Source organism: Dendrobates tinctorius, unplaced genomic scaffold (genome assembly GCF_039654945.1).
Source record: "Dendrobates tinctorius isolate UK_male_01 unplaced genomic scaffold, ASM3965494v1 ptg000132l, whole genome shotgun sequence".
NCBI lineage: Eukaryota > Metazoa > Chordata > Amphibia > Anura > Dendrobatidae > Dendrobates > Dendrobates tinctorius.
Window position 1 is genome coordinate 4207363 of NW_027361800.1, and position 72089 is coordinate 4279451.

General features: G+C 45.5%; 1 protein-coding gene across 1 annotated transcript; it reads left to right on the forward strand.

Annotated features, from left to right (window-relative positions):
• The first annotated feature begins 4259 nt into the window (after nucleotides 1-4259).
• On the forward strand, nucleotides 4260-39810 carry PTBP1 (polypyrimidine tract binding protein 1). The gene is made up of 15 exons (XM_073543390.1): nucleotides 4260-4385; nucleotides 6564-6594; nucleotides 12832-12901; nucleotides 17992-18164; nucleotides 18520-18666; nucleotides 27078-27248; nucleotides 27991-28101; nucleotides 28236-28407; nucleotides 30418-30489; nucleotides 30894-31024; nucleotides 35582-35615; nucleotides 36411-36503; nucleotides 36601-36817; nucleotides 36923-37000; nucleotides 37075-39810. The coding sequence occupies exons 1-15, from the start codon at nucleotides 4378-4380 to the stop codon at nucleotides 37205-37207; spliced, it is 1641 nt and encodes a 546-aa protein (XP_073399491.1). The 5' UTR covers nucleotides 4260-4377; the 3' UTR covers nucleotides 37208-39810.
• Nucleotides 39811-72089: the final 32279 nt, after the last annotated feature.

Genomic DNA, 72089 nt, shown 5'->3' on the forward strand with positions numbered 1-72089 from the left:
CTAGTCCGCCAATCTAAAACCGGGTTGTGTTTTTTAGACAAAGGGGGCCCACAATGATAGGTGCTGGATTTCCCTCCAAGACGTAGTATGACTGGGACTCATCAGGATGTTCACTATACAGCACAATGTCTTCAACGACTTGGTTTAACCCCTCCTGGCTCAGTGAGACAGTTAATGGCCTGGACGCTTATGGGTTTGTCCGGCGTCTCACACCTCAGACCATGAGTCTGGACAAACTGAGCATCCACCAGACTGACTTCTGCTCCACTGTTAACAAGCACCGGTATGCCCTCAGGTATCTCGCCAACCATCACCTCTGCAGACATAGTACCTTCTGAGGGCGAGGAGGAAATATACACTCCCAGGTCGTCTTCCTCCACACGACCAGGTGGACATGGCTTCTCTGATATAACTGAAGTTTCGGCGTGAGTGCCAAGGACTAAATCATTAGTCTGCTCACTACAGGGACGTACCCCTTCACCTTGGGGAACACCAGGCAGCACCATGGGGACACCAACTCCACCCATCTTCCTGGGTACGTCCGCCTGCATAAGCAAGTCCTGCTCCCCAGCAGGGACTCCATGGCACATCCTGGCCAAAGCCTTATATGGACCCTCTAGTTGAGGCAGAGGGTAGGCCTCAGACCCATAATTCCGCTGCAGGTGCTGCCGAACTGCATCATTCAGCTCCTCACTAATATCAGTGAGGGCCAGCAACAACTGCTCACCGGTCTGCACTTGGCCCATCAGAGAAAATGTTGTGGTTGGTGATAATGTAATGGTCAACGTGTGACTGGACACACCGCCTCCAGCAGGGCGAATTTATATGACGCACGCGACCCTGGATACACCGCCTCCAGTAGGGCGAACTTAAATAATAAGATGTGCAGCCGGATACACCGCCTCTAGCAGGCGAATTTCAGAAATAAATGTGAAACTGGATACACTGTCTCCAGCAGGGCGAATTTAAATAATAAGGGGAAACACCAGGGAAACAAATACAATGGTGGGCCCTGCGATAGGAAACGGGGACGTGGAGACCTCCTGCACTCCCCTGAGTCAGTGTCCCTACACTCCTACGGATTCCTCAGCCGGTTCCGCACCGGGCGCCGATTAGGATACCTTTAAACCCTAGCTCGCCCTGCACCTACCCCTTTCTAGTGAAATGGCCGGTGCAGAGACTAATCCCACCACTGCACTGAAACACACATAAAGGAAAGGCACAAACAGGGAAACACCACTTATCTTTGCTCTGTTGCTCTTGCTCCCAGCAACAGAGTCCACCACCAGAATGCAGCTTTCCTCCTGAATAGCTGCCACCAAGCTCTGTCAGAGCTGCAAGGAAATCCCCTCTGACTCCTTCCACACCAGGACTCTGACTGTGCTGCAAGGAACTCTCTCTAGCTCCTTTCTCCACCAAGGATGGTTGGAAATGAACACTATCACCAACCCCAGTGAGAGCACGACACACATTTATAGTTAAGCCAGAGGAATCACACCTGTTAGTGATTCTCACGTAATAATGCTAACCACCACCTAGAACAAAATACACCACTGTGTAAGGGTGTGTGCACACGCTGCGGATTCTGCTGCGGTTCCGCAGCGGATTTGGCCGCTGCAGGTCCGCAGCAGTTTTTGCTGCAGTGTACAGTACCATTATTCCCTATGGGAATAAAAAACCGCAGTGTAGACGGTGCAGATTTTTCCGCGCGGTTTTTCTGCAGTTTTGAAACCGCAGAAAGAATTGACATGTCAATTCCTTCTGCGGAATCCGCAGCGGCTTGCCATCTCCTCCATTGTGGAGATGAAAAACCGCAGAGCAATCCGCAGGTAAAACCGCAGGTCTTTTGACCTGCAGATTTACCTGCGGATTTTACAAAATCCGCGCGGCCAAATCCGCACACTATTCCACAGCGTGTGCACGCAGCCTAATAATCCTAATGGCCACCGGGGACAAAACCAAACTTAAGCACACAGCTTAAGGAAAAAAAACGGTTACATGTGCTTTTAACTGTCATCATCCAACCTGGATCATGACAAGGAGGGGTGGAGTGAGGGAACAGAGGCAATGCCCACCAGACCGGACAGATTACCATACAGCGCGGGAGAAATAAAAAAGGTTTTTATGGTTTATACATGGGGAGTCAGGGGGTTTCAGAAGTAGTTGTGGAATGCATAGCTGACACCGAATTAACTGATGTTTTTTAGCCGATAGGCAAAAAAAGTAGGCACAGGTTCCCTTTAAACATAATAAGTGATAACGTTTTCCTCCACTTCCCCAAATCCATTATAAATCCCCCTTCCCAATCCCCCACACCCCATTATTGTCCTCTCCCCCATCATTGCCCTTTCCACCACATCTATGATTGCTTTCTCCCCCACCATTGCCCATCCACCACCTCCATCATTTCCTCCCCTAGCACTCCTATCATCATCCTTTCCACTACTACAATCATTGCCTTTTCCCCCACCACCCCAACATTGCCCATTCCACGACCTCCATCATTTCCTCCTCTCACATCACCCCAATTCCCTTTCCACCGCATCGTCCTTTCCAGCACCTCCATCATTTCCTCCCCACCAACCCATTATTGCCTTCTCTGCAATCACCCCCATCATTCCCTTCCTACACACACTCACTGCACGCTCTCCAGCAGTATCACCTTCGCCTGTAGCTTCCTCTGGCACAGCCGTAATTCAGCCGCGCCGCTGACTGCTATGACAGAGACAGTAAGCGCAGCAGGGAAGAGAGGACGGATCGCTGCAACCTGGCCTGACTGCATATGAGGGCAATCTGGCCAGGGGCCCCCTAGAGTCTTGGGCCTGATACACAAGCCAGACGGCCCTCATTAGCTGCACATGTGGTGTGTCTGTGTTTAACTCTTTATGTACCATTTTATGTTCATCACTAAACATCTGCCTTGGTATTATATAGCTATAGTTATTCACTTATATTTGTTTTGTGTACGTTATAGTTGAACATGGTATGTAACGATAAGTTCTTCAATGGAGGATAACGAAGAGGATGAACAAGGAAATTAAGTCACAATTCTTTTTTTTTTTTTGTTAAATAATATATCTTTATTTAGCTTACAAAAATGCAGACAAATCCAGATGAAAAAAAGAATCAAATCCGCATACATCTTCAACTGCATTTTCTGCAGAGAGGAAGACTCTGCGCAGAAAATTCCACAGGCATATCGGCAACGTGCGCACAAACCCTAACAGAAAGGCTAGTTTCACACTAGCGTTTTTGAGCGCAGCGACGGCCTGCGCACGGCCGCTGCTAAGCCCCGCCCCCTGCCTCCGCCGGTAGCTCCGCCTACTGGCGCATGACGCTGCATGCGCCCAACGTCCCCTATCTTTATCATTGGGGGCGCAGGCCGTGCGCAGTATGCATTTGGCGGCGCATGCGCCTTTTTGACGGTGCGCCGACCTGCGCCAAACGCAATCTGCTGCAGTTTGGTTGCGCCAGCGTACCGTCAAAAAGGCGCATGCGCCGCCAAACGCATACTGCGCACGGCCTGCGCCCCCAGTGATAAAGATAGGGGACGCAGGGCGCATGCAGCGTCATGCGCCGGTAGGCTGAGCTACCGGCGGGGGCAGGGCTTAGCAGCGGCCGTGCGCAGGCCGTCGCTGCGCTCAAAAACGCTAGTGTGAAACTAGCCTAAGGCCGGTTTCACATTTGCGCTGCAACTGCCTGCGCACGGCGGCTGCTAAGCCCCGCCCCCTGCCCCCCCATCAGGTCATCGCCGCCTACTAGCGCACATGGGCACTTGCGATCTGCACACCCTATCTTTAGCAGCGCACAAAAGCGCAAATGTGAAACCAGCCTAATACCCGGCACTCGGGATGCGGCCGCATAGAAATACATGGTGCTGCATGCTCCGCTCCTGAGTGCTGGCGGCACTGCCGGGTAGTCACACGTGAGGCTCAGCCGTACTCCTCGCATGTGTGATCCGGCCTAAGCCAACTTGTAGCCACTGCTTACTTTCTCCTCCACCAGCGTCCTACAAAAACTGAGGCACCCTTCCTTCTCCACCTGTACATTACCAAGGAAACAAGCAGCCTAGCTGTTACCACAACAGCACGCACAACTACCACATCGCAGCCGCCCGGGCAAGCTCGCTGCTCCGTGACTACTTCCCGTGTAACAGCGCCGAGTGACGCACCTCGGCTTGGCGGGAACGCTGGGGGCGGTGCCTGCTCTCCTAGCCCCGCCTTCCGCCTTGCCATGCAGCTCCAGCGTCCAATAGACGCGGCTGCCTCTGCGTCATCAGTCCGGGCGCCATTTTAAGACTCTATATGAGGCGGTCGCTGAGAGTTCTTTACTTATTACAGCGCCTCCTCTCCAGCCCGGGTGGTTCTCGAGTGTGTCATGGAAGGGTGAGTAGTGGCACCTGGGGCGTTCACCTAGGCTCCGCAGTGTAGGGGGAATGTGGCTGGGCTGCTACCTGGAACTTTGGGAAACTTGCGTGAGTGGAGGAGGTACACGGCGTGTGTGGCGATGATGTGGCGTGGGATTAACCCTTCCGGCCCATGGTTTCGCCTACGTGTTGCGCTGCACTCGGCCGTGGAGGCGCCCCCCAGCGGGTGTCTGGAGGCTGCCCGGGCACTAGCAGGCTCGGCTGCTGCCGGGCGCCCCTCGTACTGTGGTATCCCACCGGGCTGGAGGTGGCTGCCCCCCCAGGCAGGGCACGGAGCTGGGGTGGGGCCCGGAGTGCTGCTTACTCACATCCTGCCGCCGGCCCGGAGGTTGGGCAACTCCCGCATTCCTCAGCCTTTGTGTCTCCTGAGCGCAGAACCAGTCTGACTGGCGACTGACAAAGCGCTTCCTGTAGGCGGGGGCAGCTGGGCCTCGGCGGCCTCACCTGTGTACCCCCGCAGGCCGGATTACCCACCCCCCACTAGTGCTCCTCCACTGATCCTGGAAGTATACTTCTCTTCCTGGGTCCACCCCCCCCCCCCCCCCCCCAACATCTATGCAAACTCCCACTCCAAGCAGCTAATTAGCATGGAATTAAGCTTTTCCTTGTGACGCTGGCCAATCAGTACATGGCAGTGTTCAGAGCTGCATGGTGTATGCCCAGCTGAAGGCAAGTTTTTCCCTACTGTAACTGGGGGAGGGGGGGGGGGTCGTCCCATTGGTGGAGGAGCACAGCAGAAAAAGCTACTCTCGAATCCGTGGAGCAGTGCTAATTGGAGGATGTATGGTCCTGATGCCAGGTGTCCCCAAATAAGTGCCATTCCCTTCCACAGTGCCCTCCTCGCTGCTCAGAGCTGTGTTGGTAATAATGCAGCACCAGTGTGCCAGCCTCTGCTCACCGCAGCAGCCCGAGCCTCCACTGGGCACTGACTGGAGACCGGGACTAGTAGCTTGGAGCACCGCCCTGGGCTACAGCAAGGTGCCTGACTCCCCCACAGCCCAGGAGGCAGCCACAGTACAGAGGATACACTTGGCCACTCGTCGCATAGCCTACCCTCCAAGGATGTTGTATTTGCAGTGTTTGTGTCGTGCAAATGGTAATGGCAGCTGCAGAAAAATTCATACAAGTTTTAAAGTCTTGTAGTTTTAAAATAAACGCCTGGACAGCAATACAAATAAGCATTGCAGCACACTCCATGTACCTGTAAGTAATTCTTACCAGAAGCTTTAAGAGCCCAGGTACCCTGCATTTCACAGATAAATGAAGGAGAATCTGTCTCCACCTTGGACACATCTATTGATACGGGCACACAGGTTCTAGAATACTTAAATGGTCTTGCCTGTATGCCTCACATCTGCATTCCCATGCAGAAATCCTTTGTTAATGTGTTCTTCTGTTCTATGGGGTGTGCGGGTCTTCATTTGCATATCTGTTGCCTCCCATCCATGTCACACTGCCCTGTGATGTCTCCTGTTGTCCTGCAGTTGTGAGATTCCATGTTGCTTTTGTGCCCAGAAGTAATGTGGGACTTCTACAAGACATCACAGGGTACTGTCATGCTGTTGGAAGGTGGCACCACATGCCCCATAGCTTGGATTAACACATTGGCACAAAGGATTGAAGATGTCTGCCTGAGAACACAAATGAGGCATACAGTCGAGACTAAGGCCTCTTTCACACTTCAGTTTTTTACAATCAGTCACAATCCGCCAGGTTTTGAAAAAAAACGGATCCTCAATTTTTTTTTTTTTTGAGGATCCGTTTTTTTTCCCCATTGACTTGCATTAATGGCGGATTGTGACGGATTGCTGTCCGTTGCATCCGTTTTTTTTGAGGATCCGCCAAAAGTTGCTGTCCGTCACCATCCTCAAAGATTTCAAAACAGAGCTTGTAACGTTTTTTTTTTTTCCTCTGGCGGATCCTCCAGACACTCATTTAACCCCAAATTCTTTCTGGGTGCCGGACCAAAAAAGTCTGTGTCTGTATCTTTTCCTGCAGCAGAAAGCAACATGTGAACAAGCCCTTAGTTTGAGGTGTCTGACCCATGGGTCGCCCACTGGTTGCCAGAATGTGCCTTCCCCCCCCCAACAACCGTGTAGTGCATGTCTCCCACCTAACTTATGGACTTCTTTTACAGCATTGTTCAAGACATTACAGTTGGTACTAAGGTAAGAGCAATTTCCTGTCCTAATGTATGTTATGGCGCAGAAACTACCGTAAGTCTGTTTCTTGTTGGTCTTTAGCAGTGCCAATCTTGGCTAATGAGTGACCCTTGTGGGGTGTTCAATGTCCTGTAAAACGCAGTTGTAGGTTTACATTGTAGCCCTGACTTTATACCACAAAGCTGTTTTTTACTTGGAGTGAGGTTGTCATGACCTAGGATGGTTGCCATGGCATTAGTAATGATCACCCTTGGTTACCTGCCAAGAATGTGCTCTGAAATGCCTGTCTTCTATGGTTATCGGGTGCAGCATGTGGCCCTTAGTTTACTATGCCTTAAAACGTGGGCAAACAGTATTGATTTCTGGATGTTGCCAAAATCACCGCCTGATCCTATTGCATGTAGATAATTGTATATTCTTCCTTCTAATCTCAGATGTGGTCCTGTCTTGTGTACTTGCTGCTTAAAGTTTAGACTCTCTCAACAAATTACTGGCACCTTTCTAGAATATAGTTACAAGGTGGGGTTTGGGATTAAAAAGCACTTGCAGCATAAACTTGTAATGTTAATGCTTGCTTAATTGGGTGCATTATTCATGAGTAATTGGATGTCTTGGTCCTGTACTAAAATGTTACCACTCTGCCTGGAGGTCCGCTTTGATAATAAGGACAGTCTCTGCAGTCCCAAAAAATTAAGTTTGCACAAGTAACTAGGATTTGGAGAGTCATTTAGTACATCGGGGATCAAAAATTGAGCAGACTACTTGTTTTCATCTCTTTGTGCACTATTCATAAGTTATCTGCTCTGATTTGGATCTCTGATGTACCACAACTGTTCAAATTCTTCATGCCTACAGCATCTTGAGTTGACTAAAGGTCAGTGTGCCAAGGATCAAAGAAACTGACCTCTGGTCACTTGGTAAATTGTATAGCCAAGAACAAGCAGATAACTTGAATAACGCACACATTAAGGCTGAGTTCACACGTTGTGGTTTTTTTTTTTTTTTTGCATTTTCGCGGTGGTTTTAAACACACAATTTTGCTGCGAAAACGCAAGAAATAAGCATCCCATGCAATCCTATGGGATTCCGCAATGCTGTGCTAATGCTGCTGATTTTTCTGTGGTGGAATTGCTTCGCGGTAAAAAAACATGTTCATTAATTTAGCGGAATCGCGGCAATTCCACCCACATAGTAATGCATTGTTCTGCTTACTTTCCGCGTGTGGCTGTGCCCACCATGCAAAAAGTAAGCAGAACATTTGCGGATGGTACCCACGGTCTGGAGGAGACTGTCCTCCACGCTCTGAGTACCATATCCCTGTAAAAAATATAATTAAATAAAAAATATTATTCTCACCTTCCGGCATCCCGCACAGTCTTCCCACGAGGTCTCCATGCTCCCGGTCCCAGTAATCCTTTGCGAGAATGACCGCAATGTCGCGATCTCGCAGGAGTGTGACATCTCACGGTCATTCTCGCAAAGGATTACTGGGATGCTGGAAGGTGAGAACAATATTTTTTATTTTATTTTTTTTTTACATTTTCTTTTACTACTGATGCTGCATAGGAAGCCTCAATAGTAAAAAGTTGGTCACACTTGTCAAACACTATGACGAGTGTGAACCAACCTGTCAATCAGTTCTCCAAGCGATGCTCCAGATTGCTAGTTTTTTCGTGGGAATTTAAAATGCGATTTTTCCCGCAGAATAGAATTCCAGAATTCTTGCGGTAACTTCCGCGAGAGTTCTGCTACGTGTTAATGTAGCCTAAAGGGTTTGGGGGTGTTCGCAAAAACAAGTATGCACCGAATAGATAACTTATTGATCTGTTGGGATCAGTGCCAGTTGGCAGATTTGACACTTCTATCCACATTAGAATGGAGTCTGTATCCTCCACACTATTCATTCTCTGTGGGTCAGCTGAGAGCTGCCCTCTTACTGGAGAACCCCTTTAAATGGAATCTGTTGCAAGAGAAAAACACTGAATTGCAGTTAGTGGACCATTGAAAGTTTGCGTACAGGTACTCAACCCAAACTTAAGTCCAGAGTGCAGTTTGGGTGCTAGAACAGTACACGAACCTTCAACCATAACTGTTAAAATGGGCGCCTGAACTGGGGTGCTGTTACTGCTGCTATAGATGAGTGACTGAAAGCTTGCCAGTGCCATGCCTGTTACTGGTACCCAAATGCTACTGGTAGGAATGAATTTAATTTCATCCTGGCAGTGGTAGTCTAAGTGCTGGCACTGGGGTTAACCTGCAGATTCAGAATGCCACTAATCTGCAAGTTAATAGCATTTTCAAATGACAACAGGTTCCCTTTAAAGGGAATCTGTCACCTCATTTTAGCACTATAAACTGCAGCCACTGCCATCAGGGGCATTCTGTAATGCTGTAGATAAGCCCCCGATGTAACCCGAAAGATAAGAAAAACAGGTTAGATTATACTTATGGGGGGCGGAGTTGGGTGCAGTTGGTGTTGTGGTCCAGTCCGGCGCCTCCCATCTCCCAGAATGCTGTAGATAAGCCCCTGATGGTGGTGGCCCCAGCTGATAGGGCTAAAATGGGGTGACAGATCCCCTTTAAGCAAATTAACACTAATATTCACCTTTACAAACACTTATAATTATGGGAGTGATTCTCTAGCTTTTCCACTCCCTCCAATGTTTGGGAGTGTCTGCTTAACTGCAGTCATAAGCAAGCTTTGGAATTCTGCCCCACCCTGCATTTATTGAAGGTTTCTTTCCTAGGTGTAGTCTATAGTCTTTTGTGTTCATTTACAGGCAGGAATAATAGTATAAAGTGTACTGCCTCAGGTTTTTCACCTAGCACCTATTGGGACTAGTTTTGACCTCACAAGGTATTTGTTTCAAATGCTTGCCTGTTTTATACAGCCCTCATTATTAGTGGGTGGCTTAGTTGAGAAAAAAAAAGTCAAGCCTTTACCAGATGTAGCTAGAACTAAGCTGAATCCAAATGGAATCTCCCTCTTAATAAACACCCTCTACTGGTGCATCAAGTTTTTTCCTTCTGTGGAGACAAAATATATTCCATGGTATGCTTTTAGTATTAAACATCAAAAGAAAATATTCCATGATGGTACAGAGTTACAAGTACTATACTAATGTAAAGTCTGCTAGTTGTAATGAGTTTTGGTTTTGTTGGTATCTAGCTGTGCCATGAACAGCTTCTAGTAGCAGTAGCCACCTTTCATTCTCAGAGCTGTGCATACATAATTTTCTAATGTACACTTGTGCAATGCTGCTCTTTTCCTTATACATAATTTACAATTTACACATTTAAAATGTGTGCTTTAGGTTGCATTCACATGAGCCTATTTCATGGTCTGCACACGAACCATAATGCCTGTTCTGAGTATTGCTGTAAGGATACGAACAGTGAAATGAATGTGAACCCAGCCTTAGTAGTAGCATGTACAAGGGCTGCAGGACGTTTACCATAAAGTAGATGAGGCAGCTTGTGAAGTATACATAGTGTGCTAGACTGAGTAGTATTATACTTTACTCATTTTACAATGGAACCTTGCAATGTTAACTGATACTTATAAGATTTTGACTGAAGTTGCAGTATCCATGTCATCACTTCGTAACGTGAACCTAACTAGTAATCAGGAGAGTGGGTGCTCTTAAAGGGAACATGTCACCAGGTTTAACCAATATGAATTAAAGCCTCCACTTTTCAGGCCTGATATACAGCATTTTAATATGCTGTATTTGTCCCCAACCTGACCTTCAAGACAAGAAAAGCCTTTTTTACTCACCTATTGGGCAGTCGGGTCCGATGGGCATTGCTGGTCTGTCATCTGCCTCCTTGTTCCGTGTGGCTTACTTGTCCCTACATCATCCACTGTCTGGAAGAAAAAAGTTGTCGGATCACACAGCTCAATCAAAAACAGTTCTTTATTTCACACCATCATAAAAATTTGTAGATATATCCACAAATAGATTAAAAGAAAAAGCCAGAAACGTGTCAGAATGTGACTCAGTCCTTAAGGCCCTGTCACACATAGCGAGATTGCTGATTTTGTGACGCATCAGCGACCGCACACCCCCACCCCCCTGCCGGGTATCGCTGATTGTGAGCTTTTTTTTTTTTTTGATTGTTGGTCTCCCGCTGGCTAGCACGCATCGCTGTGTGGCAGCGGGGAGACGAACGATCAGCGAGCTCCCAGCGCTGTAAGCAGACGCTGGGAGCTGGTATCCAAGGTAAGTTTCGGGTAACTAAGCATCGCATGTTTAGTTACCCAACATTTACCTTGGATACCAGCTCCCAGCGTGAGCTCGCTGGTATCCAAGGCACACAGCAGGTAACTAAGGCCGGTTTCACATTAGCGCTTTTTCAGCGTGCGCACGGCCGGGGGTAGCTCCGCCCCCGAGCCGGCTCTCTGCCCGGCGTGCCCGCCCCTTGCTTGTAGCGCCGCCTACTAGCGGACAGCGGCGCCTGCGATCGGCGCACCCTATCTTTAGCATAGGGTGCGCAGGCCGTGCGCTAGTTGCGCTTTGACCTGTGCTGCGCACTTTTGACGGTGCGCCGTGCGCGCCAAAATCCAAAAAGTTTGATTTTGGCGCGCACGGCGCACCGTCAAAAGTGCGCAGCACAGGTCAAAGCGCAACTAGCGCACGGCCTGCGCACGATCTGCGCACCCTATGCTAAAGATGGGGTGCGCCGATCACAGGCGCCGCTGTCCGCTAGTAGGCGGCGCTACAAGCAAGGGGCGGGCGGGGCGGGCACGCCGGGCAGAGAGCCGGCTCGGGGGCGGAGCTACCCCCGGCCGTGCGCGCGCTGAAAAAGCGCTAATGTGAAACCGGCCTAAGCAACGCATGCGCTTAGTTACCCGATATTTACCTTGGATACCAGCATCCTCGCTGGTCCTGATTGTTGGTGAGATCTGCCTGTTTGACAGCTCTCCAGCAATCATGATGCGATGCACCAGCGATCCTGACCAGGTCCTATCGCTGGTGCATCGTTTGGTGTGATGGGACCCTTAGTCATCATCCATTGTCCCTACATCATCCATTCTCACCAGCATCTTGCTCCTGCACTGGTGTACTTCTCTGCTCTGACTAGGGCAGAGAAAAGTACTGCAGTGTGCATGCAACAGGTCTTTCGCATTTCCCTGTGCATACGCACTGCAGTACTTTGCTCTGCCCTTGTCGGGGCAAAGTATGCGTGTTTAGGAGTGTGTTGCCAGGGAGACTGTGGATCATGTAGGGATTAGCCCTCTACATGATGGAGGATGGCATCGAAGGAAATACTAGACCATGACAGCAATACCTATTGGACTCAACCACTCTGTAGGTGAGTATAATAAAAGGTCTTTTTCTTGTCTTGCATGTTGGATTTTGGCACTTAGGCCAGGTTCATACTGCGTTAATGCAGTCTGTTCAATGCATAGTGTTGGACTGTTAATGCTATAGCATAACTCAATCGCATTATGCTATACCGCTAGCACAGATGCTTCATCTGCGCTAGCAGTGACAGACCCTTGGACGCTGCAGACCGCGTCTGAGGGTCTGTCACAGAATGATGGCACATCGCTAGCGCATACAGAATATGGCATGCGTTAGTGATGCGCTCGGTAATGGGAGTGAATGGCAGCGTTAACGGATTGCATTAACGCAGTATGAACCCAGCCTTATACAGTACTCTAATATGCTGTATATCAGGGCAGAAAGGTGGTATGGTCTCTCTCCGCAGTCAAGCCTGCCTGCTTGTAGATTAACCCCATATATCTGCAGGTTAATAGTGTTAGTTCTGGTGACGGGTTCCCTTTAAAGCGGGTGCCTGGGAATCTCTGGTGAAGGTGATGCAGTTCTAAACCATGAAGCCATCCCTTCATTCTCAACTATAGTTTGATGTTCAGATAATTATGTGATTGCATGTTGCTAGAATCTGCCATCACTATATGTACAGCAGGGCTTTGCCCACCTGTAGAAGTTTTCTTGCCCATTCTCAATCAGTTTCTGATAAGGTGGGGGTGAACACACATCAACTTGACTACTTGAATTAGTAAATGTCGTGTTTTTTTTCTTCATTCCTAGTACTTCATTGTTCTGTCACACTTAAGTTTCACTTTTACATTCATTGTGATTTTTTTTATACTTAATGCATAGAATAGTAAGTTTTCACTTTTGCAAGTTTAAAATTTCAAAATATGCATTACTCCACAGTAATTTCTTTAGCGTTTTATTGTGTTGCTAACTTGCACTACTTTTATTCTTCCAGCGGGGATCTGACGAACTTTTCTCTTGTGTTACTAACGGACCTTTTATCATGAGCAGCTCTGCTTCTGCAGGTAAAGTTTCTTCTTTGGTGTGGCTTCCTGGCTTTATTTTACTCATTTCCAATTCACTTATGAAGGGCTCTTGCAATGACCTGTCAATAGCTGCAGGGAATATGGTGCGGACAGAATCCTTTGCCAAAACACTACTTTACAGTAGTAAAGGAATGTGATACCATGAAGACTTGGAGAATCTTGATATTTGAAGAGGGTCTTGTTCTGAAGTAACTTTTAATGCTTTAAAATATAATATATAAGCCAGGTAAAGATGCCAGAGGAATTTAAAGCTGCAATTTTTCTTCAATGAAATGGGTTTAGGGAGTTAACACAGCAACTCTTTCACATTATGGATGTCCAAATACTTTTATCACTTAAAACTACTGTATGACACTTGTTTAGAGTTACATTGTACAATTATTGCTAGTTGAAAACTACCGTATATACGCAAGTATAAGCCGAGGCACCTCATTTTGCCACAAAAAACTGGGAAAACTTACTGACTCGAGTATAAGCCTAGGGAGGAAAATGCAGCAGCTACTGGTAAACTTCAAGAATAAAAATGGATACCGATAAAAGTAAAGTTAATTGAGACATCAGTAGGTTAAATGTTTGAATATCCATATTGAATCAGGAGCCCCATATAATGCCCCATACCATTCATGATGGGCCCCATAAGAAGCTCAATATTAAAATACGCCCCACATTATGCTGCACCAAGGTTAGAGATGGCCTCATAAGATGTCCATATTAATATACACTCCATATAATGCTGCATAAGAGGTTAATGATCCCCATAAGATGCTCAATATTAAAATGGGCTCCATATAATGCTGCTACAAGTAAAAAAACATACTAGTCGCTGACTGCTGCTCCTCAGCGTCGCTGGCTCTCTGCAGTGACTGTTCAGGCAGAGGGCGTGCACTAAACACATCATTGCGCCCTCTGACCTGAATGTCAGTCAGAGGACCCGGAAGACAGAGCGCTGCTGTGTAATGGGGACAGGTGAATATCGTGTGGTGTTTTCAGCACACAAAATGTGCTGAAAATCTGTATGTACAGTAAGTAAAATACCATGCAATATCTAAGATTGTAAACTGTCTGCATTATATAAAAAAATTGCTACTACAGCTTTTATACTTTCTATTACTTTCTATTTGTACAAGCATGTCTCAGGCTCAAGATGCATTTTTTTTATTGTTTTCGTGGTGTTTTATGCGCAGAAATGCTCTAAAAACTCATTGCAATACTAAAGCAAGGTAATGCAATGACAATCCTGGTGTGTTGGGCGTCCTCCCATCCCACTCCAGACACCGAAGACTTGAATAGGTAGAAAATTATTGAACTGGTTCAGCAAAGACCGCTGACCCACAGGGTCCATTACTTCCATAAGTCCTTAGGCTATGTGCATACGTTGCAGATTTGCGTGAGGAAATTTCTGCAGTTTCTGCATCTCTTGGCAGAAAATGCAGTGGAAAATGTGTGTTTTTTGATGCAGATTTTCATGCTGTTTCGTATGGATTTACAAAACTACATAGAGCTATAAATAAAATATTTAAAAAAAAAAAAGTGGTCCATTTCCATGTTCAACCTTTTTCATTCTCCATTGGAGAGCATAATACATGCAGTGTTCAAATTTATAATGTTTACACACAAATAAGTCAATAAGTGAGTATTATATATTTATGTATATATATATAATTTTTATTTTTTTTTTTACCTAGTCCAAGGTATAGTAATGACCATGTGTCATCTAGCTACCCTCACTAAAAAAAAGCACATAGAGTTAAATAAAGACACATGAAGTCTGAGTGAAATTCAATCTGTTTTTCAAAAAAACGTAAAAAAAAAAATTGCATGGGCTACTGCATAATTTTCATAAACGGCCTTGGGAAAGCTGAGGGCTGATATTAAAGTTCTAGGAAGAAGCCATTAACCATAAAGGTTCCCAGGCTATTAATATCAGCTCACAGCTGTTTGCTTAGCTTTTACTGGCTAGTTTACAGGGAACCCCAGAAAAAAAATTGACATGGGGGAACCCCCCCTATAAAATCGAACCAGCAAAGGCTAGGCACCTGTGGGCTGATATTAATAGCCTGGGAAGGGGCCATGTATATTTGCACCCCCCCCTTCACCATCAGCTCTCAGCCACTCGCGAAATGGCGCATCTTATAGATGCACCAATTCTGGCATTTAGCCTCACTCTTCCCACTTGCCCTGTAGCAGTGGCAAGTGGGTAATGTTTGTGGGGTTGATGTTGCCTTGTATTGGCAGGTGACATCAAGCCCACAGCTTAGTAATGGCAACTATCCATTACTAATCCTATAGTTCTATGGTAAATTAAACCATAGCCAGAGTAAAGTCCTTTATTTGAAATAATCAGACTTATTTATTGAATTTTAATTACTTGCATACCCTTGATCTCCTGCAACAAAAATAAAATAAACCAACATAATACTATCTTGTCTGCTGTAATCCATTTAATCGTGTCCCACGGTGATCTCAATGGATTACGTAAGTAATGTTAATCAATGACATTCCTGAATTGTTGTGCACATGCTGCAGAAATTTGAATCTTATTTGCAGCGTTTTATTTTCTGCAGCATGTCAATTTGTGGATCTGCAACACTTCTGCACCCATTGACTTAGGCTAGTTTCGCACTAGCGTATGGCTGAGTTGCGGAGGGACGCGTACTTCCTGTGAAGCTCCGCCAATGGCCGCACCTCCTCCCATCAGCTCCGCCTACCACAGCGTGCGTACCCTTTCTATAGCATTGGGTACACAGGCTAAGGTAGGCATAGCTGACGGGAGCAGGTGGAGCTTCAGAGTAAGTTTGCAGCCCTCTGCACCTCAGCCATACGCTTGTGTGAAACTAGACTAAGTCAAATGCTGAGAAAACAAAACACAAAACAAATATCCTGGAATAAAAAAGTAAAAAAAAAAATATTGCAAAAATTGCATGAAGGTAGTAATAATAGTAATAATAAGGGTATTTAGTTAACATAATTTTGATCAAAATAATGTAGAAGCCATCCCGCCACGTCACGGCAACCCTTGTGGGACAGTCCTAACTCTTGTATTTAAAACCTTTCCACTTGTCAAGTGACGTAAATGTGAACAAGGACAGAGGGACTGAACCACCAGTAATAGTATAGGCCAGACAGGATGGATTTTCCAACTCAGAAACAGGGCGGTCACACCCTTATATGCACAGAATGCACAATGAAACAAATGAGAAACTGGATCTGAGCAGAAAAAGTAAATTAATGTGCATGCAAAATGTAATTGCATATGAACACATGACCTTTACACAGAGAAAACAAAACACAAAACAAATATCCTGGAATAAAAAAGTAAAAAAAAATATTGCAAAAATTGCATGAAGGTAGTAATAATAGTAATAATAAGGGTATTTAGTTAACATAATTTTGATCAAAATAATGTAGAAGCCATCCCGCCACGTCACGGCAACCCTTGTGGGACAGTCCTAACTCTTGTATTTAAAACCTTTCCACTTGTCAAGTGACGTAAATGTGAACAAGGACAGAGGGACTGAACCACCAGTAATAGTATAGGCCAGACAGGATGGATTTTCCAACTCAGAAACAGGGCGGTCACACCCTTATATGCACAGAATGCACAATGAAACAAATGAGAAACTGGATCTGAGCAGAAAAAGTAAATTAATGTGCATGCAAAATGTAATTGCATATGAACACATGACCTTTACACAGAGAAAACAAAACACAAAACAAATATCCTGGAATAAAAAAGTAAAAAAAAAATATTGCAAAAATTGCATGAAGGTAGTAATAATAGTAATAATAAGGGTATTTAGTTAACATAATTTTGATCAAAATAATGTAGAAGCCATCCCGCCACGTCACGGCAACCCTTGTGGGACAGTCCTAACTCTTGTATTTAAAACCTTTCCACTTGTCAAGTGACGTAAATGTGAACAAGGACAGAGGGACTGAACCACCAGTAATAGTATAGGCCAGACAGGATGGATTTTCCAACTCAAACAGGGCGGTCACACCCTTATATGCACAGAATGCACAATGAAACAAATGAGAAACTGGATCTGAGCAGAAAAAGTGTGTAAAGGTCATGTGTTCATATGCAATTACATTTTGCATGCACATTAATTTACTTTTTCTGCTCAGATCCAGTTTCTCATTTGTTTCATTGTGCATTCTGTGCATATAAGGGTGTGACCGCCCTGTTTCTGAGTTGGAAAATCCATCCTGTCTGGCCTATACTATTACTGGTGGTTCAGTCCCTCTGTCCTTGTTCACATTTACGTCACTTGACAAGTGGAAAGGTTTTAAATACAAGAGTTAGGACTGTCCCACAAGGGTTGCCGTGACGTGGCGGGATGGCTTCTACATTATTTTGATCAAAATTATGTTAACTAAATACCCTTATTACTATTATTACTACCTTCATGCAATTTTTGCAATATTTTTTTTTACTTTTTTATTCCAGGATATTTGTTTTGTGTTTTGTTTTCTCTGTGTAAAGGTCATGTGTTCATATGCAATTACATTTTGCATGCACATTAATTTACTTTTTCTGCTCAGATCCAGTTTCTCATTTAAGTCAAATGCTGCAGATCCACAAATTGACATGCTGCAGAAAATAAAACACTGCAAATTGAAATTTCTGCAGCGTGTGCACAATTCAGGAATGTCATTGATTAACATTACTTATCCATTGTGTTTTTTGAAGCATTTACGTGTGGGGGAAACAATGTGGAAAAACAACAAATCTGCAACGTGTGCACATAGCCTTAGGGTTTTTGTACTGTACCTTCAGTGCACTATTGATGCATGTCAGATTAATAAAAGCAAGGATGTGAGAATAAAAACCTGCTCTGCTCATTGCCATGTAGTGGTAGTCAGCAGATGGATGCCTTAACTGGCTTGATGCTTGGGTTTCTGCCGCACTTCAAAAAACACGATGGGGTGTTTGGCTTCATGTGACATTGTGCTGTTCTCTTGTAAATTTGAATTGACTGCAGTCTTGTTGCCTTTGCTTACTGTATATGATGCCATATCTTGGTGTATGTAAATTTATATTAACTTTTATATATTTCTTTTAACAGCAAATGGAAATGACAGCAAAAAATTTAAAGGGGACAACAGATCTGTAGGAGTAGGTTCCAAAGTGATTCATGTCAGAAAGCTTCCAGTGGATGTTACAGAGGCTGAAGTTATAGCTCTTGGCCTTCCATTTGGAAAAGTGACTAATATTTTGATGTTAAAAGGCAAAAACCAGGTAAAACTGCTCATGAGGTTTTTTTGAGGGTTTGAGATATGGACCTAGTATGATGGTGGTTAATGTGCACCACCTACATGCACGACTTGGTGGTTAAAGTGTACAACAAACTTTATTTAAAAAAAAAAAAAAAAAAAAAATCCGCATTAATCATGCAGGTTTAGCCAAGCTTGCATGTTATCTCCTGCAGATAACACAAATTGGGCAATATATGTCCTCCATCAAACTGGCCTGATCCCTTTTGAAGCAGCCATGCATAGAAAATTGGTTCAGGCTGCTGTGTATATCCACTATTAGATTGTAATTGTCCCGATCATAAAATTCAAAATTTTATATTTTCATTTTTCTATTTAAGGCTTTCATAGAGATGAATTCAGAAGAAGCTGCTAATACAATGGTAAATTACTTTGCCACAGTTACACCAATACTCAGGAGTCAACCAATCTACATTCAGTTCTCCAACCACAAAGAACTGAAGACTGATAATTCTCCAAACCAAGCAGTAAGTCTGCCTATAGAAATGCAGGAAAGCTATGGTTGCTTTTAAGCATAATGGATGATTTTTTTTAATGTAAATTGAACCTCCACAAAAATCACTGTTTAACCCCTTTTTGACATGTGATAAATATATTGCGCACTATGTTCCTGCAAATCGCTGTTTGTGTATATGGTATGGTGATCGTCAAGTGCTGGTGTCAGCTCCAAGAGCTGATCTACCCCACCCCTCTGCAAGAACACTATGCTAACACTGATCATGGGCGTTCTGATGCCGTTTGTCAATATTGACCGACGCTACAGAGGGAGGGAGCTCCCTCTCTGCTCCCATCAGCACATTGACTCTGGGGAGTCCAACTGCAGGCTGAATGGTGGCCTGATCATCTTGCATGCCTGCTCAGAGCAGGATTTGAAATGCCTCCTCCCTGCATGTGAGATGTTAATCTAATGCTCTGGAATGCAGAAGCACTGCAGAGTATTAGGATACTTTCACACTAGCGGTTTTTGTGCTGCGCTCCATGCACAGTGCAAACGCATCAAGCGTTTTGTATGCACTTGCTTATGTTTTGCGCATGCCTGTTAACCAGTTTGACTCTAAAAACGCATGCATTTTTAAATGCTGACGTGCGCATGTCCTTGCGCACAGCAGCGTTCCCATAGACTGTAATGTGGTATTTGTGCGCATGCATTTTTTCACAGGTTGGGTGCACAGAAAATGCAACAGGGTGCGTCCGGCGCACACTGCAAAAAACGCATGCACACAAACGCATACAAACACTAGACAATACGCACCCATGTTAAACATAGGGGCGCATTGCGCATGTGTGCTCACGCATGCAGCACAAAAACACTAGTGTGAAACCAGCCTTAGATAAACTCAGTCATTAATGTTGATGTCTCATACTGGGAAAATGTAAAATGGTCAAACTGTAAAAAAAAACTTTTAAATATCACCAAAAAACAAAATAATTCACTACAATAAAAAAATTCTGAATTGCAGTTTTGTTCACTCTGCCTCCCAAAAATGGTATATAAAACCATAAACTCATCCAGCTCACGTAACTGCTATAATTTTTCCTTATTTTGGCTGTCTAAATATGGCGATTCAAAAACTTCATTTTGTAATAAAACATCTTTTAGTGTTTGACAGCACCCAAACATAAAAGCCTGATATAAATCTGTAATCCCACAAACCCCAAGAATTGTCGCCTAATCACTTATATCGCATGAACGGTGTAAAAAAAAAAAAAATCAATTCTTCACCTGCTGTGTTCTTCATTCTGCCTCCCAGAGATCTCAGTAAAGCTTTGCTCTCATTTTCCTGCTCTATGCTAAGTGTTTACACTAGGATTTCCATGTAAATCTTTGAAATACTTCAGATGGAACCCCCGCCAGAAGGTTCTCGGAGGCACTGCGGATGCCATTTGGCAGTGAGTCTCTTGGCGTGTATAAAAGCGCAGTCTGCAACAGTTCTGTGCACTTCTGAAAACGACACTACTGAACAGGCCACAAACCAGACACTACTGCCTCATTATAGTGATCCCTCAGTGATTTCATCTGATCAGTGTCACTCAGATTTAGATGGAAACCCTGATATAAGTGGTCAGAGTAGAGCACAGGATAAATGTGATTATTAAAAAAAGAACTCTGCTTCCACATGTTTGGCATATCTGTATCTATGACAGCCTGCCTTGCTTAAGGGTCCTTAAGCTGGTGACTAACATATGGTCACTACAACAGCAGTGTGCAATTTTCACTCGGCAACATCCACTGCTGCTTGTTTTTGGAAACCACCCATACAGTCAAAATAGTCACTATACCTGTATATAAACTCTAAAAGTAGTATAATATCCAAAATGGGGTCACTTGAGAGCAGATTGTTGTTCTAGCACTTGGGGGCTCTGTATATAAAGTCCGCAAACTATTCTAGCATAATCTAGACTCTCTCCGTCCAGAGGCTTGCTGTGTGGCTAAGCAGTACTGTACAGCCACGGTTGGGGTATTTCTACAGTCAGGAATTAAGGTGCCATCTTTACCTATTTTCCCATGTGAAAATGTAAAATCTGTCACAAAGTGTAGTTTTTCTTCACTGCCCAATGGTATAAAATTCTCTGACACCTGTGGGGTCAATATGATCACTGAACCCCTAGATTAATTGAACGGTGTACTTCGTAAAAGGTCACTTATGGGGGGGTGCTGCTGTTCTGGCACCTCAGGGACTCCACCTATGTGACATGGCACCCTCAAACCAGTCCAGCAAAACTTGCACTTCTGAGCTTGCCTTCCACAATCCATGAATTCCTGTGAAGCACCTGAAGGGTTAATAAACTTTAATGTGGTTTTGGAGCATCTTGAGGCGTGCTGTTTTAAAGTGGTGTCACTTTTGGGTGTTTTAAGTGTGCCAATGTGAAGTAGAAATGTGGGAGATGTTAGTTACTATCTAGTGACATAATGGATTTAAAGGCATATAAATGAAGCTAGCAAAATTTTCGCCAAACTTCCATCATTTCAAACATTTCATAATAAAGAAATTGCCACAGTCACGAAGTACTAGATCAAAAAAAAAATCTCGACTGGTGGGATCCGGGTGACAAGATTGGTGGACACACGGATGTTCGGGTACCAGAACAGTACCCGGACCCCATTCACTTGAATGGGGGCCCATACATCCAGTGTTTGCAACGATGTCATGTGCATGACAGTGCAGCAAACACTGCTTCTGATCAGCGGGGAAATCATCCCTGCGGTCAGACAGCATGAGTGGTCAGCTGTGATCGGAGGTATAAAGCTTGCCTCCAGTCAGTGGTGTAGCTGATGGGACTACAGCTCCCATCATCTGACACCTGCTGCCGCTAATCACAGCAAAAGCATGAGTGGCGGATGGGAGTATTCATTAGCCAGCTCCTGCACTGTAAGTAAATTTTTTTAAAAAAAGCCATCGTGAGTTCCCCGGTTATTTTCTTTTCATAACCAGCCAGGCAAAACTGCGTACCCTGCCGGTCTGAACTGTCGTGACCTTGGTGAGATCTGTGCTAGAACCATGAATTTTTCTCCTGGTGAAGTCAGTGTTTGGTGTTGGTGTCCGAACAGTAGGTTTTCAGTACAGACGCTGGACTGTTCGGGTTTGCCAATCTCTACTGGTCAGTTCCAGCTTTTATAACCATGCAAACTGAGACTGGTCAAAATAGTAAAAATTGGCCTGGTCAGGTAGGTTAAAACAGGCTGGGGGGTGAATGGGTGAAGGAATGCTTTCTGGCTGTAACTTCCTGAAGTGGAGTTGGTTTTCTTGATCTGGCATGCTTTATAGCTGGCCATGTGTGGGTAGTCTAGTTTGTATGTAAAAATGACTTTGAACAAATGTTAACCCCTTAGTGACCGAGCCAAATTGCAGCTTAAACTTTCTGACAAATGCCATACTATCCTGTCCAGGTGACCCGGGCCTGTATGACCGTGGATGGGATAGTATGTCATTGCGATTATCTGCGCTCACGGGCTAGTGCAGCTGATTCCGGCCAGGTGTCAGCGGATTATCACAGCCGACACCCAGCACTGTCAGGAGCGGTCACGGACCGCTCCGGCATATTGACCCCCGGCACAATGCAATCAAATATCGCAGTGTTCCGGGGCCATAGGGAAGAATTGTGCAGAGGAGCTCCCTGCATGCTTCCCTGAGACCCTCAGAACACTGTGTTCCAAGGGCTTTGCTCCCTGCAGGCCCCTGGATCCAAGATGGCCACGGAGCCTTCTGGGTCCTACAGGGAGGTGGCTTCTCAGTGCCTGCTGAAAGCAGAGGTGCTGAGAAGCTGCCTGCACTGCCTCAGATGGCTGATCTGACACCGTGCAGTACAAAGTGTCAGATCAGCAATCTGATGCTATATAATACCCCCCCCCCCCCCCAACAATGTAATAAAGTGTAAAAAAAATGTAAACTCGTAAAGAAAATACACATTTAGTATCACTGCGTCCGTAACTACCTGCCCTATTAAAACTGTCCCACTAGTTAACCCCTTTAGTGAACCCCTTAGGAAAAAAACAAGGCAAAAAGCAATTCTTCATCATATCACCGAACAAAGTGCAATAACACGCAATTAATATATAGATATAAACAAACATGGTACCGCTGAAAACTTCATCTTGTCCCGCAAAAAAACAAGCTGCTGCCATGCAGTGTCATCAGCTATAAACAAGTTATAGCTTGCAGAATAAAGTGATGGGAATTTTTTTTTTTTCCTGTATAAATGAAGTATCGCTGTCATCGCACTGACCGTAAGAATAAAACTGCTTATCAATTTTACCACACGCGGAACGGCGTAACACCCCCCCCATCCAAAGAGTCTTAACGTTTTTTGATTGCTTTTTATTCTGATTTTTGGGACACAGAATGAACAAAAACAGCAGTTCATGTGCCCGAAAATGATACCAATAAAAACCAACTCGTCCCACAAAAATACCTCGCATGACTGTCAAAATATGTAAAAAATTATAGCTCTCAAAATGTGATGCAAAACTATTTTTTTGCAATAAAAAGCATCTTGGCGTGTGACAACTGCCAAACATAAAAACCCACTATAAATAGTAAATCAAACCTCCCTTTATCACCCCCATAGCTGGGGGAAAAAATAATATAAAGTGTCTATTTGCATTTTCCAGTTAGGGGTGTATTGGGATTAGGGTTGAAGTTAGAATTGGGGGGGTTTCCACTGTTTGGGCACATTAGGTGCTCTCCAAACACGACATGGCATCTGATCTCAATTCCAGCCAACTCTGTGTTGAAATGTCAAACGGCGCTCCTTCCCTTCAAGTTCTGCCATGTGCCCAAACAGCTGAGACCCCAGAGAAATTCTGACTCTGGGGGTGCTATACACTAAAGTACCCTTATCTGCCACCGTTAAAAGGCGTGTATCAGTGTTCGTTAAGGTAACTTAAAAATGTTTACTTTATTTCATAAATCACTAGTACAAGCTGCTTTGTAATTGATTCCCCCCCCCCCCCCACGACTGATCTCCTGGTTATATGTAAAGATGAAAGGGAGAACCTAGAGGTAGAGCTAATACCTCTTCCTACACCTCACATCCCCACCCTGCTCTTCAGCTGAAACTACAATCTCCTATCTTAATAAAAAACCTGTGTTCACAAAATACAGTTCTTGTCCTTGAATTGGGAAGTCTGACAATTCTGTCCTGGCATAGGAAAAAAGCATTTGAGATGCTACAAAGCTGCTTATTCCCATGTGTAACATTGATTTATGAAATAAAAATGATGGCAGACATCTCACACAGAGTAAGCATGTGTTGGATATGGTCCCTGTGTATAAAGCAGACCAGACCTTTTCTTGCCAAGTGTATATGGTCTAAAGTTGGAGGCTGACGGATGCTGATCTGAAATTGCTTAGCAATTGGTGGGCAATTTTCCCAATGGCCACATGAGAAACTGTTTTGGAGGGCTGAATCAATAGACAAATTAATTTTGCTTATTAATGCTGATTAACCCCTTAACGACTGTAGGTATTTCATCTTTTGCTCTTCCCAGAGCCAATATGGCCATGTGAGGACTTGTTTTTGCGGGACAAGTTGTGCTTTTGAACGACAGTTGGTTTTAACATATTGTGTACTAGAAAATGGGGCAAAATCAAGTTCAGTGAAATTGCATAAAAGGGCAATCGCACTTTTTTTTTTTTTTTTTAAGGCTGTGTGCCCACAATGCGATTTTTTTTTATTTTATTTTATTTTTTTTTTTTTTTAAGCGTGTTTGCCGCGATTTTCGGCTCAAAAACATTTAAAATCGTGTACATGACGCCCCCCCCCATGCATTCCTATGGCATTCTGCACATGCTGCGCTTATGCTGTGCTTTTTTTTTTTTTCCGCGGTGGAATCGCATCGCGGGAAAAAAATCGCAGCATGATCATTCTTTTGTGCGGAATCGGGAAGAATTGCCGTGATTCCGCACCCATAGGAATGCATGAGAATCGCTTACTTCCTGCATGTGGCTATGCCCACCATTCGGGAAGTTAAACGTCTCACGTGCGGTTGGTACCCACGGTGTGGAGGAGAGGAGACTGTCCTCCAGGCCCTGGGTACCATACCCCTGTAAAAAAAGAATAAAAAATCGGGGTATATTTACCTTCCAACGTCCTGCGCTGCCATCCCGGGCCACGGCGTTCCCAGTAATGCATTGCAGCAAGGTCCTGTGATGTAGTCTCGCGTGACTCTAGCAGTCTCGCGAGATCGCTATAGTAATGCGAGACCAACGTCATCACAGGTCTTGCAAGGCATCGCTGGGAACGCTGAGGCCCGGGATGGCAGCGCGGGACGTCGGAAGGTAAATATACCCCGATGGTGGTTTTTTTTTTTTTTTTTTTTTTTTTTACATTCTATCTTTTACTATTGATAGTATAGCATAGACGGCCTCAATAGTAAAAAGCTGGTCACACTTGTCAAACACTATGTTTGACGAGTGTGACCAACCTGTCAATCACTTTCCAAGCGATGCTTCAAATCGCTTGGAAAGTGCTTGAGAAAATTCGAGAACAGAATCGCGGTAAATTCGTGTGGGGAAAAAACCACGCGATTTCTGGGAAGGAGTCCAGTTTTAAAACGCTACATGGGCACATAGCCTTATACCATATTCACTAAATGCTAAAACTGACCTGCCATTATGATTCTCCAGGTCATTACGAGGTCATAGACTCCAAGTGTGTATAGGTTCTTTTTAAATATATCAATGTTGTCCTTAAATAATTACTAAGCTCTGGCACTTTCAAGATACATATAAGCACAAAAATACCTGAATGAGGTAGATGACCTGCTTTGAAATCTAGTAACTATTTAGTTTCTGCTATTTTCTACTATTTTTGGTATAATATGGATATAGTGAGCTAGATTGGAAGATCATGTTACCGCCATATGTGACTTTATATAATTTGTCATTTTGTGATTTTTGTGGCTTTGAATTTAAACTACCTGTAATTGTTTGGGCATACTGTGCCTTCTTTTGGGCAGTTTTTAGTTATTTGTAATTTTAATTGTATCTAATATGATATTTTAATTTTTTTTTTCTGGATCTTTAATTCATTTCGGCAAGGGTTATATGCAAGTCCGGAATTTTTGTGCTTATAGGTTCTTTTTAAGTAATGAAGAAAAAGCAAAACTTTGGTTAATAGGCACCATTTACCGGCAGTGGTAGAGCATGGTCCCTTCCTCAGGAAGCTGGTGGCTGCAGTCCTGGGGGCATCCCAGTGGTGCGATGCTGTATGTTGGCAGTGAGGCAGAACAGAGCATTGCATGGAGCAGGGTCCCTTCCTCAGGATGTTGGCAGCAGAAATGTGGCGATGCTGTAGCCTGGTGTCCACAGTGAGCATCATTGGTTTCTTGGCGGCCATTTTTCTGAGGCCGTGTGCGCTGGTTGAGATCTCTGCTTCAGGAAAATGGAATGCAAGAGGTCAGCTGAGATCTCAATCTGTGCACACGCTGCCTCCAGCAGCCCACGGATTCAGGAAGATGGCCGCAGGCAAACCAATGATGCACTGCTCACCGACAGAGCTTCAGCATTGCCACACTCCTGCCGACACCATTTCCCAGAGGAAAGGATACTGCTACACCAATGCCGCAATCCCCAGTATGCCTGCGTTTGGAGTTGAAGATTGCCACCCCCCCCCATTTTCCTCCCAAATGTTTTTGGTCAAAAAGTATCTTAATAGTTCGAAATACAGTATATGATCTTTTGACTGCTCTTTATTGCTTTTTATTGCAGTGTAGTGGCAACCCAAAAAAACGATTCTGGCATTCTGAATATTTTTTCCTTATGCCACTTACTGATCGGGTAACTTTTTTTTTTTTTTTGTTTGTTTTTTTTTTTTTTTTTTCTTTACATGCTTCAATGGTCTCCATGGGAGACTTGAAGCTGCAGTTGTCTGATCGGCTCTGCTACATATAATCGATCAGATCACCTGTATGTAGCAGAAATGCTCACTTGCTATGAGTGCCAACCACAGAGTGACTCTCATAGCAATCTGGCTATTAAAACCAGAGGTCTGCTGGAGACCGGTCACGCCAACTCATTGGTGACCTGCGATCACATGACGGGGGTCACAGATGGGCAGGATTTCTGGCACGCTTGCCGGAAGGCACGTTAAATTCCGCTGTCAGAAATGCCACTGTCAATCTAACAGGTTAATAGCTGCAGGTGGATCACAGTTCCACTCATGGCTGTTAGAGGCATATGTCAGCGCAGGAAGGATTCCGACATGGGTGTACTATTATGTCCAATGTCAGAAAAGGGTTAATGATATATTAATGTGTTAAGTATGCTGACTTGCTACTATTGCTAATACAATAAGCCCCATAATATGTAACATGTTTTTCCCCCCAGGTCTGGCTTGTTGAAGGCTTGGGTTATAATTCTTGTTTCTTTCCTCCTAGAGGGCACAGGCAGCTCTGCTGGCTGTGAATTCTGTACAGCCTACTAGTGTTGCACTCTCCACTGCCGCTACTACACTGGATGTAGGCATGGGTGTATCCGGGCAGAGTCCAGTTCTGAGAATAATTGTAGAAAACTTGTTTTATCCAGTTACACTTGATGTCTTGCATCAGGTAGGTTTGTGTTTATGATGGGTATATAACTTTTTTTATCCCCCTCCCCCCTGTAACTGAAGACTATATTGGCCCCAGTTGTTGCAGATGGATCCTACCGATAATATGGCCAACAGTCTGATTGCACCTGGACCAATCAGACATAACATTTTTTTTTTTAACCTGTCAATCGGAGGATGGAAAAAAATGGCTGCATGTCAGTTTGATCCTATATTCTGACTGCACTCTGCCATAAAAGTCAGTGTTTGGAAATGATCACTATGGTTGACAGGAGTGTAGTCCAATTTCTACACACTATGGAAAAAATTTTGTTCTCCATTTTCTCTTGTGCACAGATTCTCTTCTGAGAGAATTGGCCAACTATGCTGACACTGACCAAACTGCAGAATTTGCACAATTCTCTGAATCTTTGGCAGTCTGCAAGAGCATTTATAGTGGAAATGCAGCCTCCTAGCTGCATAGCAGATCCGACTGGGTCTCCTAGGACCAAGTGTCTGTAGCCAATGAACTCCTAGGATTGAGTGGTTGTGGAAAAATCCCTTCTAATAAGTAGATCTTTGGGTATGTATCAATCCTCTGAACAAAATGGCAATAATGGAGGCAGCACACCTATTAATGGGGGAAAAAAAATGACTCGGTAGACCATAGTAAAAATGTTTTCTACTTGGGAAGACCACACAAATTGTAACTTGAAAATTGCTATAATTCTAAAGACATATTTTTTTTTTTTTCTCTCCCCTAGATATTTTCTAAATTTGGAACTGTACTTAAAATAATAACCTTTACAAAGAACAATCAGTTTCAGGCACTTCTACAGTATTCTGATCCTATAAGTGCCCAACATGCCAAACTGGTAAGCTGCATTTTAATTTAACCAAAATTGTTAGACTGAGGTGCAGAGCATTTCATGCAAAACCCAGGCTTTTCACATATAATTTTTTTTTTTTTTTTTTTTTTTTTTTTTTTTTTTTCCTCCCTTCCTTTTAGTCCCTGGACGGCCAGAACATCTATAATGCTTGCTGTACGCTCAGAATTGACTTTTCAAAACTCACAAGCCTTAATGTGAAATACAACAATGATAAAAGTAGAGATTACACACGCCCTGATCTGCCATCTGGTGATGGACAGCCTTCACTGGATCAAACCATTGCTGCCTTTGGTGAGAATGCATGATCCTTTTCTTACATTGCAGCCTGTTACTATGGAACTCTTTAGTAAATTCTAATGGCTTAAAGGGAATCTGTCACTTTTTTTTTTTTTTTTTTTCAGCATAGACATCAGGGGCTTATCTACAGCATTCTGTAATGCTGTAGATAAGCCTCCGATGTAACCTGAAAGATAAGAAAAACACGTTATATTATACTCACCGGGGTGGGCGGTCTGGTCCAGTGGGTGTTGTGATCCGGTCCGACGCCTCCCTTCATGCGATGACATCCCCTTCTCCCATCCTGTAATGGCTGCGGCGCACTGCTCTGCCCTGTTGAGGGGAGAGCAGAGTCCTGCAGTGCGCAGGCGTCTGGAGAGGTCCGGCGCTTGCGCCACAGCCATTACAGGACGGGAGAAGAGGACGTCATTGCCTGAAGAAGGGAGGCGTCGGACCGCCCACCCCGGTGAGTATAATATAACGTGTTTTACTTATCTTTCAGGTTACATCAGAGGCTTAGCTACAGCATTACAGAATTCTGTAGATAAGCCCCCGATGTCTATGCCGGCAGCTGCAAGCCTGAAAAAAAGGTGACAGATTCACTTTAAGGCTAGTTTCACACTAGCGTTTATGAGCGCAGCGACTGCCTGCGCACGGCCGCCGCTAAGCCCCTCCGCCTACCGGCGCATGATGCTGCATGCGCCCTACGTCCCCTATCTTTATCACTGGGGGGGCATGCGCCACCAAACGCATACTGCGCACGGCCTGCGCCCCAAGTGATAAAGAGAGGGGGCGCATGCAGCGTAGGCGGAGCTACCGGCGGAGGCGCGGCAGGGGGCGCGGCTTAGCGGCGGCCATGCGCTCATAAACGCTAGTGTGAAACTGGCCTTAAGCGCTCCAATTATCCAATGTTTACAAAAAAGTTCCAACAACGTGTTTAACTCCTTAAGGAGCAGGGATATTTCTGTTTTTTGCATTTGTTTTTCGCTCTCCCTCTTCCCAGAGCCTTAACTTTTTTCCGTCTATATGACCATGTGAACGCTTTTTTGTGGGATGAATTGTACTTTGAACAGCACTGCTGTTCTTTTTTTTTTTTTTTTTGTTTTTTTTACCACATCGCTTACTAATAAAAAATTTCAAAAGTACAGTGACATTTTTTTTTTTTACTATGTTCACTAAACGTTAAGTGACCTGCCATTATGACTCTTGAGGTCGTTGAGTTTGTAGATACCAAACATGTCTAGGTTCTTTAAGTGGTGAAAAATCCAAAGTCTGAAAAAGTTGCCATTTTCCAAAACCCAATTTTCACGATCCAGAGCTGGGTGAGGGCTTACTTTTTGCATGACAATCTGACATTTTTTTATTGTATCCACACCAAAACTGTATCAATCTTTTGATTGCATTTTATTGCAATGTTGCAGTGACCAAAACTTAATTCTAGGTTTTTTTTTTTCTTCCCTCCGTCATATACCAATGTAGATGAATTCTTTATCTATATTGGTCGAGTGATGATATATTTTTTTTTTTTTTTTTTTTTTTTTTTTTTTTTTTTACTTCAATAATCTCCATAAGAGATTAGAAGCTGAGATAATGATTGCTTGTGCTACACATAGCAGGGCTGCAGCTCTATTCTATGTAGCAGAAATGCTCACTTGCTATTTGCACTGACTGCTCATAACAATCCGGCAATGACAACCACAGGGTTCTCCTGCAGACCACAGGTTGTCATGGCAACCACGGTCATGTGATACAGGTGCCGATGGGCTGAGTTATTGACTCTCCTTACGTGTGCATGTTGAATGCTGCTTTCAGAGTTTGACAGTGGCATTTAACATGTTAACAGCCGCAGGTGGATCGTGGACATGTCAACTGATCAGATCAGCTGTCTTGGGCCATAAAAGGTGCAGGCTCATCACCAAAGGCGTCCAATGTCAGATATATCATTGGACGTTAAGCCTTAAAAAGGGCGTCTTGCTGTATGGAAGCTTGAATTCTAAAGTGTGCTTAAACTCTCTTGACTCTCAGGAGCACCTGGACTGATTTCTGCCAACCCATATGCTACTGCTGGGTTTCCTCCTGCCTTTGCAATCCCACAAGGTAAGGGTCCCCCACCCCCCCTTCCCTGTTCTGTCAAACTTTCTATTTGGTTTGAAGATTTGTATAGATTAAACCTTATTGCAAGAGATTCCACACTCTTGTAGGTCATTGACCTAAACCTATGTTTCTGTTTATGGAGATCCAACTTCTTAAACCCCAATTAAAAACCAAAAAAGGCAAAGTTGTGATGCTCAGCAGTCTGTGGAAAACTGTATATTGGCATCTTTTTGAGGCATGGATTATCACATTTGGGACTCCTTAAAACTTGCAAGCTTCTCCCTTGTACGCTCTAAACATTGCCATGGAGTTAGTGTGTATTTGTAGAAGTGTTTTGATTTCTTCTTTTTTTTTTTTTTTTTTTTTCTTTTTTTCTTTTTTTCTTTTTTTCTTCACCTATCTGACAGGTGTCCATGGAACACTTACACCCCTTGCACTGCCAACAGCAGCTGCAGCAGCAGCCGCTAGCAGGCTTGGCATTCCTGGTCTAGGGATTCCTGGAAACTCTGTCCTGCTGGTTAGCAACCTCAGCCCAGAGGTTAGTTGCATTTTTATTGTACATAGAGCAATAGGACAATCATAACTGCATGAGGATAAGATGTACAGTGATCAGTTCTCTGGTTTGTTAAAGTAGCATGTTTAAAATCCCAAATGTTTCATGAGCAAAGGCTTTATTTAATATATACCACAATACTCGTGTAAATATGCAGTTAAGACTACAAGATCCTACCCTAATATATAGTAGGTGTAATATTAGCAAATGCCTCAATTCAAAAGTCAGTATAGTTTTTCTGACTTGCTGTCTTTCCTTATGTGCTGGCATTGCAGGACATTGGGTATCCATGGTTAAACCACTAGCAACCTCACAATCAGTGGTTGTAACCATGGATATCCAAGGTCCTACAACACTGGCATGTGAGGAAAGGCATAGCAAGTCAAAAACTACAATATTTTTGAATTTGAGCTATTTGAGACTACATCTAGTGCATATTGGGATAGAATCTTGGAAATGGAATGCCCCTTTTTTAGTTAAAGCAAACCAGTTATCAGGCTTTTGCTAAACAACCAGTAGTGGTAGGCTGAGGTCATGCGAGAAACTTGCGTGAGTCACTTGCATCAATACCCGGCACTTGGAACCGGAGTGCGCAGCTGCATGTATTTCTATGCAGCTGCACACTCTGGTCCCAGGTGCAGGTGGCGTGTGCCTGATATTCATGGGAGTTTCTCGCATTACACACGCAAGTGTGAAACCGGCCTTACACTGATTAAAATTATACTTGGGTTGACTTCCTCTTGTGGTGGTTAATCTTTAAAGGGACCTTGTCAGCAGGATTGTGCACAGTAGCCTACAGTGTCAGATTGGCACCATTACACTGATTAAAATAGATACCTTGGTTATCTGTCTTGTGGCTTAATCTAGACTTGTAGCTTTCAGTTAGATTCTCATGCTCCAGGGTGGTCTGTGGGGGGGTCTTTATGTGGTGCTTTGCTTACACATTGATCTGTATGGCTTATAACAGGTCACCGATCACTCACTGATGTGCCCCCTATTTTACATACTGAATATAATATGGTTTTGGGGGGAGGGAATTTCAGCAGGCGGCAGCAGGACCTGTGTTGTAGCATGATCACATCTATAATATCCTTTGGGGATGTAAATTGTTTTTCTCAAAATGGCTCTGGCCATGCCTGTACAGTAGCATAATTCAGAACGTGATAGATGCTACTGCGCAGTTGCTATCTTGGTGGAGACTTTGTTCTGTTTTTGTTCTCGTCTTGCAGAATGGCGCCACCTGCACAGTAGCATCTTATCAGATAGCTGTTAGATGCTACAGTGCAGGCATGGTCACGACAATTTTGTTTTGTTTTTTTCTGAAATTTAGATCTCTAAATAAAATTTAAATGGATATTAGAGATGCGATCATACTGCAGCACAGGCACCTGCCTGCTGAGTGTTTTTTTTTTTTTTTTTTTTTTTAAGCCCACAATATTAACTGCAATATTTATAATGGGTTAGAATCATAGAATCGTAGAGTTGGAAGGGACCTCCTGGGTCATCTGGTCCAACCCCCTGCTCAAAGCAGGATCTGCTAAATCATCCCAGTCAGATGTCTGTCCAGCCTCTGTTTGAAGACTTCCATTGAAGGAGAACTCACCACTTCTCGTGGCAGCCTGTTCCACTCATTGATCACTCTAACTGTCAAAGTTTTTTTCTAATATCTAATCTGTGTCTCCTCCCATTCAGTTTCATCCCATTGCTTCTAGTCTTTCCTTGTGCAAATGAGAATAAAGTTGATCCTTCTACAATGTGACAGCCCTTTAGATATTTGTAGACAGCTATTAAGTCTCCTCTCAGTCTTCTCTTTTGCAAACTAAACAATCCCAAATCCTGCAACCTTTCCTCATAAGACAGGGTTTGCAGACCGGTCACCATTCTGGTCGCTCTTTTCTGAACTTGCTCCAGTTTGTTGATGTTGCTGATGATTCTTCAGTGACCTGCCTCCTGTCATTTAAGCCACAATAATGAAAATTAGGCCAGAAGGCGCCAAAGCCCTTCCACAGACCGCCCTGAAGCAAGAGAATTTCATTAACTGAACTTAAAAACTAAACAACCACAAGACTGATTTAGTCAACCCAGGTATCATTATAATCAGTATAACAGTGCCGACCTAACACTGTCTAGTTTACTCTACAGAGGGGTTACATTACTTAAGCAATGTAAGTTATTCCTTAAAGGTCTTTCAGTAGACATGGTAATCACAGTATCCAAAAAGTGTGGGCACCCCAAGAGTGAAAATAAACACAACACCTGGGTAATCGGCATATGTGATATAGTATGTAAAATAAAACAGACAGCAAGTAGCATAGTCAAGGCTGGGATAGACCTTAACACTGACTATCCTCTCAATTTGCACACAATGCCACATCAATAAATCTTAACCATGCACCAACATGAGTTGTGTTATTTCATAATATTTTAAGGGATGCCCCTATCATCGAGCATCATAATCAAAGCTGCGAGAGCTGACCCATTTAATTTCAAGAGCACAACACACGAAACGCAATTGTGCTGTAGAATATCTAGAATTGAGAGTACTCAGTGGTTGATACCTTTTTAATGGCTAACTGAAAAGTTGGTAACACATTATGAACTTTTGAGGCTACCCGGGTCACTTCATTATAATACATCTGAAGAATCACATTTATACACAAAACAGCACAAATAACGCAATAGGTAAGACCTAAATAATGACAATTCTGTGTCACATCACTTATGTATTGCGTTATTTCTGTGCTGTTTTGTGTATAAATGTGACGCTTCAGATTTTGTATTAGTCTAGCTTGATGAAGAGACCCAAGTAGTCTCGAAAGCTTGCCGTGTTACCATCTTTTCAGTTAGCCATTTAAAGGTATCAATCACTGAGGGCTCTCAATTCTAAATATTATTCTATCTACTGGCTAACACTGTACAAAGATATAGAGATGTATATCTTTCTGTATCAATTGTGCTGTAAAGCCATATGTACAACTTTTGCTTTTCATGACCCACTTCCTGACGCCACTCAGCATGGCTCTGGACTCTGTGCTTCTGAGCCAGGGAGTGAGTAGCTATGAACATATATTTAAGTTAACATGTTAAGTTAAGATGTGTAAGGCTGGTTTCACATTTGCGTTAAAACAACGCTGCGCCCTGCGTCGTTAAGCCCCGCCCCACGCCGGCTCCCTGCCCGCCCCATCCGGGATCACCGCCTACTTTCGCATTTGCACGCATGCGATCGGCGCACCCTATCTTTAGCATAGGGTGCGCAGATCATGCGCTGCCAGTGTGAAAGTAGCGTGCTGCGCACTTTTGACGGTGCGCCGTGCACGCCGAAATGCAACATGCTGCATTTCGGCACGCACAGCGCACCGTCAAAAGTGCGCAGCACGCTACTTTCACACTGGCAGCGCATGATCTGCGCACCCTATGCTAAAGATGGGGTGCGCCGATCGCATGCGTGCAAATGCGAAAGTAGGCGGTGATCCCGGATGTGGCGGGCAGGGAGCCGGCGCGGGGCTTAACGACGCAGGGCGCAGCGTTGTTTTAACGCAAATGTGAAACCAGCCTCAGAGTGTACATATTGTGGTTAATGGCAACAGATCTCTAGTGCACCAGTTAATACAGAGGATTGATCTGATTTTTACTCCTGCCCATAATTTCCTTCACATGTTGCTGTGACCGTTAGAATTTTACATTCACTTTAAAGTGAGTTAACAACTTTTTTTTTTTTTTTTTTTAACCTCAGAGTAAATGGCATGGAGAGGTTTAAGATACAACCTTCAGTTTTACCTTTTTACTAACAAGACTCTTGCTACTATATTTACTTCATAGATGCTAATCTCTTCATATAGGTGGATACAGTATTCTAGTGCCCAGGTTTTGTGTACTGCTAATATTAAAAAAGTCAGCACAGAGTGCAAATGTTCCTTGATTTTATTAAAGCTCCTTTTGTGGGGTGTTTTGATTAGGAAGTGTGGGTCTCTATATTATATTAATGCAGCTGCCCAGTTTTGTTGCAAGCTGTGAACAAGCTGAATGGTAGTGGAGCAATGCTACGGTTAAACAATGTGGATATTGTCTAAGACTATAGATTTTTCTTCTCAATGTGTCACTTCTCAAAATAAACCTATGTAGTAACTGTCTCTAAAACATTTTAATCTAGAAGACTTAAATCTTGTTTACTTGTTTCTTATATATTTACTGACCTGTTTTTTGCTACTTTTTTTCTTTTCCTCCCATCCCCTTTCTTGTTTTTATACCTTGATCCGGAATTTCTTTGCCAACTGACTGCACGGCAACTTCTGCTTCCTGTTGTGCTTGAAACAAAAACCATAAACTATCCCTTCCAAAAAATAAAAAAAAACCCAAACACCCTGCTGTCCGGATCCAACCTATCCTTCAAATATTAACCACCTTGAATATCATCCGTCAACTGCTCCTACCACTCCTCCGGTGACACCTTCCTCGTGGACCATTTCTGCAAGCTGTGCTCTTCCCTCGGCTCCTTTTCTCTACCCCTGTCCCTCCGCTGCCTTGCTCTGCTGTTCTCTAAAGAGAGTTACACCCCAATGCCTATTTATTCTTTTCGGTATGTTTCGCACTTTATTACTATTCAGTTTTTTCCATTTGTTTGGGTGGGTCCTGCATGCATTTTTATTCTGGTTGTGCTGGGTGGGTATCTTGCATTAAAGGTGCAGTTTTACATTTACTCCTTTTGTAGAATATTTTGGTGTGCATTGGCATGTTTAAGACCGGTTGTGAAACTAACTTTCAGTGGCATGCAGCGTTGGTTTATGCCCCCTTTTTTTTTAAAGGGGGTTTTGTGTAGGTGTGCCCACTTCAAATGTTGGCTAAAGAAAATGATTACATGGTACATATAGGCCACCATTCCACCCTTCCTCCCTAGCACTGGAGTGGTGCTACTAATGCAAGATCCTTGACCCTAGTAGTATACTTGACAGCAACTCTTCCCAATGCTGCTTCGGTCTGTCATCTTGTGACCTAAACTTCTGACAGATCTGAGGTGACTGTCACAAACTCTCAGTGCAAGTCCATGAGAGCCTTGTCCTGACTCTCAGACTTGCATTGAGTAGTGACTTCTGGTTCAATCAGTAACCCTAAACGATCTGGCAGAAGACATTTGACTGCTGGCACTTGGATTAGTGTCACGACTCCAGTGGTAATGTTTAAAAAATAAAAAATCATCTGGAGTGGTGCTTTAAAAAAAAAAAACTGATCTGTTAAAATCCTGTTTTAATGACTGATCAGTAAACCTATAAGACTAATTTAGCATGCCCACAGCATAAGTACTCTTGTGGGGAGACTTAAACTACTGAAGCAGCATTTGCATAAATGTATTTGTTAATCTGCTTCTCCTTTCAAGGTGTATATGGGGATGTACACAGAGTGAAAATTCTCTTCAACAAGAAAGAAAATGCACTTGTTCAGATGGCTGATGGAAATCAAGCTCAGCTAGGTAAGCTCTTCCTTTCCCCCCCACCCTCGTATTGTTTATCAGAACTTTCCCCAAAGGGAATAAGTGTATTTAATCTTACTCCCTCCCCACCTCACAGCAATGAGCCACTTAAATGGACAGAGACTGCATGGGAAGCCTCTTCGAATTACTTCATCCAAACATCAGACTGTACAGTTGCCCAAAGAAGGACAGGAAGACCAGGGTTTAACAAAAGACTACACCAACTCTCCACTCCATCGTTTTAAGAAACCAGGGTCCAAGAACTTCCAAAATATATTCCCTCCTTCTGCTACACTCCACCTCTCCAACATACCGTAAGATTTTCATTTTTTTTTTTTTTGAAACTTGCTCCTGTCATACACTGTCATAATGCAATGAACATGGAGTAAAATGTCAAGTCTAATCTAATTTCTCTTTAGGCCATCTATAAGTGAAGAAGATATTAAGGGTCTGTTCTCAAATGATGGATGCACAGTCAAAGGCTTCAAATTTTTCCAGTAAGTTCTACTATTGCATGCACCTACAGATTTGGGGGGTATAGATATAGTTTATATTTTATTTTTTATCTTAGGAAAGATCGCAAGATGGCACTCATCCAGATGGGCTCAGTTGAAGAAGCAATAGAGTCAGTAATAGAACTTCATAACCATGACATGGGAGAAAATCATCATCTGCGAGTCTCATTTTCAAAGTCCACCATTTAACTTGCGCATAAAAGACTTTCAGCTCTTTGCAGGGTGACCTAATGTCTCAAAGGGCTCACTTCCATCATTCCAAATAAAAGCCACTTTATAGGATAGAAATGCAGCACTCAAGTGTCCTTGCATTCCATGTTTTACTTAAGCTTTGTTTTGTTTTTTTTTTCTTAAAGATTGCAATGGTAGCTGTGTATGTTGGTGGCAGGATAATTCCCTGTACAGTTATGTGAACATCTTAATGTTCAGCTTGTAAGTCAGTTTCATACTTGAGGACCAAATTATGAAGTTTCAGAGGCCAGCAGTAAACCTGGTTTGTTACTGATTTCACAAACCACACCAAGCTTTTTGCACAGATGTCTTGAGGACTATTTTGAATACATGCCTGACCAACATATTTTTTTTTTTTATTCTGATACTACTGCTAATGGCAGTGAATGTTTAATGTCACATGCATGCTGGCTTTATTTTTGCCTTTAACTTGTATCATTTATTCACTGTTAATCAAATGCATACAACGTGTTTTACAGGGTGAGCACATATCCAATCATTCCTGTGCAAAGTCAGACCAAAACTTTTCCTTCTCAGAGACCCTTAATCCTCCATACATTCCCAATAATGGGCTTTATTCAGAATGCCTTGTCTTTGTTGGGTGAACATTTCTGTACACAGTATATGTTTACTCTTAAATTGATAAACTTAAGTTTATTTCGGTCTTTTCCTGGTAGACATACATGTCCTATTTGTATGTATCAAAAACCTAGAACCAAATTTATAGAAAAAAAATCTTGTGAGCATAAAGGTGGAATGTAAATGCTTTATCTTAAAGTTGAATTAATAGTGGTGTGGTGCTACATGGACATAATGTTAGTATAAACATTTAAAAATTGGTCTGATTTTTTTGGCCTTAAAACTATTTGCACCGTCTTACTTTTCTGAAGTGCCTTTCACATGCTTGCAAGAGTTCTGATGGGGATCTCTAAAATGGGCCAAGACTGCTTAATATCTGGCTGCAATTACAATTGTTCATTGTAACTGGTGAATACTTAACCAGTATCATCTCTTGTATTGTAATCTCAATTGTGCTGGATTAGACACTTACAATGCACTCCCATTACAGAAAGTTCTAACATCTCACTGAGGTTCTATGCTTAGACATTCAACATTCACAATTTCCTTTTTCTAGAAAAGTGCCTCTTATGCCACTTGGCACCAATGATATTGCACCTTACCACTAAAAGTGCTTTGTGGTAAGGATGTTTTACGTACACCAGTGCCTTATCACTGCACTCACTATTTATGGCACTTAGTGAGGAGCAAATGTGCTTGGATAAGGTGTTATCCAAGCCTACTTGTGTGCTAACGGGGTCTTTGGCATGCTCAAAAAAAATGTTAGTCCCTGCAACTGCATGTGTTGTGGCTGTCTAACAGCTGTGAGTCATGCAGCTCTGTGGATGTTTAACATATTTTTCGAGCATGCTTAAAGGGTACTTCACACAGCAAGATCGCTGAAACGTCACAGGTGTTGTCATAGTGGCGACCGGCCCCCACTGCTGGATATTGCTGATCGTGCTTGAATGTCCTAGGCCATTTTTTGGATCGTTGGGTGTCCCGCTGGCCCGCATGCATCGTTGTGTTTGACGCTGAAGAGCGACCTCGTTGGTGTCTCAGGAATGCAGGCGTGAGTTGTCAGAATAGCTGCTGTGACAAGGTCCCAACTGCCGAGGTCGCTATATGGATCACTGTATCGTTGCTGCATCGTTGAGTAGATCGGCCTGTTTGACAGCTTACTAGCGACCATGTAGCAACGTGCCGGCGACGCTTACTAGGTTGTTTTGTCTGGATCGCTGGAACATCTCTGTAACGGGACCCTAACACTTGGCACACAAGCATGCTCTGATAACTACTTATCTGAACACATTTGCTCATCACTACTGGCATGTTTCCATGACTATGCTATATATCTTGGCAAAGTGCTGTTGAAATGGAAACAGAATCTTTAGTGATTAGCCTGAATACTTTGCAGTTTTTTTCCCATCAATGGTTTTCAAGCCCAGGTTCTTGTGAATTGCTGGATAGTTTGACAGTACATCCATGACTTGATGTATTTGGTCTTGGCAGAAATCAGGAAATGCAGCAAGGTCAGCGTTACACCTAGTCAATAGGGTGGTGTGCTTCATGCAGCTCTCCTTCCCACTTTTGTATGTGGATATACAAATGCCATGAGAACTGCCTGTGAAGTTGTGCACATAGCCTAAATGTGATGTGGACGTTGATTCTAATAACCCTCCTAGTATATTGTGCATTATACTATATTGACATAATGTAAATATTTACCATTTTGTATACATAAGTGCAAAAGCTGTAAAACAATATATTCTTTTTTTATTAGTGGCAAATTGTATATTTTGATAACCTTTCAGAAAGATTTCAGTATTGTGTGGTGCTCAGATGGCAACTTAAGAAATCCATTACCTCTAATTATGTTTGTACGAAAGACAAATTAACTATTTTATAAAAAAATATACTTTTCAGTAGGTGATTACTCAACTTAAGCTTTCAGTTATCTTCCAGTGTATGGGCTTATAATAAACTTCTTCTGTTACTACTTATCTTTTGTGAGTGATTTCTTCTGGCTTGCTATATTAGCTCAAGTCTCCCACTTTGATGGACAGACATAACATGGATAACACATTAAACTGTTGCCCTTTCAATATTAAGTTGCTTTTGATCTTAAATTGTTTTTTTTCCACTGAAGTTCTTGCTTTAAATGGGCTATGAGAATTTGTCCAAAATGACTGCCATCACCTTTCAAGCTACAACTCATGTATTAGGACATTGTGAAGAAACAATTGTTTGACAGAGTAAATTGCTGTCAGATTGAGGGGCTACTGCCCCTCAGCCTGAATTGACATTCTCTGCTTCAAAGGCTACACTTACCCCCACTCCCCCTCTCCTGCCTTTGCCATGCCAAGTGAGCAGATCAGATTGGGATATTGCTACTCGACCTGATGGTAACTTGCTTTAACATATCAAATGTCCTCAACTAGCATTTTATTTTGGAACTCCATTCCAATACATGTTTAGGACAAGATTCAACTTCAAATCTAATTGGAGCCGTCTTAAAACATGAGAACCCCATTAAGATGCTCAAGTACACTAGCTGTAAGTTGGCCAAACATCAGGTTTTTATTTTGCTTGACAGGTTAATGTGCAAAGGCCACTTAAAGGGAACCTGTCAGTAGGATTGTGCTGAGTAACCTATTTTCTCATTCGCCTTATTGGGGGACACAGACCATGGGTGTATGCTGTTGCCACTAGGAGGCTGACACTATGCACAAAAAAAAGATAGCTCCTCCTCCACAGTATACACCCCACCAACCGGCAGGGAATTCCTCAGTTTAGCTTGGTGTCAGTAGGAGGTGGAAACAGATCTTTCATTAGACCCATATCTACCTCAGCGTGCGTCGTTTCCTTTCAGGTTATCTGGAGGGATACAGAGTGAAGAGTCACATCTGTAGTCACACAAAGACTGAGTACGGCGTGTACTGCCACCCCATATCCTCATAGGTCTCTACAGCAGGACCAGGAGATCCGAACACGGATGTGTCAGGCGATCCAGATGGTCCTCGTTCCCCGTCTCCCACCCACTCGCCTACCAGAGCCTGTCGGTCGGATGAGGCGCAGATACTCTTCTGACAACACACGCTGGATGAAGGTACCTTTGTTTATGGACCGATCAGGCAGGGTAAATGAGGCCCGGGTCCCATTCTCAGCAGCTCCAGTGGTCTCTGTAGCAGTGCTGCGACGCCACCCCGTGCTTCCCGGCGGCTGCCGCATTTAATTCGGGCCCCAGCTTATCGGCCTGTTCTGCCGCAACTTTGCCCCAGTGCATTTCTAGGGGGTTTTTCTCCCATCCGGCCCCAGCGAGCCTCGAGCGGTCACCGCGGCAGTGCTGCGGGGCCCCTGCGCTGACAGGTGGCCGCCTCATCTAATCCAGGCCCCGCCTTCATCTTGGGCCTCGTCCTGCGTTGCGGCCACGCCCCCCCACCTTCTTTCTCGGGCGGGCTTTCCTCCCGCCCGCTTTAAGCCTGCCCACCGCCTTCTCCCCTCACTCTAAGTCTCCCTGAGGTGACGCTGTCCCACCACCCACTCCCAGTCTGGATAGGACGGCGCCATTTTTAGTATCAGCGTTTAGCCCAGCCTATCTTTGTCCTCGGTCTCTGCAGGGAAGCGCGCGCTTCCTACTCTGTTTCTCAGGCTGCTGCCATTTTCACAGCCTGTCAGCCGGATGCTGTCCTATCTGCCGTGCCCCCTGCAAGCCCAGACGAGCCGTGCACCTTCATTTGCTGGAAGCTGCGACAGGACACCGGACCGTGAGTAGCTCTGCGACTGCAGACTGACACCCTCCTCTGCCTCCTGTCCCCCAACCTTCCGGCACTGCCTCAGTGACTGTCCCGTCAGTATGTTTAATTCTAAGTCTGACCGCTCTCGGCCCCCTGCCTCCTCTTGCACCTTAGTTAAGTACTTTGCGTGCTCTTGCAATCGCAAACTTCCCTCAGGTTAGTCCACTCCCCTCTGCCTAGACTGCAGCAATCTGATTCAGCCTGACACCGCCCAGGAGCCATCTACTGCTCCATGCGAGAGTGAACCCACCCCCCATTCCTAGCTGGGCTTCGTCTCTCAATCAGTGGCAGACCTCACCAAGGTGATTCAGTCCCTAGTGGCTGTTCTTGATAAGTTGCCCCTGGACACTTCTGCAGGGTCCAGCAGGTCTCAAGAGATTCCATGTGAGCCAGCCAGCGTTAGTCGCAAAAGACCCAGACAGGATCTCCAGCTGGATGCTTCTCCTCGTCCCATCTCACCACATAGTCCTTCTCGGCAGCCTCCTTCCCGGGCCTCCTCTCCCAAGTCAGGTGAAGCGTTCTCGGACAGGTCTTCTGAGGGCATTTTACAGCTGGATTTGGACCAGGATGCGAACATGAAGGTTACGGTGCAGAACCTCATTGCAGCGATTCACCAGACCTTCTGAGGATTTCGCAGGGGGGGTCAGCAATCTCGATCAGGAGGTTTCATTCAGACGGGTGGAAACGCCCTCCAGGGTATTTCCTTTCCATTCCGCGTTTGGAAAGATTTTTACCAGGGAAAGAAGATCCGACCAGACTCTTTCAAAGAGGAAAGTGTCTCGGCGTACTGTACCCATTTGCTAAAGAGCTCACGGACAACTGGTCTGCTTCTCCCTCGGTGGACCTGCCCGTGTCCAGACTTTCTAATAACACGGTTCTCCTGCTTTCAGGCGTGGTGTCTCTAAAGGATTCTAATGATGGCTAGGGATTCTACAATCCTAAGTCTGCCTTCGAAGCGTCTTCAGCGGCGGTGTGTCCAAACTTTGCTTCATCTTGGGCAGCAAAGGCCATAGCTACTTGGGCAGAGGATCTTCGTCAGGGCATCCTAGATAAAGCACAACCAGAGCGGTTGGCTGATCTCGCCAGTCAGATTTCCCATGTGGGGGATTATCTGCTTTCTGCTTCTTTGGATGCCGCATCCTGCACAGTTCAGGCGTCAAGCAACGTTGTTGCAATCCGACGTACAATTTGGCTCAAGGCCTGGCAGGCGGACTTGTCTTCTAAAAAGTCTCTTACTAATCTGCCTTTCCAGGGAGTACGCCTCTTTGGATCCCAATTGGACCAGATTATTAAGGATGCCACTGGAGGCACAAGTTCCCTCCTCCCTCAGTCCAAGCCTCGCAGACCTCCACTAAGGCGTCAGTTTCGACCCTTTTCGGGCTTTCCGCCGTTTCAATACGGCGGAGAACCCATCCAACCAACAAAGACCGCAGGCGCTCCAAGACAAAGTTTCCTTCAGGCCAACTCCTTCCTGGCGATCCCACTCTGCCCAGGGCAGACCATCCAGATCTGGACGGTCTACATCGGCATGACTCTCGTCGGACTCCCGAGGATCCCTTCCAATTGGGAGGTCGACTTCTCTTCAGGGACGTCTGGCTGGCCTCAGTAGAGGACGCTTGGGTCAGGGAGGTTGTATCGTCAGGATACAAGATCGAGTTTGTCTCTCTTCCACGGGATCATTTCTTCGAATCCTGTCCTAAAGATCCAGCTTTGATCCCGGGGTTCTTTACGGCCATCACCTCTCTCAGTTCCGGGGCGATTGTGCCCGTTCCCGACTCGGAGCAGTTCACAGGATTTTATTCGAACCTTTTTGTGGTGCTGAAAAAAGGCAGGGCGGTCCGACCCATCTTGAATCTCAAGCTTCTCAACAAGAGTACGCCTTCGCCACTTCCGGATGGAGTCTGTTCGTTCGGTAATCGCTTCCATGGAGGAGCAGGAATTCATGTATTCAATAGGCATCTTGGATGTCTATCTACATGTGCCCATATTCTCTGGACATCAGAAGTTCCTGCGTTTTGCAATTCGCCAGGAACATTACCAGTTCGTCGCGCTCCCCTTCGGTCTCGCCAGTGCTCCCAGAGTCTTCACGAAGATCATGGCTGCACTGATGGCCTTGTTGAGGATCAGAGGTCTCCTTTTTCCGTACCTTGACGATATTCTGATCAAAGCTTCCTCTCTTCCACAGGCTCGCCTAAGTTTGACGATCGTCCTAGACACCCTTTCCAATTTCGGGTGGATCGTCAACAGGAAAAAGTCCTGTCTGATTCCTTCTCAATGTCTGGTGTTTCTGGGCCTACTGTTCGACACTCGTCGGTCAAGGGTCTTTGTCCCACGAGAGAAGATTCTTTCCCTGCAGCAGGATGTACGATCGCTGCCGACCACACGATTTCCATCTCTCAGAACAGCTATGAGGGTCCTGGGGAAGATGGTGGCGGCGATAGAGGCAGTTCTCTTTACCCAATTTCACACCAGACCTCTCCAGCATGCCATTCTGTCAAGGTGGCACAGGTCAGCTCTGTCCCTGGATCGCCCTGTACGTCTTTCATGCCGGATCAAGCGGTCACTCAACTGGTGGTTGACGTCACCTCTTATCCACTTGGGTCGGTCTTTTCTTCCCATTCACTGGCAGATTGTAACAACGGATGCCAGCCTCCTCGGCTGGGGTGCAGTGTTCAGCAATCACACTGTTCAGGGTTGTTTGTCGACTCAGGAATCAGCTCTGCCGATCAACGTTCTAGAGATACGAGCGATCTATCTGGCTCTCGTCCACTGGGAGAGGCTGCTTGGGGGCTTGCCTGTCCGGATTCAGACAGACAATGCCACAGCGGTGGCATATGTCAACTGCCAAGGAGGGACACTGAGTGTCTCGGCTCTGGCAGAAGTGTCCCAAGATTCTTCACTAGGCAGAGATTTCTGTCCCGACAATTTCCGCGGTACACATTCCCGGCGTAGACAACTGGGCTGCCGATTTTCTCAGCCGTGAGGGTCTCGCGGTGGGAGAGTGGTCCCTACATCCGGAGGTGTTTCATCTGCTCTGCCGTCGATGGGGAACCCCGGATGTCGACCTGATGGCGTCTCACCTCAACAGGAAAGTCCCACAGTTTGTTTCCAGGTCTCGAGACCCTCTGGCAGTGGGCGCAGATGCTCTGGCCTTTCCTTGGTCGCAATTCGAACTCCCCTACCTGTTCCCTCCTCTGCCTCTTCTTCCCAAGCTGTTGAAGATCAAAGCAGAAGGAATTCCAGTCATTCTCATCGCCCCGAATTGGCCCAGAAGGTCTTGGTTCATGGACATTGTCAACCTTCTCGCGGACGCCCCCTGGAAGATTCCAGACAGGGCCGATCTATTGTCTCAAGGCCCGATTTGCCACCCCAATTCTCGGCCGCTCAATTTAACGGCGTGGCTGTTGAGACCGAGGTTTTGAAACGGGCAGGATTCTCCGATCGAGTAATTCATACCATGATCCGAGCAAGAAAGCCATCATCTTCTGAAATTTATTATCGTACTTGGAAGGCCTATTTCACCTGGTGGGAGGCAAATGACAACGTGCCCATGTGCTTTTTGCTCCCTTCTGTTCTGGCGTTTCTTCAGGCAGGGCTGGATGCGGGACTTGCCCTCAGTTCTTTGAAGGGTCAAGTTTCGGCGCTGTCCATTTTTATTTCAGAAGACGTTGGCCTCCCGCCCTCAGGTTAAAACCTTTCTTCAGGGTGTGGCTCACACGGCTCCTCCGTACCGAGCGCCCGTGGTTCCATGGGATCTTAATCTGGTTCTTGAGGTTCTGCAAGGTCCTCCTTTTGAACCTCTCAGGGATGTTTCTCTTTCTCTCCTTTCTTGGAAGGTAGCTTTTCTGGTGGCCATCACTTCCATCCGGCGCGTGTCTGAATTGGTGGCGTTTTCTTGCCGCTTGCCTTTTTTTGGTACTTCACCAGGATAAAGTAGTTCTGCGGCCTCCGCCCTCTTTTCTTCCGAAGGTGGTGTCCTCCTTTCACCTCAATGAGGATATTGTTCTGCCTTCCTTCTGTCTGAGTCCATCTCATCCTCTGGAGCGGTCCTTGAACAAGCTGGACCTGGTCAGGGCGCTGAAAGTCTTATCTGTCTAGGACGGCTTCCCTGCAAAAGACAGACTCTTTTCGTCATTCCAGATGGGGCGCAGAAAGGTCACCCGGCCTCCAAGGCTACTATTGCTCGCTGGATCAGATCGGCAATTTTGGAGGCATACCGGGTTAAGCATCGAGTGGCTCCTCCGGGGATCAGAGTGCACTCTACCCGGGCAGTGGGTGCTTCCTGGGCAGTACGCCAGAGTTTCCGCGCTGCAGCTTTGCAAAGCTGCAACCTGGTCATCGGTTCACACGTTTGTGAAATTCTACAAAGTCCACATCTATGCTTCGGCGGACGCCAGCCTAGGTAGGATTTTGCAGGCTGCGGTGGTGAGTCCGCTGGCCTGATGGAAGTTTGTTTCCCACCCCAGGGACTGCTTTGGGACGTCCCATGGTCTCTGTGTCCCCCAATAAGGCGAACGAGAAAACAGGATTTTTGGGTTGCTTACCGTAAAATCTGTTTCTCGGAGCCTTCATTGGGGGACACAGCACTCGTCCATGTTCTTTAACTCCTGTTCTTCCTTTGGTTGATCTGTTCTTCCTTTGGTTGATTGAAAAAACAAAACAAAGGAAGAACAGGAGTTAAAGAACATGGGCGAGTGCTGTGTCCCCCAATGAAGGCTCCGAGAAACATGTTACGGTAAGCAACCCAAAAATCCTGTTGTCAGGTTGGCACCATTATACTGATTAAAATGATACCTTGGTTGATTTAAATCCCTCTTGAGGTACAGCCCCACCTGAGAGGGTATCTGCTCAGCAAGGACAGGAAACCTACTGAATAAGAGGGCTGTACCTCTCCCCCACATCAGTTGGGCGTCATAGCATGAGAGGACCTCCAGACAGTACACAACCATCACCAACAAACATTTAACTGTCTGAAGGCCTCTCATGCTCTGAAACCCAACTGATGTTGAGGAGAGGTACTGCCCTCTTATTCAGTAGGTTTCCTGTCCTTGATGAGCAGGTTCCCTCTCAGGTTGTGCTGTCATGGGCTCTGTAAAATCCCATTACCTGTACCCAAGATTTCCCAGTCATCCATGATGGCACCAGCAAGAGGATCTGCTCTACAAGGACAGGAAACCTTCAAGATAAAAAGGTGGCTCCTCCATCAGTGGTCTGTCCTTGACAGGAGAGCCATCAGTCCTTCATGGCGGCAGAAGACAAAATCAAATTCTCAGTCCTTGTCTGGTCTGTTGGGGCAGGGCATTGCCTCTGCTGCAGCTGGTACTGGGATTTCTGGAAGCGCTGGTGGGTGGTGATAGGGTGTTGGTCATGCGGGAGCCTGCGGTGCCATCACTGCATGGTTAGCTGGCAGCCTCATGTTTGGTGCAGTCACAGATCGTGGTCAGAAATACTTCTGAGGGCAGGTACCGGAAGCTGCATGAGCGCGCTGGCAGAACCCCCTACATCAGCACAGTACTTAAGGGTAGATCAGCAGCCAGGCAGGGGCACCAGTGCGTAGCAATGGATGCACAGTACCCCCTTCTCCACAGCTGCAGCAGCATTTGGAGCAATGGCAGCCACAGTGACCCCCAATGTCAGATGCAATTGCATCAGGATAGGTGTTCTGGAAGCTCCAGCAGGGCACGCAGGTCCAGAGATTCTAGGACAAGTCTGCACAGCTCTACCAGGATGGGAGGTTCCACGGCCTCTAAGAGATCTTTCGGATGACATCCTGCCTCCTGTTCCAGTATGCTTCAATTTCCTGAGTGGTGAGTGAGCTATGAGTCATTTTAATAATGCAAATCTTTCTCTCCCTCTTATCTTGCAATTGTGGTAGGATCATCCTAGAAAATGTACAGGGAAATCAAAGACTGCTGTGCAACCAGGGTCTGGCTAGCACATGGCCCAAAAAATTATGCCAAGCATGTATTAATGACACAGTGGCAAATTAGACCCCCAGATTTCTCCACCGTTAGGACCCTCATCAGGACAGAAGTAGAGAACTCGTTAAGGTCCCAATCTTGCTCAGGGGAAACTCCATGCAGGGATATGGTTGAAGTGTCTCGTCGTCGACTGTATACTCAGATGTTGGGGGGTTCTGCAGGATACTTCAGAATCATCCTCTTTGGAAAGACTCTGGAGTGTGCTATTGCTTCCCCCTAGAGGAGGTGGACAATTTAGTTGAGGCTGTGATTTCCACAGAAGGCTGAAAAGTCTGTTCAAGATGTAATGTTTGGGACCTTGGACAGGAAAAATGTAGAGCCTTCCCTATGAATGAGAAACTGCTAGTCTCATTAATAAAGAATAGGGAAAAGCTGCCAGATAGGAAGGGCCCCCTGCCGGTTTCCTTTAAAAAGAAGTACCCCTTTGAGGAAGAGGCTATCTCGTCCTGGAATAAAACACCCAAATTGGGTGTTGCTATATCCAAAGCCTCTAGAAGATCATCCCTTCCCTTTGAAGGTGCAGGGTTACTGAAAGACCCCCTGGATAGAAAGGTTGACGTCTTAAAGCTACCTGGGAGTCATCAGCAGGGGTGTTGAGTCCAGCCATTGCAGCAACCTGCACAGCAAGGTCCCTTATGGGCTGGCTGAGTAGATTGAGACTCCATTTTTGGCCACCCTCCTGGTTAAAAAAAAAAAAAAAAAAAAAAAAAGGAGGTGGTGGCCTTCTTACTGGAAGCATCGGCACTGGCTGCAAGATTTGCATTCCCTAACATGGGTCGGATAGCAGTCCGGTTAAAATGTTGCCCAGGGAACATACAAGCAAATGGGAAACTGTTCTCTCCCTTGTGAAGGTCAATACTTACTTGATACAGATTTGGATGACATCTTGGAAAAAGCCACTTACAAGAAAGGGTTCCCAAAACCTCCCTTCACGTCCTTGGAGTTCTTTCGGAAGAATAAATACAGCCGAAAGAGACCGACCACAGATGGGAGGATCAAACCAAGGAAGAGCAAGGGGTACCTATTTGGTAATCCTTCCCATGGTGGTAGGAATCCCTCCAAATGGCTCCCTACCCTTGGTGGGAGGAAGACTCTCCCTTTTCCTTCCAGCCTGGGAGCAAATATCCTCCAGCTCTTGGATTCTCAACCTGGTAAGATAAGAGTTGAAGCTGGAGTTCTGGAGAGATCCTCAAGACCGGGTCATCATGATGGCCCCCCACAAGCATCCAGCTTCAGCAGGAGAAGGGACAGGCTTCAATTCTCTTTCTAATAAGGAAGCCGGATGGCTCATACAGAACAATTATCAGCCTGAACAAGTTCCTGAAGATTCCGAAGCTCAAGATGGAGTCAATAAAATCAGCGGTACAACTGCTTTCATGGTTGCTATATGGCCGTCCTGGACTTGAAGGATGCGTATTACCATGTGCCAATACGCGTATCGTTCCAGAAGCATCTCAGAGTAGCAGTACCAGTAGGGGGCACCACAAGGCACTTCCAGTACAGGGCCCTCCCCTTTGGCCTGGCGGTTGCTCCTCGTGTGTTCACGAAATTAATAGCTGAGTTTACAGCCCAACTCAAAGAAACAGACTGGTCATCCCATACCTGGACGAATTCCTGATAGTGGATCGTTCTTGCAGTCATTGCCAGTCAAGTGAAAGACATAGCCACCATCTTAGATAGCTTAGGGTGGTTTTTAAACCTAGAAAAATCAAGGTTAGACCCACAAAGGACACAAATATTTCTGGGACTTTTACTCAACTCATGCCAGCAGGTGTCACCTACTGGATCAAAAAAAAAAGGAAAAATTGCTCAGTCCCCTCCAGGTCAAAACAAGATCCGTTGATGTCCCTCAGGAGCTCTTGTCCCTCCTGGGGGACCTGACCTTGTGTATCCTGGCAGTGAAATGGACTCAAATCCTCTCGAGTTAGTGGTATTTGTTGGAAAGCCAACATTCCTTATGGGGTTTTCTGGAAGGTACTCTAACACTGCCTTGGGAGGTAATGCATTCACTCCACTGGTGGTTAAAGATGGAATCCCTTTTGGGAGGGGTTCCCTTGGTTTCCTCATGTCACCATAGATGCCTGTCCCAGGGGGTGGGGAGCACATTTGGATAACCATCTAGTCCAGGGAACAAGGTCGGCGGTAGAAAAGTAAGTCTCCTCAAACTGGTGGGAGCTCTAGGCGGTAGAGAATACATTAGAGTCTCCTACCATTCCTACAATGCCATCATGTAAAAAAATAAACTTTTGGACAATCAGGTCACGCTCGCATACCTGAATCATCAAGGGGGTAAAATTTCTCTTTCCCTAATGCAGATTACCAAACTTATTTTCAGCCTTGCAGAGGAGAACTTCCTTTTACTATCCACTCTTCACATCAGATGAAAGGACAATATAACAGCAGGGCGATTGGTCCCTCAAGACCTCAAAAGTCAGGCGTTTAGGGAGTGTGCACACGCTGCGGATTTTGCAAAATCCGCAGGTCAAAAGACCTACGGTTTGACACCTCTATAATGGAGTAGGTGTAAAACCGCTGCGGATTCCGCACAAAGTGACCTGCTGCGGTTTGGAAACCGCAGCAAATCTGTGCAGAAAAATCTGCACCGTGTGCACTGCGGTTTTCGTTTTCCATTGAAAATAATGGTACTGTACATCGCAGCAGAATCTGCAGCGTGTGCACACACCCTCAGTGTCCATGTGGGGGTGGCCGGAGATCAACCTTTTCGCTACTCGGCAGAACAGCGAAGTGGAGAGGTTCTGCTCCATGGATAAAAAAGAAAATTTTCAGGTGCTGGATGCCTTTTGGATAAGATGGGACTCCACCCTGGCCTATGCCTTTTACTCCCCAAATTGTCAGATTCCAGCAGTTCTTAGGAAGATCAGGCAGGACAGAGCAAGAGGCCCTGGTTCTTTTAGCTGAGGAACATGTAAGTCACGGAGCCATGTGTCCTTCCAGAAATCCCGTACCGTCTAGCTCAAAGATTTATGTACGACTTGGTCCCTTCCTAATTGAGTAATTCTCTCGTTGGTCCTGTCATGGGTGACTGGAAAACACAGATATTACTTACAGGTAATGTGTTATGAGTACCGTAAAGACAGCACCCTTATATTCCCTACCATTACTAAGTTGTCACCTTCTGGTTGGTGGGTTATGGTATATACTACACCACTTAGTGTGTGGTTAAGGGTATGTGTACACTAACTCGGAGGTCCTCTCATGCTCTAATCCACTGATGCGGAGAGAGGAGCTGTCCTTTTTATCTTAAAGGTTTCCTGTCCTTGTCCCTGGTTCCATAAAAACATTACCGGTAAGTAATATGCAAGTTTTCCCAGCCCTCCTGGGCTGGTCAGTGCCTGACACCAGGAGAAACTAAGCTCCACGGTAGGTCCCATGTGGGTGTCCTCCCCGAGCGAGAGTGAGCCAGGGCACCAGTGCTTTGCATCAAAAAAGGGGGAAGACACCACTGTAAAGTATGCACACCGCAGTCTTGATATATAAAAAAGGAACTTGGTTTTTAATGTTTAATTGTCAATCGATCTCCTCCACATGCAGTACATGGTAACTGCAAAGGTAATAATACGGGTCAAACACCCCACACACCCTGAATATAGCATGCACAATATAAGGAAACACCAATATAAACTTCAGGTATAAATGACCCAGAGCAGAATATGAAATACAAATCTGAACAGCATGCATAGATGCTGTATATGAGGCAATCCCTGAGGAAATCCTGCATAGTTGGATGATATAGTACAGGGAACCGTCCTTAGAATATCCCTATAAATGGAAGAAAAGTTATACAATAAACACAATATACTGTGGAACAGTCCCCATACACAGGTCCATATATATTTGGACAGAGACAACATTTTTCTAATTTTGGTTCTAGACATTACCACAATGAAATTTAAACAAAACAATTCAGATGCAGTTGAAGTTCAGACTATCCGCTTTCATTTGAGGGTATCCACATTAAAATTGGATGAAGGGTTTAGGAGTTTCAGCTCCTTAACATGTACCACATTGTTTTTAAAGGGACTAAAAGTAATTGGACAGATTAATTGTAAATAAAATGTTAATTTCTAGTACTTGGTTGAAAACCCTTTGTTGGCAATGACTGCCTGAAGTCTTGAACTCATGGACATCACCAGACGCTGTTTCCTCCTTTTTGATGCTCTGCCAGGCCTTCACTGCGGTGGTTTTCAGTTGCTGTTTGCTTGTGGGCCTTTCTGTCTGAAGTTTAGTCTTTGACAAGTGAAATGCATGCTCAATTGGGTTGAGATCAGGTGACTGACTTGGCCATTCAAGAATATTCCACTTCTTTGCTTTAACAAACTCCTGGGTTGCTTTGGCTTTGTTTTGGGTCATTGGTCGTCGTTTCATACTACAGATGGACAATCAGTTTGGCTGCATTTGGCTGGATCTGAGCACATAGTATGGCTCTGAATACCTCAGAATTCATTCGGCTGCTTCTGTCCTGTGTCACATCATCAATAAACACTAGTGACCCAGTGCCACTGGTAGCCATGCATGCCCAAGCCATCACACTGCCTCTGCCGTATTTTACAGATGTGGTATGCTTTGGATCATGAGCTGTACCACGCCTTCACCATACTTTTCTCTTTCCATCATTCTGGTAGAGGTTGATCTTGGTTTCGTCCAAAGAATGTTCTTCCAGAACTGTGCTGACTTTTTTAGATGTGTGTTTTTGTTTTTTTTTTTCTTTTTTTTTTTTTTTAGCAAAGTCCAGTCTAGCCTTTTGATTCTTGATGCTTATGAGTGGCTTGCACCGTGCAGTGAACCCTCTGTGTTTACTTTCATGCAGTCTTCTCTTTATGGTAAATTTGGATATTGATACGCCTACCTCCTGGAGAGTGTTGTTCACTTGGTTGGCTGTTGTGAAGGGGTTTCTCTTCACCATGGAGATTATTCTGCGATCATCCACCACTGTTGTCTTCCGTGGGCGCCCAGGTCTTTTTGCATTGATGAATTCACCAGTGTTTTCTTTCTTTCTCAGGATGTACCAAACTGTAGATTTTGCCACTCCTAATGTTGTAGCAATTTCTCGGATGTGTTTTTTCTGTTTTTGCAGCTTAAGGATGGCTTGTTTCACCTGCATGGAGAGCTCCTTTGACCGAATGTTTACTTCACAGCAAAACATTACAAATGCAAGCACCACACCTCAAATAAACTTCAGGCCTTTTATCTGCTTAATTGAGAATGACATAACGAAGGGAGTGCCAAAACCTGTCCATGAAATAGCCTTGCAGTCAATTTTCCAATTACTTTTGGTCCCTTTGAAAACGGTGGCACATGTTAAGGAGCTGAAACTCCTAAACCCTTCATCCAATTTTAATGTGGATACCCTCAAATGAAAGCTGAAAGTCTGAACCTCAACTGGATCTGAATTGTTTTGTTTAAAATTCATTGTGGTAATGTCTAGAACCAAAATTAGAAGAATGTTCTCTGTCCAAATATATATGGACCTAACTGTATAAGCAAAACCAAATGACTACGAATAGAAAAGGAGCCTGGGCAAAAAAATAGCAACAAGATGCACTAACCATATAAAGAAATCATGGATTCACACACTGAAGTGTATAGCCTAAATGTAAAGGGTTAATGATGTCCATAAAAAGCTGAAGGCGAGTCAGATGGAAGTGTCAAGCAAATATATAGTCACCAGTACTACAGGCAACCCAGAGATGGAGGGCAGAAAAGCAAGGAGGGAGAGGGGACCGATACCTCACGCGTATCTACGTCAGTAGGACATCTTCAGCTGGGGAAATAAAGTCCTGGGTACGTATAGATCTTAAATACCTTATGTAATTGGTGGTCAGTGAGCACCTGTGTGCATCAGAACACCAAGGCAGGAAACGAAAGTTAGCTATGGAGCTGAATGTGAAGTGAGAGCAGACGTCTGCCCACACTCAGCTAGTGCACCTGCGCCGGTACATGGACCCGTGCGGCGACCCGAAGACAAGGAGATAAACAGCGCATGCGCAGCTCCCGGGAGCAAAATGGAAAGCTTGATCTCTTAAGTACAGGCAGATGCAGAAAATAGCCGAAAGCGGTTCATAGACACAAAAAGTCATGGGTAATGGGAGCAATGAGGGGGAAAAAAATAAATAAAAAATGTGATAAGTTATGTAAATGATAGGAAAACCCATGAACAATAATAATGGTAAAACAAAAAAGATAAAAATTAAGAATAATGCATGAAAAAATGTAAATAAATTAAAAAAAACTTTATTTAAAAATATACATATATGGACAGCCAATTATATATAATTACTTAAACATCCTATTACTTCGACCTTCTACATCAGGGGTGGGCAATTAATTTTGACATGGGGCAGCATTAGAAATTGGGATGGTGTCAGAGGGCCGGACTAATATAATTAACTAAGTTGTACCCAATACTATATATGTAGAATATATACTATATTGTTAAAAACTCTGCATTCTGCATCAATCTTTCTTTTTTTAGCCGACATATTTAAGGGCTATAACCGCTAACCTTGCCTAATTCTTCCAATGGGAGTCTGCCCAAGTTTCAGAAGAACGTGGCTGCTGCAGGGGACAGGGGAGGAAGCAAGTGGTATCTGTGTACCACTCCAGTACTGCTCACAGGGGCTTTGTTAGGTGCTGACCACTCTACCCAGAGTCCCAGACTCTGGCCTGATGTGATCAACCCACCTCTGGAAGGTGGCAGGGGCATTTTTCATACCAAATGGCATCACTAGAAACTCAAACAGCCCGAATCGTGTTATAAAGGCAGACCTCTCCTGAGCTTCTTTGGTCAGGGGTATCTGCCTATATCCCCTACTTAAGTCCATGATAGAGCAGCTATCTAATGCATCGTACCTCACTAACAGCTCGTCTATCCTCGGCTTGAGGTAGGCCTCACATGTAGTCAGTAAATTTAATTTTCTTTAGTCAACACAGAACCGGGTAGTCCGGTCCCTTTTCGGGACAAAAATCACATGTGAGGCCCAGGCGCTCTGAGACGTTTGTATTACCTTCAGGTTCAGCATCTCCTCTACCTGTTCCTTCATGTGTGCCTTCACCTCTGCTGACACCCGGTATGCAGACTGTCTTACTGGGGGATTGGTACCAGTGTCTACATGGTGAGTTGCTAAGTGAGTCCTCCAAGGCTTCCCTGTGAAGACTTCTGTGAACGTGCTGAGCACCCCCATCAGCTCAGACCTCTGACTGGGATATCTCAGGGTTAAACGCTGCTGACTCCAGGAACTCCATAAACTGAGTCCCAGCCCCCACATCTAGTAATGGCAGGCTACTGACAGGTAACACACAGGCCTCCCTGTCATGATGAGCTTTCAACATATTTACATGGAATACTTTCTGATGCTTTGCATGCTCATCTAGGGTCACCACATAATTAACATCATTTAGCTGCTTGTGTACAGTGTATGGTTCTTCCCATTTGGCCGGTAATTTATTTTATAACATAGGACCTTGTGCCCCTCCTCATAGGCCCTCAGACTGGCATTGCGGTTGTATGAGACCTGGCTGATTGAGGGCCTGGGTCACGTTCTCATGTTCCTTGGTTGCACAGTTTTTGCATTCTTTCTCTGTGCCACAGTACATACTCAACCACCGAGACGCCCGTAGTTTTGTGGTTGCCCTGCCTACAGTCCTTAATCAAATCAAGGGGGCCTCCTGACTCTCCTCCAAAAAACCAGTTCAAAGGGGAGAATTCTGTAGATGCCTGGGGTACCTTTCTGTACGAAAATAGATGAGGGAGGTACCGCTCCAAGTCTCTTCCTTCAGTCTCCATCAACATTTCGAGCATCTGGTTTAATGTTCCACTAAAACACTCGCAGAGTCTGTTGGTTTAGGGATGATAGGCGCTGGTCACAAAATGCTATACTTGTATTTTTTCGTTGAGGCTTTCCATCACATCGGACATTAATTGGGTTCCCTGATCAGTTAGCATGTCCCTGGGGAAACCCACACGAGAGAAAACAGTCAGTAAAGCATCTGCCACTTTGCTCGGATGGAGGACAGTGCCACAGCTTCTGGATACCATGTAGCATAGTCCACCACTGTGAGGATGTACTTTTTGCCAGAGCTGCTAGGGATTGCAAGTGGCCCTATTATATCCACAGCCCCTCGCTGGAAAGGCTCATCGATCACTGGCAGTGGTTTCAATGGGGCTTTCTGTATATCCCCAGACTTTCCAACTCTCTGACTAACTACACAGAATCGACAGTAGTTGGCTATATCTCCCCATCTTGGGCCAATAAAAGTTGTGTGTCAGACGAGCTTTAAGCCCCTGTTACACACTGTGATATCGCTAGCAATATTGCTGCAAAGTCACCGATTTTGTGACGCTGCAGCGATATTGCTAGCGATATCGCTGCATGTGATACTTGCCTCCGACCGGCTCCCCCGCTGGTAATCGCTGATCGCGCGAGAAGCTGCTGGACCATTCCTCGTCGGTCACTTCCTGCGGCGCTTCCTGCTGTGACGACGAGCGACGCGTGGAGCCGGGCGGGAGGACGCAGGATCGCCGCGTCTGACAGGTAAGTAGCGATCCCCGTCCCCAGCGATGTCGCTAGTGAGATCTGCCTGAGTGGCAGCTCACTAGCGACCACCTAGCGATGCACCAGCGATCCTGACCGCGTCATATCGCTGGTCGGGATCGCTGGTGCATCGCTAGGTGTAACTGTACCCTTAGTCTTTTTTGTATTCCAAGGTGCCCAGCCAGAGGAATTTCCTGAGCAGTTCTCAATTTTTCCCTAAATGGATAAGGAAAGACCAGCTGCTTTTCACAGTACCGAGGTTCTGTAGTATCAGTGGAGAGAGTTTCTTTATACAGCTTGCCCTGCTCTGAGTATATTCTCTTTGTCAGAAGCAGTGGGGGGTTGATCTGCAAGGCATCTGAGCTTCTCCAGACAGACATCTGTCTGCAGGGCCTCTTGGAAGCTGACTGTCAGTTTGCAGCCCCTGGCCTAGTGTGATTGCCAAGCCCTGGTCTGAAGCTGAGTCTTCCGTGTCGGTTATCAGGGGCCTTGTTGGGTCTGCCATGTGAGGAGGCTCTGGGTCCATAGTATGGTCCTCCTGTTCTGGCAGTTCTATTTGAGCCTCATTCTCTAATCTCGGGTTGAGTCTGAGCTGCAGCCAGACTCCGGGTCACAGCTGCCACATACGAATATGTACGTTCCAGGCCATTTGTAAAGTAGAGTCCACAGGCTCCTCAGCACTGACATTACTGGCACCTCCAGAAGGAATCTCCAGAGCAAGAGCAGGCATTGCTTGGTTTTCTCTGAGGTGGACTCTCTCCTTGCCCATATGCTTCAGTATTTTGCTCTATGTTCTGCTCGACCAATGCACATATCAGCAGTTCCTTGGATTTGTAGGCCGTCTCTATTCCTCTCTGCTCACAGAGGTCGGTCAGAGCCTCCTAGCTCTGCTTCTTGTACAGGCCTGCTATATCACTGAACAGCCTTTGCCAAATCAAAGATAGAAAATAAAAACGAGGAAGGGAAACTGTTTGCAAGTATGTCTAAGTAAGCACTGAGCTGAACCTTGCTTGTAGAACTGTGTATTCCTCACAAGGATGCCAGTTCTTTAGTACAGGGAGTAATTGGTTACACCATGCACTAATGCTGTAATAAAAATGAATTCTATCCCACTGCTGCCACCAATTGTCACAAATTACCAGGGAGGATATATTCGTATGTCCATCCACTGCCGCCAGTTTGTCACGTACCTGCTTCTCAGCACGTGACTTAGATTGACCTTTGCAGGCGCAACCCCATCTCCTCTCACTCAGTCCAGCATTCAACCTCTGTTCTATGCTGCAGTGGGAGCATAAATCACACCCTGACACAGACCACGCACCTTGCTCATACACTCTGCCACCACTCACCGAACACACGGGCAATGAGTCCCGAAAGAAGTACTACTACTACTACTACTACTACTACGTGCCATTCACAAGGAACAAACACTCTAAGGCTATGGATTCTTAAGAGCAGCAAGGTTCAGACTTATTAAAGTTTTAAGCTTTAATATAAAAGGTACAGTGCTTACAATAAAAATGGAAATAAAAAGTGACATACAAATATGCAAAAACTGATAAAATAAAAGGGAGAAAACTTACAGAAATATTGAACTTTGCAGTCTGGTATTCAGTCCCCGAGGGAGGGGGGAATATGAAATGGAGCACGGAATACGAAATGGAGCACATCAGCTAGGCTGCCCCTCACTGTGAACAGGTGTCTATGTGTACAGGCCTAATTTATAGATTAACTCGGAGATCGGATTTCTAGACCAGCCTCTCATGTTAATATTCTAATCCTTGATTTGTGACTGGACCATGGTTAGTTTACCAATGAATACATTATTTTTATTTGAACACTATTTGTGTGACCTTTCTCATTATAGATAGTGTCAGGCTACAATTGTCGTCTCTCTCTCCATCAAAAGAGCTGGAAGGAGTGAAATGCTACCACTTTGTGGTTCTCAGTAAAGCCCCCCTGCTGAGATTGGAGACAGGAGACTGCCTTCTCAGGATAACATAAGGTCATGACCTGTGTGGTGAGCTGCAGTCTAAAGGTACTGTCACACTTAGCGATGTACCAGCGATCCCGACCAGCGATATGACGCGGTCAGGATCGCTGGTACATCGCTAAGTGGTCGCTAGTGAGCTGCCACACAGGCAGATCTCACTAGCGACATCGCTGGGGACGGGGATCGCTACTTACCTGTCACACCAGACGATCCTGCGTCCTCCCGCCCGGCTCCATGCTCGTCTCTCCACAGGAAGCGCCACAGGAAGCTGACGACGAGAAACAGTCCTGAACGTTCTCGCGCGATCAGCGATAACCAGCGGGGGAGCGGGTCGTAGGTAAGTATCAGACACAGAGATATCGCTAGCAATATCGCTATAACGTCACTAGTTATAGCGATATTGCTAGCGATATCTCTTAGTGTGACATGCCCTTAAGGATAGATGTTAATTTACTGCTGGTCATACATGCATACATATACATATTTCACTACAGGCATGGAATAGTGTCTCACAGTATACCCACCGTCCTAATCCACACTGCAATTAGAATGAACACAGCAAAAAAGCCAGCAGGATCGGGATTGGAATATTTCAATTACAAGAAATATTTTTCCATTGTCCTCATGGCCATCGCTGATGCAGAATACAAATTTATTGCTGTTGATATAGGGACCTACGGCTGCTCTAATGACTCTCAAGTTTTCAAACTGTCAGCCACGGGGCGTAGACTTTATGGAAACACCTTCCAGTTTCCACCCCCTAGACCGCTGCCGCAAACATCTGGCCCACCTATGCCTTTTGTCTGTGTAGGGGATGAAGCCTTCCAGCTGTCAGAACACCTTTTGAAACCGTACTGTAGCAGAGGATTGACAAGAACAAAACGCATTTTTAATTACCGCCTCACAAGAGCAAAAAGAATGGTGGAATGCGCCTTTGGTATTCTGACAGCCAAATGGCGTGTCCTATTGACTGCGATCAACCTCAAGACTGAAACTGTGGACGAGGTGATCAAAGCTTGCGTGGTCCTGCACAATTTTGTTATGTGCAAGGAACCCATTTCCATTGAGGACACCTCTGAAGAAACCACCTTGCAAGATTACCAGAACATTACCAATAGAAGTTCTGTAACGGTTTCACGAATGAGGGACAATTTTGCACAATACTTTGTCACCTCAAGGAAGAATAGACAGGCAGGATGACAGTTTGATAAATTTCTGCCCTTAACCAAAGTTGTGTACCTTCTGTACCAACAGTATACCTTTGCTAACCAAAAGTTGTCTATCTTGTCGTGGTTTAACAATTTTTACTGTCCACAGTTGTGTACCTGGTTGTGTTTTAGGCAAAGTATTTCACCTTTTCACAAAAGTTTTGTACATTGTTAGGAAATCCCCAACAAGATACACAACTTTTTGTAAAAGCTTTAATACTTTGCCTAAAACACAACCAGGTACACAACTGTGGACAAAAGGTAAAATTTCTTAACCTTTTACCCACAGTTATGTACCTGGTTTTGTATACCTTTTTACCTTTTCTCTACCCTGTATTTTACCTTTTTGTTATACCATGTTTCGCTGCAGAAAAAAATGACAGACAACCAGTGTAAAACAATAATTAAACTTTTATTGAAAATTTTTTTTTTTTCAGAAACTGTTTGGAAATTTCAATAAACTTTTTTTAATAAAGCTTTTAAACCAGAAAATTGGTCATTTTTATTTTAAGATACACATTTATAAATTTGTGTAGTGTTGGTTGGAAATACTGCTGGAGGGGCTGCGGGACACTTCAACACTGGGAGTGTGGAGAGACGACTGGGATCGTGGTGGGTAAGGAACAGTTAGAGGTGAAGATGTGGAAAAAACAATAGAATGGGTGGACATGTGGGAGGCAGAATAGGTGGTGGGTGGTGGAGTGGAGGGTTGAGCAGGGACTGGAGTAGCAGATGTGGTTGAGAAGTGGTACGGTGAAGGAGTTTGGTACGGGGAAGGGGTTTGGTACGGGGCAGGTTGCTGGAAGTTGGGAGATGGCTGGTACTGGGGAGGTGGCTGGTACTGGGGAGGTGGCTGGTATGTACTAGGAGGGGGAGGAGGGACAGTGGCTGGAGGTGGTGCAGGTGGAGGAACTACTGTGGTGGGAGGAGGAGGTTGGGAGGTAACCTGCAGTAGAGCACCGTGGCACGAATGCATTACATGCATCTGCTGGCTAGGAGAGAGCGTTTCCATGCGCTCCACAACAGACCTGATAAAGGTGTGGCTTGGCGAAGATCTTGCTTCTGAATGCATGGTTTGCAGAAGTGTCTTCAACTCCAGATTGGCGGAGTTGATCTGCTGAAAGCCAGCGGAGATTTGCTCTGACAAGACTTTGAGACAGTTCTGGAAAGATGCATTCAGATGCAAGAACTCTGGCGCATAGCTCTTTTCCTGACCCCTCTGCCGCTGCCGCCCAGTACCCGCAGGTGTACTAGAGGTAGCAGCGGCAGAAGGGTGGGGTAAAGGGAAAGCTATCTCCTCACCAGTCGATTCATGTAATGTAGGCGGCCACGATGCTCCTGCGCTGGTGGATGGGAGAGATGGATCGAATGTGAGGGAAGGATGGGAAGGTGCTGATGGGCCGGGGTGGTTGAAGTGTCCCTCGGTGGCGGGCTCCTCAGGTCCAACCATGCAGGCTCCCGAGTGCTGGTCACCGTGCTGTAGAATAAAGAGAAACAAATACAATTAATATAGTGACATGGCATTGGCCCTGGCTGAAAAAAAATTACACATGTCAACATTTTTTTTTTACATGGGATGTTTCATATTTACCTTCTGGTGACCATTGTTGCCCGGAGGAACGACAGGGCTCGTGCGTACTTGTACTTGCTCCTGCGTCCTCCAGATCCACTCGGGGCCCGCATCTCTTTGTTGAACTCCTTCTTGAAACGATCCCTCACAGACCGCCACCGCTTCACAATTCTCTCACCTGAAACAAGAAAGCACAAAGTGGTTGGTATACAACATTAGTGTTTCCCAAAATCCAGTGCTCATGCCCCCCACGGGTCATGTTTTCAGGATTTCCATAGTGTTGCTCAAAAGGAAATCCTGAAAACATGACCCATGGGGACCACGAGGACTGGAGTTCGGGAAACCCTGGTTTACATCAAGCAACCTGAACTGTATATACTTACGCTCTTGAATCTGGGCCCGAGCATTGAGGTCCTCCCAGCGGTGCACAAGGAGCAAACAGATTTCCTCTCAGTGCCGTCGGGTAATAATAAGATCAGCATGGCGGCGGTCGGCCATATTCCATAGCAGCTCCCTTTCTCTGACCCGATCGATGAGGTGGTCCACATCAATCCCCCCCTCCTCACCGTCAGAGTCAGGAGCACGCTGTGAAGGCTGTTAAAAAAAAGAGAAAAAAAAAAATTAGCCTACACACTTAAGAAATGAAATAAAAAGCGAAAAAAAAACCTAAGCAAAAATATTATACTTACACGCTGCTGACCGCCGCGTTGCTGTCGCTGACGACCCTGGGAGGCACTGCGAGGACCTCTTGGCTGAGCACCTAGATTGGGAAGACTAGAAAAGAAAAAATAAAATTATGTGCTTGGATGTAGGCATATGTGTTTGCTGTATGATGTCTGCGCTACATTGATTTCTATGTGTTGTGTGTAGTGTGATGTTGTGTTTCTGCATTTGATGCAGGAAACTTACCAGTTGCGAGCCCACTACAGGTATCTGTCCACCCCTCCGTTCTCCTGGGAGATCCTCTTCAGCTTGTGATTCCTGTTTTGACATAAAAGCCAATTAATAGACATATATTCCAGAGATGATGTATTTTGGAAATAAAAACTTACCGTTAAACACTGACGATGCGAGGGAGGGCTCCCAGAAGAGGATGTGGTGTCCCACTGCTGGCCAGACTCCACTCCTGTTGCTGCTGCTACTGGTGCTACTGGTGCTGCTGCTTCTGTAGGGCAGCTTCTGCTGGTGAATAAAGAGAAACAAAGGGCCAATGAATATATTGATATTCAATGGCCCTAGTTTGTAGGAATGGGGGATGTGATAATTACCGTCTGTCTAATTACCGACTCCCCTCCACTTGTTCGGCATGGTCGCTTGGCGCAATTTGGGGTGGTGCTGGTGGTGCAGTAGTCTCCTGCGGCTGGCTTCTCTTTTGGCTGGCATGTTGGCTGTGGCTGAGGGTCCCACTGTCATGGTTTTATATATGTTTGCTGTGGGCAGGGCTACTGAGCATGCTCAGACCAAAAAAACCGGATCAGGCCACCGAATCCGGCTTTGGCCGGATCCGGCTCATTGCAGCGCTCTTAGACTTTCATTGTGTGAAAAAGCCGGAAGCGCCGGATCCGGAAGGTCCGGCTTTTTCGCCGGAGACAAAAAGCGTTACAGTTGCCGTTTTTTCCAGACGCCGGATTGAGACACATTGCCGGATCCGGTCAAAACCGGACGAACCGCATGGCCATCCGGCGCGATCCGGCGGTAATGCAAGTCAATGGGGGAAAACCGGATCCGACATTGCATTTCGCTGGATCCGGTTTTAGTAAAAATAACCGGATCGCGCCTGACGGCGAAAAACTGATGTGTGAAAGAGGCCTTAGGCCGACTCTTTTCTGACAAACCAGAATTTTGCAAGAGATTCAAACAGATTGTTAATAAGTGTTCATTGGATATCATATTACTAACTATCGACTCTCCATACAGCCATCTCCGAGATGCAGGGCCGGTTTTAGGCAAAGTGGGGCCCCAAATGCTAACATATTGCATGTCACACAGAAGCATTTCAATTATATTAACATGCGCTGAGTTCAGGCCGCTAAATGAGTGTGATCGACAATATTTATGTCATTCAACACTTTTTCCCCGCCTCTTTCCACCATCTGAGAAAGAATGATGGGGACAGAACGATCACTAATGGATCAATCTGTCCCCATACAGTATCATGTTATCAGCAGCACATCTACTGTTTACACCCCATAGTCCTCCATATAGAATAATACACTCCTCAGTCCTGCTTATAGTATAATACACTCCTCATAGTCCTCCATACAGTATAATACACTCTTCATAGTCCTCCATGTAGTATAATACACTCCTCATAACCCTCCATATTTTAAAATACAGTTAGTCCTCCATATAATATAATACACTCCTCATAGTCCTACATATATTAAAATACACTGCTCAGTCCTCCATATAGTATAATACACTCCTCATAGTGCTCCATATAGTATAATACACTGCTAGTCATCCATGTAGTACAATTCATTTCCCATAGTATAATGCACCCTATAGTTCTTCACATACTATAATGTAGTCCCGATGCAGCCACTCCACAGAATATAATGTAACCCCCCATAGAATATATGGCAGCCCCCTCATAAAGTATAATGCAGCCCCTTATATAGTATAATGTAGCCCCTCCATAGAATACAATGTAGCCCTCTTCATATAGTATAATGCAGCCCTAATAGAATATAATGTAGCCCTCTCATAAAGTATAATGAAGCCCACAAACAATATAATCTAGCCCCCCCATAGAATATACTGCAGCCCCCCTATAGAATACAATGTAGCCTCCTCATATAGTATAATGTAGCGCCCTCAAAGAGTATGATGCAATCACCCCCCATAGAATATAATAAATATAATACAGCCCCCCATAGAATATAATGTAGCCCTGAATAGAATATAATACAGCCCACTTTCCCATAGAATATTATGTAGCCCCCCCATATTATATAACACAGTCTCTCCCATAGAATATAACGTATAATGTACCCCCCATGGTATATAGCATAGCATATAACACAGCCACACATGTATATAGCACAGCCCACATAGTATTCAGCACAGAACCACATGGTGCACAGCACCATGGTATATAGCACAGCACCACATGGTATACAGCACAGCCCCAAATGGTATATAGCACAGTACCACATGATATACAGCACAGCCCCATATGGAACACAGCATAGCCCCACATGGTATACAGCACATCCCAGCCCCCCCCGAGAATGACCCCACAGTCCAGTACTCACTGTTGCATTAAAAAAAAACACTCCTCACCTCTCCTCGTGCTCACGCTGCTCCTGTCTCCTGCTCTGCCTGGTACACAATGCGTGTGTGATTATGTCATTACGCAAACCAGCAGTGTCAGAGGCAGAGCAGGGAATGATGGGAGAGGAAGCGTCTATGACGCCGATACAGTTCAATGCGGCGGCGGGGGGGCGGCGGCGTGGGGGGCAGGCCACTATGATGTGCTGCTAGCTGGGGGCCCCTGGGGAAGTGGGGGCCCTAGGCAGCTGCCTGGACTGCCTGCCCCTAGCGCCAGCCCTGCAGAGACGGAACAGAAAATAGCCTCCATAGAGGAACAACTGACTTCGACTCTATCCATAGCGGACTGGCAGAATCTAAAAAGAAGAACTGATAAGGTTATAGAAGAACACTGCAAAACTCTACAAGAAAAGAAAAGAAAATTTCAGAGGGACGCTGAAGACTATACACAGGACCGGATATATAAACGGAACGATTCAACCAGTACGGGTCCTTGGCGAGGAAACTACGGAACAAGACATCCAGGCTCTTACAGTTCCGACAGCGACAGTTCAACAAGTGGCGCTCCACAGGGCTGTTTTTTATCAAGACGACCACACACAAGACACAACACCCATACCGCTGCAGGAGACCGATACGGAGGGCCTCCCACAAACACTGCAGATCGTATGATGAGATCGCAGGTTAGTCTGTGTGCTACATGGCTTTCATTCTTTTTGGTACAGATATGGATATACAGATATGGATAAATGGATGGATAGAGCAGATTTCTAATCTGCTTGTGCTATTGAAAACATTATCTATGAGCTCAAAAACCTTTCAGGTGATGCGTTTTTTTAAAAAAGCTGATCTGCTTTTGCAGCTGAAAAACGTATCCTCAAAAAACGCAGCAAAAACGCTGTGTGTGAATGTAGCCTTAGATCAGGAATAGAACAGCCATTTATAGACATTTCATAACTTTCTCAAATTCCTATGAAAAAATATTCAGCACATTCTGCATTGAACTACTGTACCCAATTTATTATATATTTTAGGAGTTGGAGTCGGTCCATTTTATACCGACTCCACCAAAATGAGCACCAACTCCGACTCCACAGCCCTGGTTAGGATTCTCTCATGTCGGTAATTTACATACATGCGATAACATCAGTGGCGGATTAAGTGGACTATGGGCCCGGGGCTGTTCATAAAACCTGGGCCCCTGTACCCCTCTTCCCACCTGAGCGCTGCGGTCCCCGTGCGGGAATTGACAGCGTGTCAAGTGAGGTGTCCATGTGATGAGTACTGGAATCTGCAGAGCTGAATCCTGACATTGCAGCTTCTGAATTCTCACAACGAATGCACTGCACACTTTTAGGATTCTCCCTTGCCGATATACAGTCATGTCAACACAAGTATGTGATTTATATACTTCTGGCCACATTCCAACTAGACGTGCCCGGCCTCGCTCCGTTCACTTTCATTGAGTGAGGCCACACATGTCTAGTCAGCATGTGACCGCATGTATGTAAATTACCAGCACGAGAGAATCCTGACAGCGTTCAGTGAGCACTGTGAGAATTCAGAAGTCTGCAGTCACATAGAATGTCTGCAGACTCAGCACAGACCTGGACAACCCCTGTAATGCTCCTGACATAAATAAAAAACATGAGAATTAGTCAATATCACAAATAATATTTACATCCAGGTACCTTATAGATGACGTCATCTCTGGAGTCGTTCTCCTTTTCTTCTTCTTGTCCAGACCCCATGATGAGTTTTCTCATCCACAGCGGCCTCTGCAGACTTACATCTTCAACGGTCTTCTGCAGCAAATCTCCACACGATGCCCTTAAAGATAGAAGTGTCATTATAATGCCCCTAAATACAAATATCTGCAATATACTGTCTCCTCACACTATTCCCCTCCTTCCTCATACTGTCTCCTCATATATTTACACCCTCACTCTCTATACTGTCTGCTCACACATATCCCCGACTCCCCATACTGTGTCCACATGCATTCACCCATTCGCTCCCCATACTGTCTGCACCCATCCCCCATACTGTTTCCTCATACATACTCTTCATTTTGTGTCCTCAAATCTCCCCACATACATTAAATACCATCCCCACTCCAAATCCCCCCCATCCCCAATCCCCCACACACATTAAGTACCCCCCATCCCCACTCAATAACCCCTCGTCCCTACTCTCAAATCCCCCCACACATTATGTACCCCCACTCCAAATCCCCCCACACATTATGTACCCCCACTCCAAATCCCCCCACACATTATGTACCCCACTCCAAATCCCCCCACACATTATGTACCCCCACTCCAAATCCCCCCCACACATTAACCCCCATCCCCACTCATTAACCCCTCCACACATTAACCCCCATCTCCACTCATTAATCCCCCATCTCCACTCATTAACCCCCATCTCCACTCATTAACCCCCATCTCCACTCATTAACCCCCATCTCCACTCATTAACCCCAATCCCCACATTAACCCCCACATTAATCCCATCTCCACTCATTAACCCCCATCTCCACACATTAACCCCCATCTCCACATTAATCCCATCTCCACTCATTAACCCCCATCTCCACTCATTAACCCCCATCTCCACTCATTAACCCCCATCTCCACTCATTAACCCCCACCCCCACATTAACCCCCCTCTCCACTCATTAACCCCCATCTCCGCTCATTAACCCCCATCCCCATCTTCGGTGGTTCTTCAGCTCCACAGAGGAGCACACTTACCACCAGCGTTTGCTCTGGACGCCGGGAGTGACGTCAGCAGCGTGATCACATGACCTGATCACGCTGCTGACGTCGCTCTGACCCGGCGGTCAGAGCTTCAATTGTACTGGCGTCTATAGACGCCAAGTACAATTGCTGCCTGGGAGTCGGCGCGGCCTCCTTCTCTGCGTCGGCTGTCAGCTTGACAGCCGACACAGAGAACCGCCGACTCCCAGGACTGGTAGCGGCAGAACACAGCAGCCGGGGGGGAGGGGGATAGAGAGATACTGGCATACTGCGGACCGCTGCATTAGGTGGCCGGGCGGCTCGACTGCGCCCCCCTGCTGCCTGCCCCCCCCTGGATACGCCACTGCCCTGGGCCCCCAAAAAACCTTGGGCCCGGGGCGACCGCCCCATCCGCCCCTATTAAGATCCGCCATTGGATAACATGCTGACTAGATATGTGTGGCCTCACTCAATGAAAATGAACAGAGCCAGGCCGGGCATGTCTTGTCGGAATGTGGCCAGAAGTATACAAATCACATGCTTGTGCTGACATGACCGAGTACTCTTGCCACCGGTACGGGAGAATGCTAAAAGTGTGCAGTGCATTCGTTGTGAGAATTCAGAAGCCTGAAATGTCAGAATTCAGCTCTGCGGCTTCCAGTAGTCATCACATGGACACTTCACTCATATGCGATTTTCATACTTTTGGTTGTGTGGCAACGAGGTTTTCTTCCTGATTCTCTCAGTTTTTCACTGAACATTGGGAGCATTAGGAAGAGCAGCTCGTCGGTACATGATTAAGTGTGCAAATCACATATGTGCTGGGGGGGCGCCGGACCAAATTCTCGCCCCCGGTGCCAGAAAGCCTAGATAAACCTCTGGCTTGTTAGACCACAGATGTTATAAAAATGTAAGGATACTAAAGGGCATGTCACACTAAGAGATATCGCTAGCAATATCGCTATAACTAGTGACGTTATAGCGATATTGCTAGCGATATCGCTGTGTCTGATACTTACCTACGACCCGCTCCCCCGCTGGTTATCGCTGATCGCGCGAGAACAGGCTGGACTGTTTCTCGTCGTCAGCTTCCTGCGGCGCTTCCTGCTGTGACAACGAGCGACGCGTGGAGCCGGGCGGGAGGACGCAGGATCGCCTGGTGTGACAGGTAAGTAGCGACCCCCGTCCCCAGCGATGTCGCTAGTGAGATCTGCCTGTGTGGCAGCTCACTAGCGACCACTTAGCGATGTACCAGCGATCCTGACAGCGTCATATCGCTGGTCAGGATCGCTGGTACATCGCTAAGTGTGACAGTACCCTAACACAGGTAGTTGACTGAAATTTATTGCAGGCCTGGCAAGCTGGGAGCCCTACTTATACAGGCAACACAAATGAAAGAGACCCAAAGTGGAGTGCAAACATTTAAAAAAATGATTGCCACACACCGCTAAAGTGGAATCAATTTCCCCAGAGTACAAATAGTATAATTGCACTGCTTTTTTTTTTACAACTTCTGTTACTGGATGGGCTACTCGACTCCCTTTCTTTGGCACCTGCACAGCAGCATTATTATTATTATTTATTGTTATAGCGTCACTGATTTCATGGCATTTTACATGTGAAAATGGGTATACATAGCAAAAACAAGTACAATAATCTTAAACAATACAAGTCACCAACTGGTACTGGAGGAGAAAGGCTCCTGCACAAGAGGGCTCTCAGTTTACAAGGGCTGGGCGAGGATACAATAGGTGAGGGTAGAGCTGCTTGTGCAGCGGTGTGGTGGAACGATGGTTACTGTAAGCTGTAGGCTTGTTGGAAGAAGTGGTTCTTCAGGCTCCTTTTGAAGGTTCACATGGTAGGCGAGTGTATGATATGTTGGGGTAGAGCGTTCTAGAGTAGAGGGGATGTGAACTCTGGAATGTGATTGTAGGAAGAGGAGATAACACAGGAATAGAGGAGATCTTGTGAGGATTGAAGGTTGCATGCAGGAAAGTACTGATAGACTAGGTCACAGATCTATGGAAGAGACAGGGTTTTGAACTGGAGTCTCTAGGTAATGGGGAGCTAGTGAAGGGATTGACAGTGAGGAGAGGTCGGGGAATAGCGGGGGATAGGTGGATTAGTAGGGCAGCAGAGCTTAGGGTAGATTGAAGGGGTGCGAGACTGTTAGAAGGGAGGGTACAAAGCAGGAGCTTGCAATAGTTGAGGCAGGAGATGATGAGTGCATGGAATAGGGTTTTTGCAGATTCTTGATTAAAGAATGTATGTATCTGGGAAATATTTTTGAGTTGTAGTCGGCAGGAAGTGGAAATGGCATGGATATGTGTTTTGAAGGAAAGATCAGATTTCAGGGTTACCCAAGGCAGAGAGCTTGCAGGACGCCCTCATCTACGGCTTGCAGTATGTGCTCAACTGGATGGCAAGAGCTACATCAAGTGGCCTCTCCTTCTCTTCCTCCAACTTAACACCACTCACAGTACAATCCTCATAGGTGGCGTGGCACCCTTATTTCCCTCCCGCATCACATCTCTCCAACCACTCAACTGTATAACCACAGATGTATGAGTCTGCAGAGCTGTTCACACATTCTATTCCATGGGCATCAGAGGTCTTCTCCAAAAATTCAGATTCAACAGGAGGAAAAAATCTGCACTGATGCCCAACATTTTTTTCCATTGGCGCCGGGACCAGACACAGTAGGGTCCGAGCAGAATCCCTACCTTTGTCACCAGATGTTAACCCCCGGGGGTGGAGGTGATCCTGATGAGACTCAGATGCCTAAGGCGCGTGGGGACTGTACTGTGGAGGAAGATGAGGAGGAGGACTCTGTTGTGAATTCTCTCTCTGGCTTACCTCTGGTGATTACTGAAGGTAGTGGAGCTGGTCAGATTGACAGAGGGGTTGCGAGTTCTCTTTCTGGAGGTAGTGGAGCTGATCTGATTGACAGAGGCTTGCCACCTGATAATGAGGAAGACGATTAGAGATCTGGGGTTTCTGATTGGGATTTAAGACAGCTGACTCCCTCTATCCCTGCTGGTGATTTTCTTTCTGTTCCTTCTGAGGTCTGATGTCTCCTGCTCTTTCCCTGCATGTTCAGCTAAGTGGTTCATTTGTTATTCTGTTTGCATTTGATCTGGTTTTGTTTATCTCTGCTTTGCGCGGGTCAGCCAGCTCTGGCTGGGGCTGTGCTGAATCACCGCCCATATGTTACTGCATGTGCCAGTTTGTTTTGTCCCCTGTTATATTGGTCTCTTTTTGCTTTGCTTTCAGAATATACCAAAGTGCTGATATAGTGGTGGCAAAGTCGTGCGACTTCAGTGTTTTTGTGCATCAGACGTGTTGGGACTTTTTGCAGGGTCATTTGCGTGATTGCAGACAGTGTCTTTCCTTTCCTGTCTAGTCAGTATGGGCCCCATCGTTTGCTCAGTCTATTTTTCTGCCTGCGTTTGTGTTTTCATCTTGTCTCACCGACAATATATGTTTGGGGGCTATCTATTCCTTTGGGGTCTGCTCCGGGGCAGTTTAGATTTCCCCTTTCTTGCTTTAGGCTTAGTTAGCTCTCCGGCTGTGCCGAGGCATCTAGGATCATCGTAAGCACGCTCCACGGCTACTGCTAGTTGTGTGGACAGGATCAGGGGTCTGCATCCACTTAGTTACCAACCTCTCTGGTTTTCTGTGGCTTAGCTTGGGCCTGCTATCCTCCTCGGTGCCCATTCATAACAGGACTCTAAGGGCAATGAGTTGGAGAACAGAGAGGGTGACAATGAAGTTGTAGATCCTATTTGTTGGGAACCCAGAGGAACACAGCTGAGTAGCTCAGCAGAGGAGATTGAGGAAGAGGAAAATGAGGAAGTTACATTGTAGCTTGCTGCACAAGTGTGAGGGAGGGCAAGGGCCGTAGTCATGGCCGAGGACACCAGTGTATCAGTGCCGTCCTCCCATCACATGAAAATAGTGTCCATTACTCTGCATAACTGTGGCATTACTTTCTGCGCCGTCAGGGTCCTCTCTGTGCTGCTGAAAGCTCCCTATAGATAGTTCCACATGAATAGAGACACAGTCCATTTCAACTTTCAAAAGAACAACTTTACTGGTTTCTTTATGCAGCAAATCCATATTCTTCACAGCATTAACAACCTGCTCCACATTGCACATTTCTTCCTCTTTCCCTGCACTTCTCTCTCTGTCACACAGCATGAACCTGGTCAGACCTTCTCATATGGTTCCTCAGCATCCTCCCTGTTCAGTTCTGTTACGGTTAGACATTCCCTAGTCTGTTTCACCCCAGACATGAGAGTATTAGTCTCCGAAGTCAGCTGCAACATGGTGAGTGACCTGCCCTTCTCTACTGTCTCCTGCAGTGACACAGTGTCCTCCCGGTCCAAAACCACTGCATCTGGGAGTTCCCTCAACCATTTTGCCCCAGTTCTGAGGGCATCAGCCCATGCAGTAAGTTGACACATTATGGATCCACCTGTATCCCAGTACTGCCACTGTTTCTGCCTTAAGCTTCTGTTGCAAGACTGCTGTTGCCCACTGCTGTTCTTGCCTGCTGCTTTCCTGGCCTGGTGCTGTGGATGGCTGGGCTTCTCCATTAATAAATGTTGCATGGTCACTGCTATCATTCCAGGCACTTAAACACGTGCAGGCGGTTTGGGCACCGTCGCCTGACTGACTGTTAGAGGAAGTCCTCCCTCCCTTAGATTCAACTGACCTCTCCTATGTGTAACTGTTTTCTAACTGGTTTCACTAAACTATATTAGATATTCTCCTCCTGCTGCCACCTCCACACCACACGGCCTACGCCTCTGCAGTGTCGGGTGCACAAGTGCTCCATCGTGGCCGGTTCTGGATCACAAAATGGCGCCGCTGCACTCAGCGTTCCCTTCTGGACCCCACCCATTCCAAGGTGGGGGCACCTTCAACCACTCCACCCATTTTCTTGCCTTGTATAAATATTGTCCCATGCTAGAGATATCATTTTCAGGGATATGTTTGGATGATTATGCCGTAGCCCGGTTTTAGATGTTTTTAATGTTTGCTGTTTGTCCTAGTTTTTTGCAGAAAAGATTTTGTAATGCTGTCTTATATTAGGTGTGCACGCCTTTTTTTGTTTGGTCTTTTTCTTCTCCTTGTTTTGTAGTCATGTATTCCAACAAGGTGT

Coding starts and splice junctions, on each gene's coding strand:
- PTBP1 (XM_073543390.1), top strand. Junction 27,249..27,990: donor CACTTGATGTCTTGCATCAG/GTAGGTTTGTGT, acceptor TCTCTCCCCTAG/ATATTTTCTAAATTTGGAAC. Junction 28,102..28,235: donor GTGCCCAACATGCCAAACTG/GTAAGCTGCATT, acceptor CCTTCCTTTTAG/TCCCTGGACGGCCAGAACAT.